The 53162-nt window shown below is 55.1% G+C and overlaps 2 protein-coding genes across 2 annotated transcripts; one reads left to right on the top strand and one right to left on the bottom strand.

The window, feature by feature from the left end:
• Nucleotides 1-7736: 7736 nt before the first annotated feature.
• Nucleotides 7737-32409, top strand: THRA (thyroid hormone receptor alpha). The gene is made up of 9 exons (XM_040245452.1): nt 7737-7876; nt 18755-19107; nt 21517-21584; nt 22120-22220; nt 24115-24262; nt 24885-25090; nt 26052-26198; nt 26781-27039; nt 27665-32409. Exons 2-9 carry the CDS (start codon nt 19055-19057, stop codon nt 27913-27915), a joined length of 1233 nt encoding a protein of 410 aa, XP_040101386.1. The 5' UTR covers nt 7737-7876; nt 18755-19054; the 3' UTR covers nt 27916-32409.
• Nucleotides 31305-39065, bottom strand: NR1D1 (nuclear receptor subfamily 1 group D member 1). The gene is made up of 8 exons (XM_040245451.1): nt 38444-39065; nt 35249-35596; nt 34880-34968; nt 34633-34777; nt 33640-34280; nt 33163-33348; nt 32458-32668; nt 31305-31798 (listed from the first exon to the last, which is right to left on the bottom strand). The coding sequence occupies exons 1-8, from the start codon at nt 38472-38474 to the stop codon at nt 31599-31601; spliced, it is 1851 nt and encodes a 616-aa protein (XP_040101385.1). The 5' UTR covers nt 38475-39065; the 3' UTR covers nt 31305-31598.
• Nucleotides 39066-53162: the final 14097 nt, after the last annotated feature.

Genomic DNA, 53162 nt, shown 5'->3' with positions numbered 1-53162 from the left:
CGCAATTTTCTTCCAGTGACATCATTGTCGACCGAGCATTTAAATCAAATTCTGACACCCTTTCATTGCCCGCTAGTTAGGCTCAACACGGGTGTGGCATACGTTCATCCATAGGTTTCTCTTTCCTGGCTTTTTTTTCCCTCCGAAACCCCCGGATTTCCCAGAGTTGTTCTCCTTTCCGCAACTATATTCCAAAGCAACACTGAGTCTCTATCAGTTGAACACACCTTACCCACCCCTTCACCCTAAAATCTGACAGTTCTCTCAGAATCTCTGGCCCAGCCAACTGCTTGACTAAGGGAGAAGTGAGGAGGAAACTGAGCTTTGGGAAATCGAAGATAAGAAAAGTCTAGGAACCTGTCACAATCAAGAGGGCCTAAGGAGACATGATGACTAAATGTAAATTGCTATCCTGAATGTGATCCTTAAACAGAAGAACCTTAGATGGAAGCTAAACAATCTGAATAAAGCACGGACTTCAGCTAATAATACAGTATCAATGTCAGTTAATAATAATGTATCAATGTCAGTCATTAATTGTAACACCTACCATACTAAGTAAGAGGTTAAAGGGGTAGGGATTGAAAGTGAGGTATATAGGAATCCTCTCTATCTTTAATTTTTTCCTATAAATCTAAAACTAAAATTCTTAAAAAAAAAAAATGTTTCTTAAAAGCAGTATGATTAGACTTCCCTGGTGGTCCAGTGGTTAAGAATCTGCCTGCCAATGCGGAGGACACGGTTTTAGCCCTGATCCGGGAAGATTCCACCTGCCGAGGAGCAACTAAGCCCATGGGTCACAAATGCTGAGCCCGGGCTCTAGAGACCAAGAGCCACAATCACTGAAGCCCGCAGGGCCTAGAGCCCACACTCTGCAACAAGAGAAGACACCGAAGTGAGAAGCCCACAGACCACAATTAGAGAGTAACCCCCCACTCACCTGAACTAGAGAACACCTATGCTCAGAAACCAAGATCCAGCACAGCCAAACATAAATTAATTACTTTAAAAACATGATGTCTTGCTCTAACCTATGGAACCACATTATAGATAATTAGGTCCAGTGTTTGCAGTATTAGCCTTTTTCCAACCCCCCTTCCCCAGTGAGAAGCCAAAAGTAAATGCTACCCACCTCTGACTCCAACAGCTGAGCCTCTCCACACACAGCCCTCATTCCTGTCCTGCCCTGTGGACAGATCGCCACTAACATTTACAACCAGAACTACATTTACAACCAGAACAAGGCAGTGTCCTGCCAGCCCTATTTTCAGCCCTCCATCCCATACCACAAGGAGCCTCAGATCCCCATCCATGAATCCAAGCTCCATCTATATTTCCTAATCCCCATTCTTTGGTCACCCTTTAAGTGTCAGACTCAGTTCTCAGAGGGATGAATCTGGAAGAGCAGTCCCCCTCAGACTCTGGAAGCAAACCTGCAGCTCTCCGGGCAAAGAATGACAGAATCCTGGGTGTCTGGAGCATAGTCTAAACAGGGAGACCAGAACTCCTGTTCTGAAGAGGAGAGTGCAGCTGGAGGAGACCCAGATCACATCCCTCTAAGGTCATGACTGCCTTCAGCTTCCTCCTTCCCCATAACCCACCCACAGCCCCCTCCATTCTGCTCCCTTTAGTGCCTGCCCAAGCGACACCACTGGGGAATAATGTTTATACAAAACAGCTGCCAAATATGTGTAGCCAAAGCTTCCAAAGCAGGAAGGAGGGAGAACCCAGACTTCTCACACTTGACCTCCAAACTCCCCTCAGCCACACACATTGAAGCCGGCTACAGACCCTGTTTCTCAGCAGTCTCTCATGTACCTGGCTCCCCTGCTTCTCCCAGGCCCCCAACTCTACCTTTGCCTGCCTCCCTCCTCTTATTCCTTTGCTGTCACTGCAGCTTAAGCCTTCCCACCCTGACACATCCATTTATCCTGCAGCTCCACTCCCATCCCACAGAACCCAGACTGTCCTCTTAGAAAAAAGCTGTCAACCTTGTGACTGCTCCTGACTTGGTCCACATGGGAGTGGAGAATGTTTGGGCCCTGAGGAGAGTGGCATTCTGAACTCAGACCATCCCCTTCTGGCAGGAAGCTAGCAGACCTCTGGGGAGGGGTGCCTTCTCCCCCACTTTACAGTGGCAGAGAGGCAGCTTTTGTCATGAGACCATCTGCCTTCCCTGTCCCCCACCTCTCACCAGCAGCTCTTTCTCTTGGTTTGGGAGGGTTTCCCCAAGGACTGGACTTCTAAGAGTTTAAAAGGACACCCTTATTTATTTATTTATTTTATTTTGGCTGTGCCATACAGCTGGCGAGATCTTAATTCCTTGACCAGGGATTGAACCTGGGCCCTCAGCAATGAAACCATGAAGTTCTAACCACTGGACTGCCAAAGAATTCACTAAAAGGATTCCCTTAGTTCTGGGTAAGGGCTATTTGCAGTTTTTCTACTTTGTCCTCTCTAGTGTGTCAGTTTCACAGACTGCCTTTCCATACCCCACCTCTTTCCTCCAAACCAGAAGAGCTTCTGGGGCCCTGCAGGCTCTCTGACTTGCCCTCCACAAGACCGGGATTCCATGATAATCCTCCAGTGGGTGAGAGAAGAGATGCCAACATCCTCTTTGGGAGTAGAAGGAAACCCTCCCCACACACAGTCCCTCTCAAATATCCCTCTTCCTTGTCTACTTTCCTGGGCTGTCTGTTTCTTCTCTCTCAGCACCGATAGAAGCTGAGCTCTCACTTCCACCCTCCTAGCCCCAAGGTCCAAGCTCTTCATTTTGCTGGCTGGGGAAGGGGACTGGCTGGAGAAGAGGGGCGGGTAAAAGCCAGCCAGCCAGGTAGAACTTCCCTGGTGGTCCAGTGGCTAAGACTCTGTGCTCCCAATGCAGGGAGCCTGGGTTTGACCCCTAATCAGGAAACTAGATCCCACATGCCACAACTAAGTATTTGCATGTCCCAGCTAAAGATCCCACACGCTGCAAGTAAAGATCCCATGTGCTGAAACTAAGACCCGGCGCCCTCAAATTAAAAATGAATAAAAACAAACAAACAAAAAAAGCCAGCCAGGCAGAGTGGCATGGCAACACTGAAGGAGTAGCTGAAAAGGAACTAGGTTGGAGAGGGGACTTGCGGTGGAGTAAAATGCTATGAGGAATCGGGGTTTGGGTACCCAAAGAGATGGGAACGCTCCTCATCTAGCCTATAAAGAAGTGTAGGGAAAAGTGGCAAGTCTAAACCAAGAAACTCTGAAATACTTGGTAAGCACTCAAGGCACAAAGGGTGTCATCATCCCTTCCCTCTATAGGGAAGAACATTTTCCTTTGGAAGCTTGCCTGGGTCCCCCCACTATGGGGAGTTAATTGGCAGCAGGTGGATGGGAAAGAAAGCAAGTCGTTCCCACACACTCCACACTCTGTACACAGCTGGCTCCAAACCAGTTCCCTCCCCTTACCCGTCCTCACATTAAACTCTCCACTCTCTGTCTATCTGGGGAAGGGGAGGATGGAGAAGACTGCAAGGTGGTCCCCCCTTAGGGACAGTTCCTGGATCCCCCCCCAGTTCTGCCTCTATCTTCCCACTGGCCCCAGGAGAGGTCCAGAAAGAGGCCAGCCAGGACAGTGAAAAGCAGAATCTGAACCTTTGAACCACTGAACCACTCTGAACCTCAGAATGGTTTCTTCTCAAGGATGCCTTCTCTCTCCATACCCTCCAGCAAGGAGGAGAAGAGAGTGCCGTGATCCTGAACCCTGGACAGGCCACTGCTCCTCCCTTCTGGCTCTGAGAGCCACTCTGTCCTCTTGACCTCCACAGCTGCCTGTGCCATCTCTCCTTTAACTGGAGGGGGAGGGCTGTGGTGTGGCAGGTAAAGGAGACTGCCCCCAACCTCTTCTCCTGGCAAAGCAGGATGAAGGGGTTCCAGGTGGGAACCTTCTGAGACCAGAAGCTGGAAACGTTTAGGAGATCTGATACTTGAGATGTATTAAAGGTTTGAACAAAAGTAGAATAAGCTCTGAAAGACAACCTGGAGAAGGTGTCAGCTTCTTTTTCTACTTTTACCCTCAGATACCAAAGCAAGGCTCAGCCAGGCCTGAGTCCCTTCCCTGGCTCTCTTTTTTGTGACCCATAAACAAGGCATCTGATGGGACAAAGGTGATTGATAGGGAGCAATAAGTGGTCACTTTACTCTTAGTTGGGCAACTGTTTGCTAATTTCTCAGTCTCTCATCTCTGCCAGCTGCTGATCCCCAAATCACATAAACTGACCTCCTTTTGTCTCCTCCTTTTCCACTATCTTTTCTTGATTAAAAAATCAGTAAGAGAGAGAAATACTTAGGTTTTATGTTCTCTTAGTTGGTGATACCTCAAAATCCCATGGGCGGAGGAGCCTGGTAGGCTGCAGTCCATGGGGTCGCTAAGAGTCAGACACACCTGAGTGACTTCACTTTCTCTTTTCACCTTCATGCATTGGAGAAGGAAATGGCAACCCACTCCAGTGTTCTTGCCTGGAGAACCCCAGGGACGGGGGAGCCTGGTGGGCTGCCATCTATGGAGTTACACAGAGTCGGACACGACTGAAGCGACTTAGCAGCAGCAGTTTCTGCTTCCCAGAACAGCCCATAAGTGGGGCTGTATCTGCGGAGTCAGGGGGTGTCTGTTGGACACCTCCTCGTCACTTGCTGACATCACCCAAGGCCCAGGAGGTCAAAGGGAGATAGGAAGGGGAGTTACTTAGGCCCAGGCCACTGAGGGGCCCGTTCATTCCAGGGCAGGCTGACGGAGGTCTTGTCCCCGTTCCCCCAAACTGTTTGTGGACTCTTGGTAGGAGTAGAGAATGCTGAGTGGGGTCTTGGCTTCCAGGATTTGAGAGAAGCTCTTTAGAAAGCTATCTGGATCCCCAGGTTTCTAGGGGTGAGACCCTTGATCAGTCCTGGGGTGCTTCCTTGCAACAGTCTGGGAGGGAGAGAAGGAATGGAAGAAAGAGAGGGAGAGGCCTCGGCATAGCTGTTCCGATGGGAGCCCAGAGAACATGCTGTTCTTGCTGCCTCCTTGGCAACCAAAGTCTAAGAGGGAGGGGGCCGTCAGACATATCCCTGCAGGGTCTCTATCTATCCATCCTCACTTGAGCCCCACCCTTCTGCTCTCCCCTTGGACTCAGCCCTGAAGAGGTGGCAGGGATGGGAGGAGCAGCCTGGATAAGGATTTCGTGACAAGGAGGGAACATGCTAGGGATGAAATGACTCTGAGATGAGCTAGAAGCTTTGAGAAATGGGGGTAGGCAGGGTGAGTGGGGTGGGAAGGGGAATGACGCAACCCAGGGCCAGGGTCTGTAAGCGCCTAGACTTGGGCTGGATCCTGGCATCTGGCAAGATACCTGCTTTGGAGGCAGCGTGCCCTTCACTTTGCCCTTGTCCGGGTCTGTTACCAGCCCATGTTGGGAGTAAAGGAAAGTGAGAGAGGTAAGGAGAAGGTAGGACGGGTGGACTTTCCTCTTTGAATTCAAAGTGCCTACTCAGGCCCTGGGGAAAAACAGATAGATCAGGAGGCACTTTATTATCTATGGCTCTGGGTCTGGGATTTCATAAAGTCTCCCTTGTCCAATAATTTTAGGGCCTTTCATTAGAGAGATGTGGTGGGGAAGCCAGAATGGAGGGAAGAGGAAAACCATAGTGCTTTCACCTTCCCGCTCTGGACTCCATCACCCTGCCTTAATCCTGACTGTCGTTAGACCTCTTCACCGCCTCTGGTTCTGGCTGATGGAGGCAGAAGATACAGTAGCTCATCTCATAAATATGTCTTATGCATTGAGATTATCTCCCAGCTCCCTGGGCAACCAAGTCCCAAAGGACTGTTTCCACACATGGCACAGCCTGCACCCTGGGCACTGCACAGCACAGCCCTGTCCCCTGCCCCAGGATATCAGCCAAATCCCATCACCGAGGAGGTGGCATCGATTGGCAGACAGCCACCCTCGGTGCTCCTCCCACTGCACGGTGCCTTGACCCTGCACGATCAGCTTCCTGCCCCACACTGCAGCTGTTGCATGTTCACCATGAGCCCAGGCAGAACCCACAGGTTCACTGACTGCATGCTGACTCTGCAGGCTCCAGCTCTAGCTCCCCGCTGCCATCTCCCTTCCCCTATCTGCAAACCCCTCCTCACCAGCACTCCACTCTGCATCCCAAGGGTTTCTCCCTAACTGCCCTTCTCATCCCTGTGATTCCAGGGAGGTCCCAAGAGAATTATCCTCCTCTCATCCATGCATTGCAAATGCCAGGCCAGGACCCCCTGTAAAAGAAGTGCCTGCAACAGAGCCAGGATTCAGGTGGCTGAGACTAAGAAAAGCGAGCGCAGCCCAACTCCCATAGGCTGTTGGTCAGAACCCCACATTTGGAAGTGATTCTGCCTAATACAAACTGGGCTATTGGTAGAATAGCTCTCCTTCACACACACACACACCAGCTGTACACACACACACACACACACACACACACACACCCACCCCCACACACCCCCACACACCCTTTCCAAGAGCAGACGGTGGAGACAGGGCTCCGCCCTGGGAGCCGTGGGAAGGCTAGGGCCCCCGCTGGTAAAACTGGGCTAATGACAGCGGGGGAACCGGCGGGCCCAGAGGGGGTGCTGGGGTAATTAGAGTCCTGCCTGCCGCTGGGAGATCTCGAGATGAAAGGGGCTCTGGCGTCACCGAGTTGGTTTTATGTCCACGAATGCAGGTGTGTGTGTGTGCATGTGTGTGTGTGTGCGTGCGCGCGCATGAGAGGTGGGGCTGGCATGATGGAGACCTCTCCTTTGGGGAAGGGGATCTATTTTTTCGCAGCCCACCCTTCTCTCTGGACTGGCCTTGTACATTTGGATGGGGAGGGGCAAACGTGGAAGGAAAACCCACTGTCCTGAAGCTGATTGTTAAGGGGGTAGGGCAAGCCTCGCCCCCTCCCCAGCTCAGAAAGAGCACCAGATTGTCGAGGAAATGACTGGTGGCAGTGAATAGAAAAAGCCTACATTGGAGGAGGGTGACATTTGAAAGGGGAGGCAGTGGATCAGGCAGGTAATGATGTTAAAAATGAGCCTGCAAGGGAGGTTATGGGGAAGCATACCCCCAAAAGGATTAAAAACACAGGATGGTTTAATTTAAGAGGACCCCAGGGGTCACGTGCTCAATCCGCGAATTGTAAGGTTGAGGAAGCTTGTCACCTGGAGAGGTGGTGATTTGCTCAAGGTCATACAGGGAGTTACTGGCAGAAAAGGGACCCGAACTCAAAACAAACTCTAAACCGCCTGCGGTTTGGTGTTTAGACTTTCTCTAGGACTTCTAAAGTGCAGGCGGCTCGGCTCCCCGATGTGCCCCTCTCCATCTCCGTGGTGCCACCCTCCAATCCCCCAATTCTTGCAGCAAGCGAAGGCTATGTTTTAAATGACATCTCTTCCAAAATATGTCACCAAGCACCACTTCTGCCTGAGCCGCCTGGAGTGGGGAGGGCGAGTGCGGGTCGGGAGGGGGCAGAGGCGGCCGAGGGGCGGCCGGGGAGCTGGCCGGGGTCCCGGGGCGCGGCGGGGGGCGGGGGGCGGGGGCCGACGGCGGCGAGGCGGCCTGCAGGGAGCAGCCGCGAGCCGGCTGGGCGCGCCGAGCCCGAGCCCCTGCCAGAGCGGGGCGGGGGAGGGAGGAGCCAAGAGCGGCCGCCGCCTCTGCCGGAGGAGCCGCGGGGCCGCCACACTCGCCCCCCGCCCCCCCGCGCTCACTCGCACTCACACCCGGGCGCAGGAGGCGGGCGGCCCGGGCCCCACCGGCCCCCCATGGACGCCCCCGGCACGGGGCGCTGAGACCCCCGCGTCGCTGCCCAGCCCGGTCCAGCGCGCCACGCCGAGGTAAGGGGGAGGGAGCGAGGGGGCATTAATATGCAAATGCCTCGCGATTGATTATGCAAAGCCGCGGGGCTCTCTGGCCAGCTCCCAGGCGGGCTGGGGGCGTCCGGGGGGTACCCGCGGCCAGTCTCAGCCTTCCCGGGCGCCCCAGTGACCCTGTCACTGGCCGGGAGCTTGCAGCTTCAACGCCCTGGGGAAGGGAGGCGTTGCTGGGAGGTCGGTGGGCCCCGAGGTTCGCCGGCGGAGATGGCGTCCGGGCCTCCCCCTCGAGGGCCCGCCCGGCCTCTGTCCGGCCGGTCCGCTGCGCATTCCCGGGCCCGGCCCCGCTGCCGGCCGCCGGAGCTCCCCCGCCCGCCGCGCCGCGGTTTGTTTACGGTGCGCTGGAGGCCTGCCCCCCCTCCAGCTCCCACCCCCAGCCTCCCAGGCCGAGGCCGAGTGGCGTTTGCAAGGCTACCTCCAGCAGCGGAGGGCGGTAGGAGTGGGGTGGGAGGTGGGCTTCCCCGGGGCCCAGGAGGTCTCCCCCCCCCCCACTTCACTCGCCTCCCCAATTGAACATGGCTCTCTGGTTGCAACACAACTAATTGCAAAAACGCGGCTGGGTGTGTGTGTGTGTGTGTTGGGGGGTGTATCTGAGGGTCCCTGGATAATTAGGGGAGTTGCAAGCTAGGGTGGTTGGGGAAGAGAGGGAGGAATGGGCCCGTGTTGTGTGCCACCCGCTTCCCTCCCCTTGCAACGTGTCTCTGGTGCCCCTTCTCTGCCTGGGGCCCTCCCTTGTCCAGTGTGAAGGTAAAGCCTGCGGGGTGGGGGTTATCGGGGCAATGGAGAGAGCTTCCCGTTTTCCCGGCGAGGGGGGTTTTGGGGGGGGTGGAGGTCTGGAAGTCACAGAAGGAAAACCAGTGGGATGGGAACCCACCCCTCAATGCTGGCTCAGGCCCCAGGAAGGGGAGGGATATGGGGGGCTGTGGTCCAAGATGAGGGGGAAACAAATGTGCCATGCAGACACAGAGATATGCCCACACACACGGCCACATGCACACCCAGGGACACCCAGGCAGACTCAAGGACAGGAACTGCTGGACACACCCACATGGGGGCAAGGGAAGAGGCACGCTGCCACTGCCCAGGGGAGCTCAGAAGGGTGGGACACACCCACGGGAGACCAACCCATGCACATACCCAGGCATAGGGTCACGGGGAGATGCTCTCATACACAACAAGGAGGAGTCCTGTCACCCACACAGAAAAAGTCACTATCGCCTGCATGCATGAACGCAGAGCAATTGCACACAGCCACACATTACAAAAGACCCTGTCACTCACAGGCACACACGTGCTCGCATGAGCCCAGTCACACAGGCATCATCGCCTTGCCGTGACAGTCGCTGTCACTTGGTCAAACGCAAACGCAGTTGCACATCAACCCACATATACGCAACTCAGCAACAAGTATTTTCCTGGACTCTTCCTGTGGCTTTCTGAGGTGCTGTGTACCACACACAAAAAAACCCTGCTCCCATAATGGTGGAAGGCACGCAGTCACTATAGATGACATTCTCGGTCTCTTTCCCTTGTCATCCCACCCCCTAGATGGTGAGCTCCTTGAGACCCAGGAGAATCACTGGAATTGCTCTGGATCCCACCCAGAGCCGAGCATAGGAAGTGCTCCGTAATCCTTTTTAATTGATTGACTGTGGGAACTCTGGACACAGGTGCAGGCATCTGCACATAGTCCCAGGGGCTCAGGTGCAGGAGGTACTCAGAAGGTTCAGGACCACACAGTCACAGGTCTACAACCCCGGATGCACACACTGTAGCTGTGCGGTCAGGCACACCCCTAGATGCACACGCAGTCGTAGACTTTTCCCCTCAAGCTTCCTCCTGCCTTCTTTTTCCAGGCTCTTTTTTTTATTTTTTGAGGGACAGGAAAATCAGAGCAAAGAGTAAGGGGGAGGGGGTTCTCGAGGGCCGAGTTAGGCACGTGAAGCAGTGTTAGGTGACTTCAGGAGCTGGGATGACCCTGGCTGCCGGGGGCGTGGGGTGGGGGGTGGGGTGGGGTGGGAAGGGAGTCTTGGGGATACCTGCCTCCTAGGGAGCAGCCCCCATCCCCACCCTGAAAGCACAGTGCCCCTGCTGGGCTCGTTGGTCTGGGCCATTACTGGGGATGCTCACCGGCCTCCCCCCCAGCCCCCGCCGAGTTCCTGCCTCCCACCAGGAGTCTGGCCCCTTTTCTCAGCTCTGCCCTCCTGTCTAAACTTGGAAGCCTCCCTTAGGAGGCCGTGTGCTGGTGAGTGTCTGGGTGAGTCTGTGTATTTTTGACTTGGAATTTTGCTCCACCACGGTCTCCGGGGCTCTGTCTCTCTGTCTCTTCTCTCTCCCCTTGCTTCTCCACCAGTCTGTAACTCCCTCTCACCCCGTCCCTATCCACCCCCCTCGCTGACCCCTGTTCTGGTGTCCATTTCTGCCACAGCCTCCATGCTCGGAGCTGGGAACCGGCAGTGATGGTCTCCATTCTTCTCCAGTTGCTAGTACTCAGACCCCGCCCCTCGGCCTGCCTGCCCTGCCTCTGGGGTCAGCGAGAGGTTGGGGTGGGGGGCGGGGGGCTCAGCTGGCTGCTCAGGACATCCTGCACTTCCTCAGCCCTGCAGCTGCGGCCAGCAAGTTTGGGGGGCTGCGCATAGGGGAAGAAGAGAAGGGGTCAACCACTACCCACGCTGACTTCTCAGGCCGGTGGGCTCAGCCTGGGTGGAAGGTCTGGGTGGGCAAGCCACGGATGGTTAGCGGAAGCTCCTTGCACACTGACCCACTGGAAAATAATCGCCCCCCCCGCCCAGGGGCAGTGGCGGGAGTTGGCAGGACCCAGCTGAGCAGGACTCACAATGGCCTTTCTCCACATCCCTGGCAGCTGAGACCCACCTCAGAGATGCCCAACAGCTGTGTCCGCTTTGCCCAGCCTCTGAGCCTGGTTCTGAGGGTACAGCTGCCCAGACTTTGTGTGGAGCTGTGTGAGGCCCTCTCCCATGGGCTGGCCCTTCACTTTGGGCTGGCAGGGCAGGCATTTCTTCCAGAGAGGAAATCTGAGCAGGGGGCACTTACCATTTCTGGCCATGCTCCCCTCTAACTGTGGTCTGAACGATGGATGAGGAGGTACTGGCATGGATTCCACCCTAGAGAATCCATAGCTGCTACAAAAAAGGGAAACTGAGGCTGGGTCACAGGGAACACATAGCTGGATGAAAGAACAAGGTATTGTTCCTCTAGCAGGTGATATGCTGTAATGGTTAAAAACAGGGTATATATGTGTATATATATACACACACATGGAGCTAGAGTGCCTGGGTTTGAATCCCAGCTCTGCCACTGGCAGTTGTATAATCCTGGGCAAGCAATTTAACCTCTCCTTTGCCTTATCTGTAAATTGAGGATGGTACTACCGACCTCATTTGGTTTTCTGAGGATTACAGCAGTCGGAATATATAAAATGCTTTTAAAAAGTGCCTGGTGCACAAGCACTGTATGTGTTAGCTGTTACAGCAAGGAAATCTGTGGGTCTGGGGTCCCCTGAATTTCTTGGAGAAGCTTGGTGGAGAATTGGATCTCCTGGACATTACAGGCATGAGGTGGGGGAGGTAGAGATAGTGGGTCCCTAATCTCCAGCCTCCTTGTCACCTCTCCATGACACCTCTCTCTCTCCCGCCAGGAGTTTGGGCAGCCTGGAGCCCCTCTGCCACCACTGTGCTTTCCTCCGATCCTCACCTTATTTAGCTGCTTCTTAAAGGAGCCCTTGGTATCTCAGCCTGGGACACACCTCCCCAGTTAGGGACAAATGCACGAATGTTTGGGCATCACTGCATCTCTGTTGGGACAAGTCTGAGCACTGGGAGTGTGGGAGAGGAAAAACAAGGAAAGCAGGCTCCTCTCCACAACCCCTCTCACTTCTTATGTGTGGAGTAAGTCACCCTTCCTCTCTCCTGGGGACCCAAAATCTCAGCTACCTACCTTCGAACTATCATGCAGGACCCACCCTTGGCTGACAGATTCCCCGCCCCTGCACGGAAGGGACATTAGTGTGGAGGGTGGGGGCAGTGAATAAGGAGGGTGTTGGGAGCAGCACCTGGGGGTCCAGGGTCTATCCTGGATTGCCTCTTATCCTCTGTGAATCTGGTGATAAAACTCTTCTCTCCACCCTCCATCCCTTTTATGCAGCTCCCCCAGGACAATGGGAGGGATAGGCCCTGTGGTGGGCCACTGGGGAACCTCTGGAGTGGCGGCGCTAATATCAACCCTAGTTCTCATGACTGCAAAGGTGCTTGGGGGACTTTTTGCCTCGTGGGGAAGGGAGGCATGCATGACCGTGGTGGGAAGACCACTGCCTAGGTGTTGGAGGCTGGGTTTTCACCACTTGCCAGTTGCTGACTTTGGGTTTAGGTTTTCGTAATCTGGAGACAGGGATGCCCACCTCGTGCGGAGTGAAGGCAAATGACATAACGTGAGATGACACCTGTAGTCAGCCCCTGTTGCGAGCTGTCACGGCCAACAAGGCCTGTGGATTCCCTTCTCTTCCCAGGGTCTGGAACGCTGCAGGGTGGGTGGGGACACACAGGCCACTTGGAACCAGAGACCGTTCTCAGGCTCTCAGAGGCGGCTGGGGCTGGTGGAGAGAGGACCGTGTGGTTCTCAGGCATGTGGTGTTGCTTGCCCTCCTCCCTGGCAGGCCACGGCTGGGGCACCAAAGGGGGGCCACCCTGTGGCATGCGGGGCTGTGAGGTGGTCCAGAGGGAGGCGTCAGTTCTCTGGGCAGACAAGGGGAGCAAGATGGAACTCACCAGTGCCCAGAAAACGCTATCTTTGCTCCCCTGCTTTGGAGGCGGGCACCCAGTCTGGGCACGGGGACTGGGGTTAAAGGTTAGGGCCAAGAGCACGCCTCTGGCACTGGCACAGCAGCGGGACTGGACCCAGCCCCCACGCCTCTTCGTCCTCCTCGCTTCCTCTTGTAAGGAGGAGATGAGCTCTCGGCTCCCAGAGCCGCCTGTTTCATTTTCTCTTTTACCCAGGCGCATGGGGCATAGGCGAGGGAAGGGGAGTGCGCGGACCCCAGGCTTTGGTGGCTATCGGGCGTCTTGGTACACAGCAGTGAGTGGGTGTGTTGTGCGCGCATCCATGTGTGCGCATTTTGTGCATGTGTGGGCCGGGGAGGGCTCTGACTATCCGCTGGAATGGGGTACCGGAGCCCGCGGCTCTGCGCATGCGGGGTGAGTGTGTGTGTCTGCACGTGTCCGTGTGTGTGCGGGCAGACTCGGCGGCTTTTACTTGCTCGCTCCCGCCTGCTCTCTCTCCCTCCCTCCCCTCTCTCCCTCTCCACTTCTCTCTCTCTCTCTCACACACACACACACACAATTTTCAATCTCTCCTCCCTTTTCCTCATTCCCTCCCTCCGTCTCCCTGCTCCTCTCTCCCCGCTTCCCTCTCAGTCCCTCCCCCCACCACTCCAACCCTGCCTGTGCCTGTTCGGCTTGGCTGGGGGCTATCTCTGCCTCTCTGGGGGTGCCAGGGAGAACATCCCCGCTTTTCGTTTCCCCTCGACCATTCCCTTCCCTCCTGGGCGGAGCTCCCCAGGGCTTGCAGACTCCTTTGTACCACCTCCCTGGAAGAGGGGAGTGGGGAAAGGAGGACCCCAGCCCTGTGCCCATGATGCCATCTGCAGTGAGCGCCTTGGCCCCGTGACATTCATGCCTCCAGCCTTCAGCTGCCCCAGCTCCCAGCTCCGATTACCCACTGGCTGCTGGGGGGGTGGGGGCAGGGAGAGCGTGCTCAGCCTGGGGGTGCTCCTAACTCTGCCTTCTTGGCTATTTGGATCTCCCTCTCCATTCCTTTTGGGGAGTGGGGGGGGAGGTATGGAGATCTGTGGGTTGGCAGGGAAGGGGCTGAGCTCTTGAGCAGGAGCTGTGGGCACCACCATCGCCAGTAGGCGTGGCAGGGGGTGTGGAGGTGAGCTCCACACCTGGGTGCCCACCTTGCTGCCTGACGGGAGCTGGCCTGGGGTGGGAGGAGGGGCAGGAGAGCAGCAGGTGGGTGAGGTTATGGTGGGGGTGGGCGGAAGCCCGACAGTCTTTGATGTTCCTACTGGGCATCTGGCCCAAGTCAAGGCTACTGTTTATGTCTTTCTGTCTCTGACCTGCAGGGGGGAATTTCCTGTTATATTCTTTTGGGGGAGAGGATCCTTTTGTTTAAGTAACCAATCTCCCCCTTATATCCCCCACCCCCATCTCCCATTAGCCTCCAAGGCCCCAGAGTGGTTCAGGAGATCAGGCGTCGGGGGTCACGGCCCTTGAGCTCCAGAATCCCGTCTCATGGGGGCCCTGTGAAAGCCCACCGAAGGCTGCTGGCTTCCCCTGGCCCCTCCCGCTTGCCAAGCTGGTGCCTGCGTCTGTCTGTGTACTCCTCTGCCATCACACACCTGCCAAATAGCACCTCCCTTCCCGCCTTCACCCCTCCTCTCTCTCCCAGCACTGGGATAACAGGGAGTTGGGTGGGGCAGCCCCGCCTCCCCCCCCCCACCTTAGTCCATACCTGAGAGTGGGGGGGGGGGAATCTGGGAAAGGAGATAAAGGTCTCAGCCTTGAGAGGCACCCAGCCCTCAACCTGGGGGCCTGTGTTGCTGCTGCAGCCTCGCCCATCACCAGAACCCCCGGGGGCTGTTGGTGTCTGTGGCTGCCCATGGGAGCCCACGTTGGCACAGGCGGTCATGTCTGCACACAGATGCCTGTGTTTGCCTGTGCATGCCCGCGCGTGTGTCTGGTGTGTGTGTGTGTGTGTGGGCTGCAGTGGCCACCTGGGCCTCTTAGCATCACCCTTGTTGGCCCCCATGGTGTGCAGTCAGGGCATCAGCGCCAGATAATTGGGAGTGGGGGTGAAGTATCTCCCCCCACCCTAGCAGCAGGCAAAGGGGAAGGGGAGAGGGAGGTGCGAACCTCCCCACAGCACTATTAATAGCCCGCATGCCAGGCCACCAAGAACCAGCTGTCGCCGTGGAAACCATTTCTGCTCTGCCCTCCCCCCAGCCTCTGAGGTGGGACTTGGGCGGGGCCCCGAGCACCCCCTACCCATCTTCCTTTGTTACCTTTCTCTCTGTGTCTCCTCCCCTCCTCTGTCCTTCTGTCTCCCCCACCCTTCTCTCCCCACCCCCACCTCCCTGCCGCCTTTCTTCTTCTCCCATCTACTTCGTTGTCACCCCTGCCTCTACCCCAGTCCCGGCCCATCTCTTTGTTCTTGCCCCTCCTCATCTTTCCTCTCCTCTGCCCCTTCGTCCCTTTCACCCTTCTCCTCCTCCTCTTTCTCCCCTTTTCTCAGCCCCCTCTCTCTATGTGTGTCCTTCCCTCTGCTTGGCAAGGAGGAGGGCTGGGCTTCCCTTACGCATTGAGGACAAAGTTCAGGGGCCCTGACAGGTGGGGCCAAAGCCAAGAGTAGACACAGAGGAGTCTGGTGTGGAGACCTGGGGGCTCGATCCAGGGGCAGAGAGTGTTCCCCCTCTGGCAGCCCTGGGCATCCTTCCAGGGAGCCCCTTGGGTCCACAGGACTGCAGAGTGGGGCAGTCCCGGCAGCGGGCACCTGGCATGGTGCCTGTGGATGCTGCATTGGCCTCTTGTCTCTGTCCCCCCATCCCAGAAGCACTTAAGCTTAATGAAATGTTTCCCCCTCCACGGGCGCCTTGCCCACACTGCCACCAGGCAGCTCTTATCTGACAAAGAGGGAGTGGGTGGCCAGGCCTGCCGACAGGTGGGCCTTGCCTCCCGGCTGCCCAGCCTCCTCTGGAGCATGGCTCCAGCCCCTCTGCCTGCAGGGGCCTGAGCCTCTTCCTCTGCAGGTCTGTGCCTGGCAGGCACTTGGGGAACTGACAGGATTCCAGGAGGAGGGGCGAGAGGCTGCCCTTCAGGGTGGGTGTCCCCACCCCACTTCCCCGTGGACTTTCATCTGCCCACGGCCAACGCAGGCCTGGCCCACGTGCTGTGTGCCTCCCTGCATGCTGGGCTCTCTGCCCGCTCTGTCGCCTCAGAGGCCCAGGTATGTCCCCAGAGAGATGACAAGGAGCCCTCAGGGGTGCCAGCCTCTTGCTAAGTGCCAGGCGAGGGTGCCCTGAGCAGTGAGGGCAGGACCTTGCTCCGCTGCCCGCTGCCAGGGCCTCCGGGGATCCTAGGTGGTACCGACAGGCAGCAGGCACCGGTCTGCTCAACGCCCCTCCCAGCAGGCACGTGCAAGCCCTTGGCAGTGCCCAGACACATTTGAAGTTAAGACTGGGCCTCGGAGGGGGAAGGGAAGATAAACATGGTGGCTTAGGTTGGCCCTGCCCCAGGTGTGCCCTGTAGGGGCAGTGGCAGGAGTGAGCGGGGAGGGGGTTGCTCCAGCTCTATGGCCTGAGAGGGAGCTGCCCACGCCATGCGCTGCCCCCGGGATTCCCCGCCTTGCCCAGCCCACAGCTGTCGGTACCCATTCCTGCACACCCTGGCTGCCTTCACCTGCCCCCAGGGCCTGCTCCCCAGGGCTGCCCCTCTCTCCCTTTGCCCACTCCTGTGCCTGCCTCCTCCCCTCCCCGGGGGCGCCCAGGCCTCAGGCTGGCGAGTGGATTTTTCCAGCTTCTGTAAACAAGTGGTGGCAGCATGCCAGGTGGGCAGGAGACAGGCGGGGGCAGCACCGCAGCCAGGGTGTGCCAAGCACCGAGGCACAGTCTTGGGGGGTGGGGGAGACAGGGAGACACCCAGCCCTGGGAAGAGAGAGAGAGAGACATTCAGATGCAGACAGACAGACCAAAGGAAGCTTCACTGGGCACAGAGAGAGGTGGAAACAGAGGCGACAGAAGATAGCCCTCTCTTGTCAGCCGCCCCCCCACGGCTACCCTGGCCCCCTACCCCTCAGCTCGGGCTGGGAGCGGCAGGCCTCTGTGCCCAGGCTCTGGGCAACCCCACCTCCTTTTCTCCCCCACCTCCACCCCTTAGGGCTGGCTACGCCATTATAAATTTATAACAGGAATTTCTCCGCAAGCCAAGAAAAACTTGACCTACTTTCTTGACGGCTCCCTGGGCTAAGGCTCCCCGCTCACACCCGCGCCCCCCACCCCCCCACCAGTGTCTCCTGTCCAGCCCCCAGTGCCCAGTTCTGGTCTATGGGGGTATCAAAGGCAGAATGGGCCACCCTTCTGTCCTCCTGCCCTGCTCCCCAGGATGGGGAACTGACCCCAGTGCCCTGTCCCATGGCCTGGCCCTGCCCTGCCCAATGGCCTGACTTATCTCTCCCTTCCCCTCCCACCCAGACTCCTTATCAGTTCTTGGAGGTGGGGCCGAGGGGCAAAGCCTCTGGTGCAGCAGTTGCACGATGGAGGGATGAAGGGGTGTGTGCAGGAAGCTACACCTTTTGTCCCCTCTCATGTGCCCACACCTGCCTGTGTGGGCAGACACGGAGCCTCAGGTCTGCAGCCTGGAGTCAGCAGTGTGGCGTGGAGGGAATGGTTGGCCCAGGTTGGCACTGCCCTAGACCCCAGGTAGCAGAACAAGGCCAGCGTTGGAGGCAGGCTGCTGACTAACTGCGCCCACTTGAGTGAATGTTCAAGCTTTCTGAGGCTTCGTTTACTCACCTGCGAAGTTCTGATACCAGAGGGCACATGTTCTGTGTGCCATTAACAGGGGTTATTTTCCATTCCCTGTTCCCTTGCCTCCCTGGTGGGTGGCAGCTCAGCTAAACCAATGGGGAAGGGGAAGCCTGGTCCTCAGACTGGGAAGCGTGATGTGGGACCTTGTATGGGAATCTCCTTGTGGGGCCAGGGTTGGGGAGTCATAACTGGGCCAGCAGCTGGGGGAGGGGGCAGCTCCCTACTGTTTTCACCTTCCCTCTTCATTGAGGCACTCTGGTGGGTGTTCAGGATTCCTGCATGCCACCTCTACAAACCACGCTTCCTTCCCCAGTACACCCCCCTGCCCCCCTCCCCCCCTCCCCCGCCGCCCTGTGCCTGGGCTCAAAGCTGCCCATCTCTGGTGGCCTCTTGCCTTACAGTACTGATGAGTTTTAGGAAAACTTGGCGAGGGGGTTGGTAATAGCAGCTGATGTTTAATAGATGCATATTAAGGGCCAGGAACTTCCCAGGTGGCGCTAGTGGTAAAGAACTCGCTTGCCCATGCCGGAGACACAAGAGAGGCGGGTTCGATCTCTGGGTCAGGAAGATTCCCCTGGAGAGGGAAATAGCAACCCACTCCGGTATTCTTCCCTGGAGAATCCCATGGACAGAGGAGCCTGTCGGGCTACAGTCCATGGGGTCGCAAAGGGTCAGACACAACTGAAACGACTTAACACACACACAAGGGCCTCACTTGATTGTGAGGATTGAGACAACGTACATGGATGACCTCATTCTTTCCCACCATCCTTGTTCATGTCTGGAGATCAGGCTGTGGATCTCCAGTCTTGCCTGCTGTGTGGTAGTTATTTATTTTTTTGCCTGCTCTCTGTTGATTTGAATGGTTATCCTAGTCCTCTCCCTGTGCCTGCCCTCTGTGACTACCACTATCTCATTATTTTCTTTTTCAAAGTATTTATTTATTTATTTGGCGTGCTCCAGGTCTTAGTGGTGGCACACTGGATCTCAGATCTTCCTTGCGGTATGCAGGAACTTCAGTTGTGGTTTGCGAACTCTTAGTTGCAGCCTGTGGGGTCCAGCTCCCTGACCAGGTATTGAACCTGGGCCCCTTGAATTGGGGGCATGGAGTCTTAGCCACTGGAGCACCAGGGAAGTCCTCCATCATCTGATTATGAGCCCCAAAGTGTTGGTACCAAAGGAATCCTATTCGCCTAGCCCCACCATGGCGCCGCCTTATCCCTGCCTCTCTCCTCTCTCTGCAGGGACCTCTGGACAGGACAAGATTCAGAAGTTACTCTTCCCACCCAGGATCCCTTTACAGACCCGGCTTGCTCCCCGACCTAGCCCTACCACCTGCCATTCCCTGGCCCCTTTCACCGCCCGCCCCCCTTGGGGCTCAGGGCATGGTGTGAAAGGCCAAGTGCTGAGGCGGGCACCATGGGTGCTGTGCCCTAGGGCCTGGGTGGCAGGGGGTGGGTGGCCTGTGGGTGTGCCGGGGGGGCCAGTGTGCCCACCCCAGTCTCTCGGCGTGCTGGAGGGCATCCTGGATGGAATTGAAGTGAATGGAACAGAAGCCAAGCAAGGTGGAGTGTGGGTCAGACCCAGAGGAGAGCAGGTAATGCGTTCGGCAGCTACGTCATGCCAACTCCTAGGCAGCAAGCAGGATCACCTGGCTGGGCCCAAGAGAGCTGAGTTTGGGCCTTTTAAGTACCTCTGTGGTGGGGGCCAGGGCGGGGGCATGAGGCCAGCCAGCCTGCTGCCTACCTTTGCCCAGGAGATGAGGTCATGTTCCCATGTGGCAGGGAATTAGGTACCTGGATGGAGAGATGCCCATTCTAAAAGGGGGAGGTGATGTAGAGTAATTACAGGCAGCAGACACATGGCCCCTCCCTGGATGGTGCTGGGCATCTCAAATCCTGCCCCCTCCCTGGTCCCCTCGGCCACCCTCACCTGCATCTGTGGAATCCAAACAGCCTTGCCATTTGCCTCCTTTCCTCCTCTCCCTACCAGCTCGTTCCCTTCTGACTGCCACTGTGCAGTCCAGAAGCCACGGTGCCTGTTACATGACATTTCAGGGCACATGGTCCAGTAGCTGTTGGTCACAGCGCACGCTTATATTTGGAAGCTATTGGGAGCCTCACAAGCTCTTCCTTGTTCATGGGCAAGGGCGGGCACTACCATGGAGCTCCTCCCAGGAAGTGGAAGTGAATACCAGCTATGAAGATTTTGCTCCCACGTGGAGCAGACATCAGCCTTGCACACACAACTAGGGATGGCTTACCTACCATCTGCAGTGCCTTTCAGGAGCCCAGAGGGTCTCTGCCTCTCCCATCGGCTCCAAGCAGCACAGAGCTCGGTCTCTGTTGGCATGGTGCCCTGGGAGCTGGGTACAGCCTGTGCCTATGGCTGGGGAGAGGGTGGGGGATGGGTGCTCTGGGGAGCAGTGTGGCCGTTGCCTAGGAGACCAGATCCTGAGCCAGGAGGCTGGAGTCCTGGCCCAGCAAAGCCCTGGGGCCCAAGACTGGGTCCCTGGAAGGGTGGAGTAAGTAGATGGGGCTGGTGGTTAGGTAAGCGCAGTGGGGTATCCCCCTACCCAGTCCCTACCCCAGGGAACTCTGAAAAAGATGTAGCCTGTCATTGCATAGCTTTCACTTACAGCCTCTGTACCTCCATGCCCAGACTTCTGTGGGTCTGGGAGAGTCTGCTCCTAAGGCAGAGAAAGGCGGGAATGCCAGTTCCTGGTCCCCCCCAGGACTGCAGCCCCTCCCCTGACAGCCTCCCCTCCCCCATGTCCTTGCGCCACCTTGTGGCTAGCTCTGGTACTGCACCCAGAGGCTGTAAGTCTGATTAATTGCTGAAGACCGCCAGCTCAGCTGGGACCTCGATAGCTAGGCGTTCCCCCACACCCACCCCTCCAGAGACAGGAGGCAGATCTGACCCTCGAACCGTTCTAGAAATTAAACAGGGGCAATCCCCAGGGTGTGTGGGACACAGAGCTATCTGTGACTGTGACCCTGGCCAAGGTCACTGTGTCAGTGTGTTGGTAGTTCCATGGGACTCTGGAGGGAGGGCTCTGCAACATGCCACACACGGGGTGGGTGTGAGAGGTTATACAATCCGTGCATGCATGTAGAAGGCTTATGTAATCTGTGTGTGCCGAGGTTATGTAACACGTATGTGGAGAGGCTGGCTACATGTGTGTGCAGTGGCTGAGGGCTGCTATAATACCTTACATGAAGGGGCCCTGGGTCTTTGTTCTGGCTCTGACCCCTGCCCACTGTGTCAGCTGAAACAGGTGGGGCCTCAGTTTGCTGTTCTGTTAAATGGGGGCCATGGACAGGGTGACTTTGGGAGTCCCATCCTTTTCTCATGTTCTTGAGTCTAGGTTCTGGTGGTCCACTGTGGTTACCTAACGTGTGTGCATGAGCTGAAAATCAAGTGACATGCTCGCTGCGGGGAGGGCCATGGTATTATTAGGTGCCTGTCTAGAGGGTTGTGAAACACGTGGGCATATCCTTGAGGTCGTATAACATTTGAGAAAGCCCTGAAAGTCACATCCACATAGATAATAGAGACTACTGCTTACGTACCATGCTTGGGTTTATACTGAAGGCAGCATAGTTTTCATATGTTCATATGTGCTGGTTTTATGCTGCATATATTTGCGTGTATTCTAAGCTTATATAGTTTTAAGCATGTCCTAAAGATTCATGTCCTGAGATTCTTTCTGCATATGTGTCAAGTACTGAAGACTTAAATATGTGGATGTTTTATAGATGATGGATGTTTAAGGTTCTCTAATGTGTGTGTGAGTGTGTGTTGGGACCCTTGAACATACTTGTGCTCTAGCCAAGCCCCTTATCTCTTGCTCAGATAGCTGGACTCTTCTCAGTTTTGTCAGCTGACCTGAAGGTGGGAGGTAGATGGAGGGAGTCAGGCCTGAGGCATGACCTCAGCCTCTTGGATGCAGAGGGGGGCTGCCCAAGGTCTGCTGTCTGATTCTACCCACTTTGCCCCTGTCCAGTACCAGGTCACCAGATGGAAAGCGAAAAAGAAAGAACGGCCAATGTTCCCTGAAAACCAGCATGTCAGGTGAGCCTGGCTGTGTGTGCCCTTCCTCCCCACCCTCAACCCCACCGAACCAGCAAAGGGATCTTCCGGGGCCTGGGCTTGTACCAGCAGATCCTGTGTCCTGTGGGAAGAGCCTCCTGGAGAGCTTGGGATGGACTTGTCTGGGTGAGATGTGTGACGTGGAGCATGCCCCAGCCACTGAGGATGGAGTAGGTCAGAAAGGGCCTCTTCCCTTCTCCCATCACGCCCTTGCCTGAGGTCCCCGAGATGAGCTGCTGCCGAGATTTGCTTTTCCTTCTCCTGTGTCCCCTGGCCCTGGGATGCAGCAAGAGAGAAAAGCCCTGAAGGGGCAATCAGAACTGGATTCTCCATATTCTTAGGGAAAGGGATGAGCAAGATGACCTCTGTTATGTCTCCAGGACTCTGCCTGGAGACAGAGAACCCTTCAGGGAGGCTGGGCAAGGAAGGAAAAGTGGGGGGATGGAGAGAGTATCAAAGCCTCTCTGCTGGGGCCCCAAGCCATGCCTGCCTGCCTGCCTCCCTTCCTCCCTCCCAGGGTATATCCCTAGTTACCTGGACAAAGACGAGCAGTGTGTCGTATGTGGGGACAAGGCAACCGGTTATCACTATCGCTGCATCACTTGCGAGGGCTGCAAGGTATGGACCAGCCAGCTCCTGCCCCTCCCCCACCACCTGAGCCCCCGACTCGCTCCCTTAAGTCCCTCAGCACCTGGCCCCGACAGACAGCTCTATAAACATGTAACCTAAAGCCCACCTATTTCATCGTCATTTCCCCTATTCATTCATTTGTTCATTCATAATCACTGCTCTGCCACTACTAGGCAAGAGGCTTCATCTCTCTGAGCCTCAGTTTCTTCATCTATAAAATGGGTTAGGATAATGATAATACCTACCATATAGCATTGTTGGGGGAATTAAATGAGATAATGCACATCGAGTATTTAACACAGTGCCAAACAGAAAAGAAGCACTCAACAAATGTCTGCTTCCATCCGTCCACTCAGTGTGTTAAGTGTCAGATGTACCTGCCTTGACCTCAAGCTGCTCACAGCCTACCAGAGAAAGACTGACGTCGGCCGAAACCAATACCAGTGCTTTTTAAATGTAGTTCCTGGACCGCCTGTAGTACTTGTTAAGTGCAGGTCCCCAGGCCTCTTCCCAGCCCTACTCAATCAGAACATTTTGTGGTGGCTGCCAGGCATCTGCCTTGGAACAGGCTCCCCAGTTGCTTCCACTGCCCCTGAAAGGTTGAGAACCATTGCTCGGGAAGGGCATGGTGGAGCCCAGAGGAGAGGATGGCAGAGTCTCCCTGGGCAGAGGGGACAAGGTCGTAGACTTGGGGAGACTTAATTAGATCTCACTTTGGGCATTTCAACCTACATGGTTTGTCTAGAGTCATCACTTCCTGAAAATATAAGACCTTTCAAGAAACAGAAAGATTAAGAATACATCAAGGCTTCAAGATCCTCTTTTCTTGGTGTCAGTCAAGACCACCAGGAATGGAGAGTCCCCTAGCAGCATTCGTGGAAGCATCACCAGCAGTGTAGCACAGAACAGGGAGTCTCACCCTTAAGGCCCTCTGAGTCCCAGTGGGTCATCCCAAAAGGACAGAGATGTCTTCCCACTCCTAGAGAGTCTGATGGTATAGGTTTAGAGTGAGGCCCAGGAATCCGTATTTTTGATCGGTGGATTTTAATTGCACCCCAGAATCTGAGAGCTCAGACCTTGCGTCTCATACCTCAGGTCCAGTTCTGACCGTTTAGCCATATAACTTTGGGCAAGGGGCTCAGTCTCTCCAAGCTTCAGTTTCTTAGTCGGCAACATGGAGATAATAACAGTTCCTACCTCATGGGGTTGACACCAGTATTAAAGGTGATGATACATGAAAGAAAAGGTTTAGAAGCTCCTGGCTCATTGTAAGTATGCAGCAGACATTAGCCCTTCATATTATTACTGCCATCTTGAGTCTTGAGGTTTTTTTCCTTTAAAGCAAAGATTAAACCCCGTATATAAAATTGAAAATTTTCTTTTCAAGCTAATACTAGTCCGTACCCAATGCCTTTTCTTGATTTTTTTTACATTCTCCCTGCCCCCCCACCATTTCATGAATTCCACCTGCATAGGCAACAGGCAGTGTGTATGAGAATGGTTTGGGGCCAGTGTTGTTTCTAGAGTCGTTTAGCAAGATGGAAAATCAGGTATTAATTGGATGTCCACAGTGGCTGTTCCTTCAGGCCTCCTCATATTTCACACCCTCCCAGGCTCAAAGCTCCTCTCCCTGGTCACCATGCTTACCTCTGCCACTACCACTCCCCAGGTACCCCATAGGCAGTTGGGGGCTGAAGACGTGTGTTTCTAAGTCCTGGCAGAGCCCAGGTGATGCTGGGGTTGCTCTGTCCAGAGGATGCCAGGTCCCCTCACTAATTCCCCTAGCCCCCCACCCCCTGCCAGAGAGCTGCATGGTTGGTTCAGGAAGAGAAGATCGTGATCACACCATGCTCTGTCTCTCCCCCCCACGCCCCCACTCCAGGGCTTCTTTCGCCGCACAATCCAGAAGAACCTCCATCCCACCTACTCGTGCAAATATGACAGCTGCTGTGTCATTGATAAGATCACCCGCAATCAATGCCAGCTGTGCCGTTTCAAGAAGTGCATCGCTGTGGGCATGGCCATGGACTGTAAGGGGATGGGTGGGGGAACCGGGCCAGGCAGCTGTGGGGGGTGTGTGTTCAGATGTGGCAGCTCCCTTCCAGGGTACCCACAGGGCAGAGTGACCATCTGGGTCAGGCTGGTGATGGAATGAGTATTCAGAATCTTCAGGGAATTCAGCAGTCCCTGCTGCCCTCATCTCAGAAGAAAAGGGAACAGAGGATTCCTCTATGGGCCCTGAGCACGGGCCCTGGTGCCTACCTGCCTTTCACCAGTCAAGGGTCTTCAGAGAGTTGTTGGGTAGAAATAAGTCTTGAGTACCGCACCATAACACAGTATCTCTGACTGCCAGGGAAGGCACTCCAGTTCTCTGTGGGGTGAGAGAGGGCCTCTTGTTAGCTAGGGACTGGATGGCTCAGCTTCCCAGTAACCATTGTCACCTTTAGACCAGAACATGGTATCCTCTGGGTCGGAGTTGATGTGGTCCCAGTGATGATCCTGATCCAGGTTGTGCCACCCGACCACTAGGGAAGTCATTTAGCCTCTCTTGGCCCTTCCCCTCAGTTTCTCCAACCTGAACACTGGGAAGAGTAGTTTCTGAGCAGGTGACAGAGTGTGCCATGCAAAGGGCATTGTGTCTGTTGTTGACAGTGGTTCTAGATGATTCGAAGCGGGTGGCCAAGCGCAAGCTGATTGAGCAGAACCGAGAGCGGCGACGGAAGGAGGAGATGATCCGATCACTGCAGCAGCGACCAGAGCCCACTCCTGAAGAGTGGGACCTGATCCATGTTGCCACGGAGGCCCATCGCAGCACGAATGCCCAGGGCAGCCATTGGAAGCAGAGGCGGAAATTCCTGGTAAGGAGAGAAGGGGCATGAGTGAGAGTGGCAGCCTGGTGGCTAGGAGAGGGGAGCGAATTCAGAGTCTCGCCTCCTCCAGGAAGCCTTCTTAGATTAGTCCACCCCAAAGCTGCTAGTCTGCACAGCTTGGCAGTTCCGATTTGTACACCTGTGTATGTGTTACTGCCTTTTCCATCTGATTTGATGAGGGCAGGGCCTTGCCTCATCAAATTTCCAGTGAAGTAGGGAGGATCTCTCCCCTTTTTCCACAGTGACTGGGAGGCAGGGGCAAGGACACAGTCATGGAACAGTATTTTGGGGAGCCTCCTGGGTGCCACATGTTGTTTTAGGCCTTGGCAAAGCTGAATGCCAAGGAAATGGTCAGCATGGGAGGAGATGGACAGTTGGTTGTGTATGGTGGGGGAAGGCAGAGAACTCCTGATGGCTGGAGTGTGTCAGCTGGTGAAACAGTACACTGGAAGGAGCACCAGCTCTGAACGCAAGCACGTGTGTGTGTATGTGTTTATGTGTAACAGGGTTCAGATCCTGTTTCCACCGCTTACTAGGCCCTCGACCTGGGCTTGTTACTTAGCTGCACTCTGTTTCCTCATCTGTGAAATGGTGATAAGTATAACATCAACTAGTGGTGATAAGTCATGGTGAGGATTAAATGAGATAATATGTGTAAAACACATGGCCTAATTCCTAGCTACGTATTAGTCAAATGTAGCTTCTGTTGTTATGGCATTACCGCTACTGGTCTTACGATCCTTGTTCTTCTTAGCCATCTTGGAGCTCTGGTGCTAGTCTGTTCTCTGCCGCGAGGTGGGAGAAGCCCTAGGCCTGGGACACAGAGTCCCTAGGTGCGGTGGCCCCCGCTTCCCCAAGCTGCCTTGGAGCTCCCCCTGGTGGGCAGGGAGCCTCAGTGAGTGGTTGAAAGGGGTCTGCAGCCCCAACTGACCCCCATCTCTCCCTCTAGCCGGACGACATCGGCCAGTCACCCATCGTCTCCATGCCAGACGGAGACAAGGTGGACCTTGAGGCCTTCAGCGAGTTTACCAAGATCATCACCCCGGCCATCACCCGCGTGGTGGACTTTGCCAAAAAACTGCCCATGTTCTCCGAGGTGAGTGATGGATGGGAGGAGAGACCTGGTGTCACACTGGAGGGAAGCCTTGGGCTGCTCCCCAGGTCACCCAGTCCCAGCTCATCCTTCTCTGAAGCTCTCTGGACAGGGAGCAATTCCTATAGGTCAACACACCCAACATTCACACATGCACGCACACACGCGTGCACAGGGTGAGCTGATTCCTAAGAACTAACAGGCTCCATGGGCCCAGCCCTGCACCCCCAGCCTCTCCCTGCCCATCTCCCTGCAAGTCTACGTGACCATCCTGACTCTGGAGATTCTTATTTTAAAGAGCACTAACTCTGTGGACAGGCTGCCCTACTGGCTTGAGAGCTTGGCTACATGGCCTAACTCCCTAAACCTCCCTTTGCTCATCTGCAGTGGGCATGGAGGTAATGACAGGACCTAACTCAGAGACCTTGTTGTGAGGCTTAGTGAAGCAAGGTACGTCTGCCACCCAGTGCAAGGGTAGCTGTCCAGAGCATGTGTTCCCGGTTGGTGGTGGCCTCGTAGTTCCCGGGGCACCTTCAGGGGACACTCATGGGGAGGGTCATGCTGAGTGTTCCTGTGGCTCTGCAGCTGCCTTGCGAAGACCAGATCATCCTCCTGAAGGGGTGCTGCATGGAGATCATGTCCCTGCGGGCGGCTGTCCGCTATGACCCCGAGAGCGACACCCTGACGCTGAGCGGGGAGATGGCCGTCAAGCGGGAGCAGCTCAAGAATGGCGGCCTGGGTGTCGTCTCTGACGCCATCTTTGAACTGGGCAAGTCACTCTCTGCCTTTAACCTGGATGACACGGAAGTGGCTCTGCTGCAGGCTGTGCTGCTAATGTCAACAGGTAGCTAGCCTGGCTGGGTGGGCTCCGGAGCCTCCAGGGACCGAGACCTTGGCTGGGCCCCAGGCTCGTCCTGCTTTAACCCCTCAGTCCCTCTGCTCCCCAAGCCCACCTCTCTGTCCCCCAAGCTTATCCCTGTCCCCAGGCCCATCCTCTGTCCACTGTCCCCTGCTCTGTCACCCATCCCCACTTTGTTCTCTCCAGGCCCATCTCTAGCTTCCCACGCCCTCTTCTCTCCTGGCTTCATTTTTCACCTCTGCCCCACATCTGCTCTCTGTCTCTCATAGTCCCCTTTGTTCCCCACCCCTGACTCTGTTCCCATCCACCTTCTCTTCCCCTCCCTCCTCTGTTCTCAGGACCCCCGTCCCTGCCCCCAACCTCCTTCTACTCCTCTGCCCACCCCACCTCTCCACCCCCTAGGCCTGCCTCATCTCCTAGTCTCCTCTCTTCCCAGGCCCACCTCTGACTCCTCTGTCTGCTTTACCAGCCCCTCCACTGGCTTTGCCCTGCGCTTGCCCCCGACTTGCCCCCTGCCCCCGCAGAACGCATGTTTTTCTCCATTCTCCCCCAGCCTCTCGGCCTCTGCCCCCCTCCACCCGCTCAGCCTCGTGCCCCTCCCTCCCTGCAGACCGCTCGGGCCTGCTGTGTGTGGACAAGATTGAGAAGAGTCAGGAGGCGTACCTGCTGGCGTTCGAGCACTACGTCAACCACCGCAAACACAACATTCCGCACTTCTGGCCCAAGCTGCTGATGAAGGTGACTGACCTCCGCATGATCGGGGCCTGCCACGCCAGCCGCTTCCTCCACATGAAAGTCGAGTGCCCCACCGAACTCTTCCCCCCACTCTTCCTCGAGGTCTTTGAGGATCAGGAAGTCTAAAGCCTCAGGAGGCCAGAGGGTGTGCGGAGCTGGTGGGGAGGAGCCTGGAGAGAAGGGGCAGAGCTGGGGGCTGAGGGAGACCCCCACACCTCTTCTCTCCTCCCTCTCATCCTTGGATAGATTCAGCTCCCCACACACACCCCCACACCGCCCTGTCCCTCCTCAGAACCTCCAGCCCTGGGACAGGGCAAACAAATGAACTTGCTATGAGAAGGACAGTGTGGGAGGCGGGCGGGGGGACCGTGTCCTGCAGTTCCCAGGACCCTGTCCTCTGAGAAGGTAGGAGAAGGGAGGGAGAACTAAGAGTGGACAAGCCATCTTGACCGTAGGGGATAGAGGAATGTGGGGTGGGGGCAAAGGCCCTCACTCACCCCCTACACACACACACACACACACACACACGAGAGAGCCCCCTCGCCCAGTCTCTTGGCCTAGGTCCCCCCTCCAGGCTGAGGGCCTCTCTGCTTCCCCAGATGCCTGGTGCAAAGAAAGGCTTGGCTTGGCTCCTCCCCTGGAGGTTAAAAATTACAGTCATTCTAACTGCACTTTGGAAACCAGGCAAGGGGAGAAGATAAATGAAGAAATACTAGACAGAGGAAAAAAGAGCGAGCGACTGATAGAGAGATGATATTAAGTTATTAACTGAGGCTGGCCAGAGGGGAGAACCCCCCCCTCCCACCCCCCAGCACTTTGAGAGCTGCCCCTCCTCCCCCCAAATCAGAGAGAACTGCCCCCCACCACGTCAGGTCCCCAAGGGTAGGGCTGCCATCAGAGCTGTGAGCTAATACAACAGGGTCCTGGCCACGCCCCCTTGCCTTGCCCCTCCCTCTGTGCCCTTTGGCACCCCCCGCCCCAGTACTCCCTCTGCTCTCTGCCACTCGTGCCCGCTGAGTTCCATCTACCTCTCACTCTGGATGCCAGCTGGCCCCTCACCAGCCTGCCCTGCTGCCCGCACAGCTCCCCTTTCAAGTGCCCAGCCCCGGGGGCCTCTCCCTGTCACCCCCCTTCCTCTTCTGCACCTTGGCACCCACACAGGAAAAACTGTGGCTCAAGCTCCCGCCCTCCTCACATCCTGCAGTATTAGCTACGATCCAGATGCTGCTGCCCCAGGGCGGGGGTTGGGGGGCGGCATGGGGGGAGGCGAAAGGGGTGTGTGTGAGCTTCTCCCAGAACCTGCACACCCGTGGGCCCCTGTTCCCATCCGTCTGCTGGGCTCTCTCTAACCCCTGCCTTCCTTCTTTCCCGCTCCCACTAGCACTACCCCAGACTCTGGGCGGGCGGGCCCCAGAATGGGGTGCTTAGATCAGTGGCACTTAGTCAAGGCCCTGGGGGAGAGGGCGGTTGGTGCTCCGCCTTTTTCCTTTGAAGCTCTTTAGGCCAGCTGCCCCTCTGCCCCTGGGACCCCTTCCCCCTCTTCTTTTCTCTAATTCAGGGACTTTGGCTTGAGCCACCTCCCACCCTCCTGGTGAGGAGTGCTCTGTTGGTCTGCACTTGGGTGAGCTGCCCTCCTCCTCCCTTCTTTGCCAGCGCCCACTCCGCAGGGAAGAGAGGGAGGGAGGAGGTAGCCCTCTGAGGGTGGGGGAGGGGAGGGCGGGGAGGGACAGAGCAGACCGGAGGGCCCTGGGCTCAGGGCTGCATGTCGGCAGGGATGGATGGGTGGACATAGATGCCCCCGGAAGCCATGGGGAATGGGGCAGGGGGCGGGGGGCGGGGTGCCAGGGCTTCCTGCGCTTTGCACTATTGGGGCAAAATGTCTTAAGCAGTGGGGAACCTGCCACCCCACCCTGACCCTCAGCCTGCCACAGCCCCCTATACACATGCACACACATGCGTGGAAACACACACACACACACACACATAGGGGCATGTCCTTTCCCCACTGTTCAGGTGTTCGGACGGGGATGGAGGGCCTGGAAGAGCAGGGCTGCCGCCTGTGTGTGTGCCTGCCCCGCCCCCTTGGGCTCTTGGGCTGCCCTTGCGGTCTTTGTCTGTCTCAGTCCCCATCTCTCTTCTGGGGTACTGATTCCTGTATTATTCCAGTCCCATGGATAAGCCCTCTCATACCCTCCTCCCACCCCTGGGGGCCCAGTGGAATTCCTGACCTGTCTGCTGTCTCCCCTCCCTCCATCCCCACCGCCACGTCTCCATTCCCATTCTCAGCCATGCACATGGTGGAGAAAAGGCCTCCAAGAGGCTTGGCCTCTTACAGGCACTTGGGAAACCCTCCCTCCTCACCCACCTCTGCCCAGTCATGTGAGCTGTGATCCCCCACTCCTCCCCGTAACCCCTGACCCCTCCCCCCACTCTCAGTGGGGTGGGGTGTGTGTGTGTGTGTGTGTGTGTGTGTTTCTCCATGTGAATGTGTGAGCAAGTACACGTGGTGGGGGAGGAGCTGGGGGACTCAGGAGTGCCACGCACCTGCTCTAGACGGGCAGCCAGCCGTCCCAGTCCCTGCTATAGAAGTAGGGGACAGGGCCCTCTTCTGGGGGCCATTGGTGCTAATGAGGGGGATGGCCTTGATGTGGGTGCTTAGCCTGCCTTCCCCAGTATTGGCCCGGGGCACTAGGGCAGGCAGAGTGGGGGCAGCAGGTGCAGTATTGGTGGGAGGAGGGGCTGCTGGGACGAGGAGGAGGGGGCCAGGCCAGGACAAGGGGGTGCCAGAGCCATGACCACTACCCTGCCCCCACCACCCGCCTCTCCATCTCAGTATTCCCCCTCCCATCACTCATAACACACATACCTCATCCAGCCTCCTCCCTGCTCAGACCTGGGGAGGGTGGGGGTGGAGGAGCCCCTACCCCTTCCCCTGGTGGCGGGTCTACAGGGCTGGGAGAGGGCGGGGCGTGTGACACAGACACCGTCCAGAAGGGGGACAGCAACTCCTGCCCTGGGAGCTCCTGGGTGGGAGGAGGGGGACACTTCCCTGCAGGCGCTACTGAATGTATGAGAAGCTGGTGCTGGGGGGGGGGGGAGGGGGGCTGTGGCCAGAAACAGGGAAGGCGGTAGGTCCCTTCCCCAGGGAGGGGTTGGGGCCAGTAGGGGTGACCTGGGGGCTCCTACTCCTGCCCCACGTTGACAATCAGTATGTCTGTTATGTGCGATTTTTCACCCCGTTGTGTTTTGGGTCAGGATTTTAAAGAAAGATATTTTTATGGTAATTGTTGCTCGTCTATTTTACTATATATTTATGTAATAAATATATGATGAAAATAACCCCCTTGGGCACCCCTCCCCCTTAGACTTGCGTGCTGTTTCCCTGTATCCTCCCATCTGCTGGCAGAGTACCCACCCCCAAACTGACCAGATGGAGAGGTGTGCCCCCAGCCTTGGCCATATTTCCACCACCCCCTCCCCCTCCCCCAGAACGAGCACACACCACAGAAGCCAGCTCAGCTGTGAACTATTGGATTTGAGACAGGAATAGAACAGATCGGGGGGCTAGAGAGAAAGAGCGGGGTGGGGGGAGAGTGGTTTAAATAGGGGAGGCTGGGGAGGTGCAGTGATGGGGGAGGGAGGCAGGTATTTACAAGAAGGCTCGGGGGGGCCAGAGGCTCATCTTGGAATATTTTATAACAATATAAATAAGATTCTGGTTTGCTTTTCCTTTTCGTCTCGTAAAGGAGAGAGAAGTGCAGAGTTCGATTCTGTACAAGGGGGCAGCGGCGGAAGGCCGGCCGGGCGGGTCACTGGGCGTCCACCCGGAAGGACAGCAGCTTCTCGGAGTGCATGTTGTTCAGGGTCCGCAGGTCCGGCAGCTTGAGCAGCAGCTTGGTGAAGCGGGAAGTCTCCGAGGGCCGGTTCTTCAGCACCAGAGCCCGAAGAGCCCGCAGCAGCGTCTCCTGGAGCTGCTCCACCGAAGCGGAATTCTCCATTCCCGAGCGGTCTGTGGGGAAGACGACAGCAGTGAGGCAGACTCCCTGAGCTCCTCCGACTCTGACGAGGAGGAGGAGGACGCGGAGGTCTGCGAGGATGCAGCGGTGGCCACGCAGCCTCTCCCTGAAGCCCCTCAGAGGGCCGATGGGGAAGGGGCGGGAGGGGGAACATAATGCCCTCTCCCAGGCCCTGACCCGAAAGCAGGAGATGCCTGCAAACCAGGAGCCCAGGCTCAGCAAGGCCAGCCCCGCTCCTGCCCCACCAGGCCACTCTCCTTCCCTGAACAGGCCCAGCAGGGCCCTAGCTCCCCCGCTGCTCTGTGGTTCCCTCTGCCTGGGACGCCCCTCCCCCCTCCTATGCCTGGCAGTATCTCTGCTTGTCCTTTGAGGCCCCACTCGAGTGTCACCTCCTTCCCCAGCTCCCCAGGCAGAAATAGTTGTGTGTGCTCCCAAAGCCCTTGGTTCATGCTTCTACTGTGACACTTATCTCACTGTTTTATAATTAGTTGGGCATGAGTCTGTCTCCTGAGCTAGACTGTGTCTGAATCATGTCTGTATCTCCAGTGCCCGGTGCAGGGCCTGGCCTAGAGTAGGTACTCCATAAAAGGTGTGTTGAATCGAACTGCGTCCGCCTCCTCCCCGGTCAGGCTCAGGCGAGAGCCTGACCTACCTGCAGAGACGAGCACCACCGCGGTGAAGAGGCCCAGCTCCTCCTCGGTAAGCGCCAGGGAGTTGAGCTTCTCGCTGAAGTCGAACATGGCATTGAGCAGGTCCCCCATTCCCATGGCGCCGAGCTCCTGCAGGCTGTAGGTGGTGCGGCTCAGGAACATCACCGTCTGGTCCTTCACGTTGAACAGCGACGCAAAGCGCACCATCAGCACCTGAAACAGAGACAGTCATCCTGGGTGGGGCGGAAGACTTGCCAAATCTCCCCTGCTTTTTTCCTGAAGGAGTTACAGGTGCTGCCTTGGATTTCTTAGTCAAGACCGGGGCTAGTTTCTGAGTGGTCAATGAGGCAGAGCGGGTGGAAGGATGGGGAACATCCCACTGGCTTTGGAATCCAATGGGCCTGAATCTGAGTCTCAGCCTTGTCACTCCCTGTGACCCTGGGCAAGGCCCTTCACCAAAGTGAATCTGCTCATGCCTAGAACGGAGGGGTGGGGGTAGCACTGTACTCTGAAGTGTTATGTTATGGTAGCAAGATGTAATTAGACCCCATTTGAGATGACAAGTTCTGGCCATCCACAGGCAGGACTGGGTGGGATTCTGCCCCTTCCTAATCACTCAAGAGTAAGGTGGCCCCTCCCCACCCCAGACCTCCATTCTGCTGGATCCTTCCCAAGGTTGAGAGCAGGGAGCCCAAACAGTCACTCACTTCAAAGGTGCCAGCCTTAAGCAGGGTGACCTGGTCGTGCTGAGAAAGATCACGGAAGCCAGGGATGTGCTTGGCAAACTCTACCACCTCCCGCACCGCAGGCGTGAAGCTCATGGAGAAGTCCTCCCAGATCTCCTGCACAGTTCGCCCACTGCGTCCATGCGGGTACATGTTCATGGGACATGCCTGGAAAAGGGAAGGATTTGGGGAGGGGAGTATGAGCCAGGAGAGCTCAGATGGACTTCCCTGGCAGGGCTGGGCCCCAGATTCTGCCTGGGTTAGCGTTGCGGCCTTGGAGGATGGGTCTTTCAGGTAAAGCAGCAATCAAGTGCCAGGTGGAGATCAGGGTTTCCCAGGCAGAGCCCCTCCTGCAGGACTGAACATCCTCTCTGCACTTAGCCTCCATACACACCCAGTGACCCTGTGCTCAATCCGTTCTCCCCAGCCCCCTGACCATGTCACCCCCAGTGCTCTCACCAGCAGAACGTTCTTGGAGTTGCCCTGCCGTGGACTGTTGACAGGGGCTTCGCCTTCGGCGGCTGGGTACACGTGGGTGGGGCACAGACGGTGCCCATTGGTGTTGGGCTGGTGGCAGCTGTGGTGGGCAGCGCCAGGAGGCCAGGGGGGAGGGTAGGAGGAGGAAGCCTGGCGTAAACTGTTCAGGGCCTCGTTGTGACGCTGGGCGGCCATGATGTTGTCATTAGGGGCAGGCGGGCAGCCCTGACTTTCCCAGCGATGTGGGGTGGTGGCCGGACGGTTGCCCGAGGCATGGTTGGCATTGAAGTTGCCAGGTGAGGTGCCCAGCTTGTCATGGGCGTAGGTGAAGATCTCGCGGTGGGCCCGGGCTACCTGGGATATTACATCCTCCACTGTGGGCTCAGGACTTGGGGATCGAGGAGGCGTCAGCTGCTGTGGGAACTGGGAGAAGCCCACCAGGGGTGAGGGGGCAGGGGCTGGGGGCGGTGAGGGGCCCATGGGGCCCGGGGTGGGGTGCTGGGTGGGTGGGGTCTCCAGCGGGCACTGGCTGCTCAGCTGGTTGTTGGCCAGGTTCATGGCACTCTGCATCTCGGCCAGCATCCGCTGCTTCTCCCGTTTGGGGATGCGCCCAAAACGCACAGCTGTGACAGGATGAGAGCAGTGTCAGGAAGTTCTCACGCACACTCACATGTTTCTCTTCCTTCCTCCTGAAAGGGCAAGCCCCCGAGGACTTGGGGTTCCATATCAAAACTAAAACCCAGAAGGCCACACCCATGGAGGGGGTTTTCCAAGTAGGGCTTGTGGTAGGAGGGGACCAGAGAGAAATGGGAAAGAAGTGTGTGTTTACCCAAGCCCTGATGAAATATGGCCACCCTCTCTGCAAACAAGACGCATAGTCTTGGGACTTTTTAAGGGAGGGACTAATTCAGAAACCTCGAGTGGAAGAAAGGGGGAGGGTGTGGGGAAGCTGGCGGGGCCATGGTGCTGCCTCACCGTCTCGAGACATGCCCACGGAGAGACACTTCTTGAAGCGGCATTGCTGGCAACGGTTACGATTGATGCGGACGATGGAGCAGTTCTCATTTTTCAGACACCTTTTGTACTGGATGTTCTGCTGGATGCTCCGACGGAAAAAGCCCTGTGGAGCAGGGCAGCGAGTGAGCATCTTGGTCCAGGCCGGGCCTACGTGTCCTGTGGGAGAGGGTCACCTGCCCCTGCCCTTCCCTCCTCCTTGCCTCACCTTGCAGCCCTCGCAGGCGTGCACGCCATAGTGGAAGCCCGAAGCCACGTCCCCACACACCTTACATAGCAACACCATGCCATTCAGCTCTGCAGGGAGAGAGGGGAGGCAGGTAAACGGGGGTTTCTGAATGGCCAGAGAACTGGAGGTTTTCTGGGTTGGAGACTGGGTGGGGGGAAGAGCTGAGGAGGAACTTCAGTATCTAGGGGGCACTTGGATGACCAGATAGGGCCAACAGCAGCTGGTGCAACTCGAGGAGAAACCCCTGAGGCCCTGAGTAGGCCCTGGAATAGCTGTCACATGAAGATCAACTCTCCGCCTAGACGTGGACAGCTTCCCTTCCCCCAAATGAGCTGGAAACTGACTCACTGGTGATGTTGCTGGTGCTCTTGCTGGGAGACACTCGGTTACTGTCTTCCAGGGCTACCTGTAGACCCCCTGGGGGGCTCCCATTATAGAAGGAAGAGGACGACGACGATGACGACGACGAAGATGAAGAAGAAGAGGGAGAACCATCATCACCCAAGCTGGGCGGAATGCTCCCAAAAGAGCGAGCTGGGTCCTGGGTGAGGGAGCCAGTGGGTGATGGTGGGAAGTAGGTGGGGCAACCTTGGGTCAGGGACTGGAAGCTGCCATTCGAGCTGTCACTGTACAGGGATTCAGGGCTGGTGCGGTTTGGGGAGGAGCCACTGGAGCCAATATAGGTGATGACGCCACCTGGCAGGAGAACACAAGGGAAAGGGGTGTCAACTGCGGGGCACTCAGAAGTTAACCATGTGGCACCCCTACTCTTGGAGTCCCCAGAAGAGCCACAGTAAGCAGTTCCCCAACATAAGCCAGACGTGGCCATCCAAGCCCTGCAACTCTCGGCAGGGACATTCTGCGTCTGCCTTGCGTGTGAGTTACCTCCCTAGAGGCATGACCTCTGTGATGCTCTGTGGCTATCTCACATATGTACTGCTCCCCCCACCTCCGCCCTGGATGCCTTCCTTTAGAGTATCAAACGCAGCTAATGACTTAATTGTCAGCAGCTGACCTGGGGATGGGAGAGCAGCTGAAAACCATTCATAATGCACAAGCTTCAAGAAAAACAGCCCAGCTGCCGATTTTAATACCAAGACCATTCCAGGGATGAGACCATGGAGGGGCAGCTAGCCAACAGTGAGGAGAACAGAGGTCTTACAAGAATAAAACAATTACGTTCTCTCAAAACTGAAAGACATCATCTCCAAAGGTGCTGTTCCCCTGGCCTCCAAAATCAAGAGTCAGAGTAGAGTCTGTCTCTGAATCCAGGAAGGGCTTAACAGTATGAGCTGCAGGAGGTGGAAGTGAAGAACAAACTGTCCAGCCTAAAGCTTTGGAATTCCCCCTTCTAGATCTCTCCGCCTGCTGACAATGACCTTGGCTCTCTAACCATTCAGGGACTTTGGCCCTCTAGTTATATTGCCAACCAGATGGCCGAGTTCCCATTGCATTAGCAGGATAAAAAAGCGACCTGTCTGCCACACCTTTGGCCAACTACCTCGCTTGGCTTGCCATCGGTGGGGTGGGAGAAGGGAGGATCCCAGGACACGTGTGAGCCGACACAGGCCATGCTACCGTGTCTACAGAGGCATGTCTTGCTCACCCACTGACACACACTAAGCTGGGCAGGGCCACCCTAAAATAGCTCAAGGTTGGTCAGGGTGAACCCAGTTCCCTGTAAAACAGTTGCACAACAGACCAGCTCCTACAGTTTCAGGGTTGAGGTGGGGGGATGGGATACTTGTTTGGTGGTAAATGAACCTGACCTAATTCAGCCATCCCCCAAAAGCAAGTTAAGATTTTCATCCAAAGAGACTTCCAACCTGGAAGTGAGGGGCACATTCAAAAGAGTCTGGTTTTAGCTCTAGATCTACCACCAACCAACAACTTGATTTGTGATCTAGAGGAAATCAAGTCCCTTCTCAGAGCCCCAGTTTTACTTTCAGTGGGGAAGAGAAAAGAAAGATGAAAAGAGACTTTATATCCTTTCAGCTATGTTTCTGAGATCTAGTTGTTTTGGTGGTGGTGGTTTATTCCCTAAGTCGTGTCCGACTCTTGTGATCCCATGGACTGAAGCCCGCCAGGCTCCTCTGTCCATGGGATTTCCCAGGCAAGAATACTGGAGTAGTTGCCATTTCCTTCTCCAGGGTATCTTCACCACCCAGGGATTGAACCCTGGTCTCCTGCATTGCAGGCAGATTTTTTTACCGACTGGGGAAGTCCTTAGGAGGCAAGCTGCTTCTTGTTTCGTGGGGGAATGGGCAAGAGTGTTGGCAGGACTAAGAAAAGAGATGCTGGGGAACAGAAGGAATTTGTATTGTGGAGAAGCTGACTCTAAAGGCGGTACGGTGAAGTAGGTGCAAAGACAATAAACTGAAAAGGAGTGAGGAGAAAGCTAGATGTGAGGTTTCTTTGAGGAGTGTAAACATGAGGCCACGAGAGGTCAGGGATGACTCCGTCTTACTCTGCATCGGTTATGGCGAAGGGGGGCCCCCCTCCGACAAGCGGACAGGAAAAGGAGGCAGGCGGGGGCGGTGAGTCAGCCCAGCTTCACCCAGATCTCAGCGGGGCGGGGCGGGAGCCAGGCCCTCAGCCGGCCTCACGTCCCAGCTCCACGTGTGACTCTTGCACGTGGCTCCCCAACGAGGAACCCCAGTACCCGAGGCTCCGCCCTCTCCACTTCCGTCAATCGGGAGCAGTAGCCCCGCCCCCGTTCCGCCCCTCCTCGGAGTCCCGGGTCGGGGTCTTGGGCTGAGCTTCTAACACCAGCTGGGTCGGGACTACAAGGGGAGGAGAAAAGGGGGATCACGCGTTGCCGGGGCAACCGGGGGGCGGAGCTCATTATGTAACGGGGCCGGAAGGCAACCACCAATGGGGTGGCGGCCACGGCTTCTGCTGAATGAAAACAAACGCAGCACGTGGGCCCGGCTCTGCAGCCATGTGAGCGCTCCGGGCTGCCTGGGCGCTCTGGGTGTCCTCCCTGGGGCAGAGCACCACTCTTGGGGCTTCTCAAGTGCCACTCCCTACTGTCACTGAGGGTTCCCCAGTGAGATCCGACCCATTTCCCCAGTCCCTCCTGCCTGGAACCCGGGTCGCCCCTCTGCTTCTCAAGTTCCTGCGGACTCTGAGGGAAGAGGAAGATTGTAAAGAGGGGGTCCTCCTTCCGAAAAGTCCAGGCATGCCACAGCTGCAGCGGGAGGATAGATGGGGGCGTTTCGGGGCAGTGCTCCAAAACTCCCAGTTACTCTAAACTGTTCGTCTCACCGACACGTACCCACTCTCTCCATTCCCTCCTTCCCCGCGATCTGAGTCCTTCTAGCTAAAGGGAGCTTTAGGAGTCTGAAGGGTGACGGTGGGGCGCCTCCGGGCGCATTCCCAGGCCGAACAACCCGCTGTGGAAATCCCAGCCCCATGTCCACCACTAGCAAATCCCCTGACCAAGCGAGTCCCCGGTCCCTTTCAAAGTTCCTCTTGTTCCAAGACGTAGAGGAGAGGAGACAGTGACAGAGAATGATGATGGTAGCAAAGGAATCTTAGTACCTGTGTTGTTGTTAGAGTCCAGGGTCGTCATGTCTTCACTGGCTGACAGCGGTCATTCAAACTGGACCTTGACACAACTGGAGGTTACAGTTGCAGCTGTCGCCCCCTGGGCACTGGCCGAGGGCGGGGAGTGGACCCCCGCGGCTCACGATCAGGATCTGAGGCACTCTGCAGCAAGGTCTTGGCGGGGCCGGACTGCAGCCCTGCAGAAGGGTAGGACGCTGAGGCACCGAGGTCTGTTTTGCATGGGAAGAGCAGAGAGAGTGTGGGGGAAGGGGGCGGAGGGAATCAGCTTGCAGTACTTCTGGCTAGAAGGTAGCAAGGAGGGTCGGGTCTCTGCAGTGCACGGGGTGCCACTGCCTGACGACTCCGCAGCGCTGCAGGGTATCGAATCTGGAGCTCCTTGTGCAAAAGTCCCACAGGGAGAGAGGCTGCAGTCAGGAAGTAAGTAGGTGATGGGGAGAAACAGGGCACCCAGGCGCAAAGAAGCGAGACGTGTGCCCTGCTACGTTCCCTCGGCAGCAATATTTCACTCTGCCAATCTCAGCCGCCTTTTGCCCCAGCCTTTTTCCCTGGGACAGAGGGCTCTGCGCAGGCGCCAGCAACCCAGGGTTCCCGGGCCGCACGCGGCACTGGAGCAGGTACCATGTGATCCCAGGGAGCGCCTCGTGCCCCAGTGACACACTTTTCCAGCAGCAGGCACGTTGAGCTCGGTGCGCCTGCGTAAAGCCGAGGCTCTCGGGATATGTAGTCCGTTGGCAAAGTGGGCGGATTGCGTTTATTTCCCCATTTCTGCCTTGCACAAGCTCTTGCTGGAACCGGGGAGGAGCTGCGAGCCTTGTGGGGTGGAGTGCGTTGAAGAGTCAGGGTGGCGTGTTTGGAAAGCTTGTATGGCAGAGGCATGTGAATTCCTGGGGAGGGACTGACAAGCTTGGCGGCTCCCTGGGAGATCAAAGCTAACAGCCCCTTTCTGCTAATCTTGCAAACGTGAGGGCTTCACGTGATTGTGGGACTGACCCTGTCTTGAGGTTAGTGGTGACACGAGAGAGAGATGATTGGAGAAGGAGATAGCCCCACCGTCAGGAGCTTAACCTCCTGCAGAGCCAAGTCCTGAGAGGGAAAGGAAATGTGACCCCTTTTGGGTTCTACTCCTCTTTGGGAATGGAGTTGCCATGGGGTTGAGGATGTCCCTGGGGACTCCCTGTTTGCTTATATGACACCACCCCACCCACTCAAGGTGACTTTGGAGTGAGTCATTTCCCTTTGTCTAGGAAATAAAAAGGACGAGGGAAGGAAACTGTGGTGAAAGTGTTTTGAGGTCCTAAAATAAAAGGACCAGAGGTAAGGCAGTGCTTGGGGGCAGAGTGACACCCCCTAGCTCCACCCCCAGTGCTTCAGGGTAGTGTGGGTTTCATATGGGAACACAGAGATCATCTTAACCCCTATCCTTTACTGAGGAGAATGAGGCTTAGAAGGAGTGACTGGCCCAAGGTCAGACATCCATTGCTAGTTTCATTTGCCTACCATCAGGCAGAGAGATGACATGAAAGTGAAACATTGAACAGGGGTTAAAAACAGCCAGCATCTCCCTTCAGAGGAGCAACTCTACCCCACTGGTGAAAGCAGGTCTCCAGTGGAGGTCTATCATGTTTTTTTTTTTTTGTTTTGGGGTTTTTTTTTGGCCTCACCATGCAGCTTGTGGGATCCCTGAACAAGGATTGAGCCCAGATCCCTGGCATAGAGCTGGGAGTCCTAACCACTGGACTGCCAGGGAATTCCCCAGGTCTATCCTGTTTGAGGACTTGGGTGTGGGGAGAGCTGAGAGCCTCTTCTAGATGCAGCCCAGTGAACCCGCGCCACCTGCTGCTTCCTGCTAATCCCTCCTCAGTCCCACTGCTCCTAGGGAGGGTTTTGTTTGTTTTTTGCACACAGGAAGCCCTTCCCCACTTGTTCACAGACCACTCCTGGGACAGCATTGATGGATGCCTGGACACAGCCATCAAAGAGGTAGAGAAAAGGAGGCGTGTGGACCCCAGGGAAGGAGTAAGCTGGGTGGTGAGGAAGTGAGTAAGCAGAGAGGACTGTGATGGTGACTGAAGGGGAGGCAGCTGGGCAGCTGGCCTGACCACTTGCTGACCCTCTGTCTCCCTGGGGAAGACAGATGGACTCCCTACAACGGCCTGGGATTTAGCTTTGTTCCCTTGCCCCCAAGAACAGTGGGAGAGAGAAGGCAGTGGGCTCTTCCCTAGGCTGCCTGAGCCCCTTGGCCCAGAGCTGGGAAGCTTCAGCAGAGCGTGGGAGGGCCTGGGAGGGGCTAGGACAAACAAGGAAAGAGGCTTTTCAGGAAAACTTGGTTCTGAACTTGGCCTCCACCCCCTCTCCGTCCTCCCTCAGGGCTCTGGAGGGAAAGCTGGGAGGTGAGAGCACTGCATGCTCTCTGTGCCCTTTCTGAGTTTCCATCCGAGCCAGGACCCGAGCCCAGGGACCTGCCACCACTGGATTCACAACCAGGGACCTTGGCGTGACCTCTAGCTCCCCACCAGCCTCAGCACTCCCTTTAGTTGCCCTGTTTAGCACCTACAGCTCTGTTTGCTGCTCTGGTGACCCTGCCCACCCCTTGTCCTGCTTGCTGGTGTTTATTCCCATGAGGGGAGGGCCAGGGGTCAAGACTCCCTCCCTGAGTTTACAGCCAGTGAGAGGGAGGAGGAGGCAGAGACAGCATGAGCTGAAATGCAGTCAGCCTAACTCTTGGCAAGAAGCTGGGTTGTTTTGCAGTCTGTGTGAGGTATGAAAGCGGAGGCTGGGAGGGAGGAGGCAAAGGAGGGGGGTTCCTTCTGGGTCCTCCTTCCTCTGAACTTCTTACAGGGCCCCTCCTTTTCTCCCTGACAAGTAACTTTGGGATCTTCCTTCTAAAACTGGAGAGAAGGATACAGAATAATGAAGAGGCAGGATTCTCCCTTTGTTCTAGAAGCTTCTATCTATTCACCCTGCTCCTCTCTGTCAACAGCTGCTGGGAAAAGGACAGAGACTATGGGACTCAGAGCCACCAAAGGGAGGGAGAAAAGGCTGGGTTGTCTGGCCTTTGGGGACCTGTAATAGAATCTAGCTTTGGCCTCTCTTTCACTTCAGCCTTGACCTAAGACAACAGGTGTATATCAACATGGCCTCCCACCCCCTCCTGCCAGCTGGACATTCCAGTTCTCTTTTACACGCACACAGATACACACACATACACATGTACTCATGTACCGTATCTCTCATAGCCAAATTCAGCCCAAGAATTTGGACCCTTAATAAATAGTGCTTAGATAGAACCCAAGACCTGGCACAGTAAAGCACATCTGGCTCCATATTGCCCACACTTCTGCACAGATTCTTCAGAGTCTGAGATTCCAGACTGACCTCACCATTTAGGGACAGGGTGGGATCCTCTATATGTGTGTGTTTCCAACTATGTCTTAAATTTTCTTGGATTTCTTTGATTTGGGGAAGACAGCAGAAATAGGGTAGAGGACAGGAAAAGAGTGAGAGCTCTAAGCTCTGGCCCGAGTGTGTGTGTATGCGATCGTAGAGACTGCATGTCCGAGTGTATAAGCGTGAATGGCAGGAGTGTGTATGGATGTGTGTGTTTGATCCAAGACCTTTTCTCCTCATCAGTAGGACTCTGTGGGTAACAGGACAACACCCTGTGCAAATCCTGGGTGGCCTAAATCTTGGGCCTGCTTCTTGACTGAATGATTGACTGACTGACTGAGGAGGGTGGGTCCTTGCTGGAAACCAGGTCAGGCTTCAGTAGGTGTCTTCCTCCCCCGCCCCTTTCTCACCCAGAGAACCACTGCCTCTGGGAAATAACCTACCTGCCCAGGCGATGCAAACCCCAAGACAGGAACCCTGGGAATGCCCCACACTCAGGCAGCAAGCCCTGTGCTGGGAGAGACTCATTCTCAGCCCTCCTAGATCTATTTTCCTGTTCTTTGAAAGGCCAGCCAGCTTTCCCTAACCCACCCAGAGCTTTGATGTCTTGGGAAGAATTTCAAGAGAATGAAGTAGGAGGGTTAAAGTCTGAGTTAATTTGTTCTTTGAGGGAGATGGAAAAAGGGAGGGTGAAGCATGATCCAGAGCTGGGTTCCATGGATGTGTTTTGCCTCAGATTCTATCTTTACCTCAGTACTCCTTTTTCCAAGGAAAGAGAATAATAAATATGTACTGAGTACCAACTGTAGGCTTCCCCAGTGGCGCTAGTAGTAAAAACCCATCTGCTAATGCAGAAAGCCTGGGAGACATGGGTTCGATCCCTAGGTTGGGAAGATCCCCTGAAGGAGGGCATGGCAACCCACTCCAGTATTCTTGCCTGGAGAATCCCATGGACAGAGGAGCCTGGTGGGCTACAGTTTATGGAGTCGCAAAGAGTCGGACACAACTGAAGCGACTTAGCACTCACACCAACTATATGCCAGGCACTGGACTAAGTGTATTACACACATTATTTCATCGAAGATCCATAACTACCCTATGCTGTAGGTCTCATTCTGAGTTTAGAGGTGGGGAGTCTGAGACCTAGAGACATTTATTCACTTGCCCAGGATGCTTCAGAGACTAGGCAATTTGCCTTGAAGCTGTATTTGAAGTGAAGTGCGTAAAACTGAGATGTCACATTAAATAATGGTGGGAAAAAAATAATAGTGGAGTTAATGGAGGTTTTGGAGGTGCTAAAACTCCCCCAGCTGTCTCTTGGAACTACCAAGAGACAGCAGTGAAAATGGGGATGTTGGAAATTCAACCCCAAGCCTGTGGATCAAACTCTTTCCACTAGCAAGACTGCCCTTCCTGGAGAGAAGGATTACATCGAGTGGAATGTCGGAGCTGCAAGCTCATCCTGGTGCTACAAGTGAGGTGCGTCACCACAAAGGGGAAGCCTGAAGCACCCCTGGCTCCTGACTCCACAAGTACCTTAGCCATCCAGAACCTCTAACTCACTCCAACCACTTTTCTTCTTCCCTTAAACTCCTCCCTTCCTCCCTCCTCCAGCCCCCTCTTCTGGTGAGGTAGAAGGGGGCCAGAATAAGCTGCAAACAAACAAACACACAATAAGATGAACCTCCTCCCACGTGCTACAACTAAAGATCAGCTAGTATGTGGTGCAGCCAAGTAAATAAAAGACGGAGTTCCATGTTATCTGCTACAGAGATGATAACTGAAGCAGGCATTGAGCTTTTTTAGCTGGTGATGAGGGGAGAGGGACACTGACATGTAGGTCTGGGCCCCTTAAAGGGCCATGGCACTTCCTTCCAAACTGTTACTCAGTCGTGTCCGACTCTTTGGGACCCCACGGACTGTAGCCTGCCAGCCTCGTCTGTCCATGGGATTCTCCAGGCAAGAATACTGGAGTGGGTTGCCATGCCCTTCTCCAGGGGATCTTTCTGACTCAGGGATCGAACGGGGTCTCTTGCATTGCAGGCAGATTCTTTTACCATCTGAGCCACCAAGGAAACCCGCTTCCTTCTAAGGGGTATATCAAGAATGGATTGGTTAGGGGGGAAATGGGAATCCCCTGGCGGTCCAGTGGTTACGACTAGGCACTTTCACTGCCAGGTCCCTGGTCAAGGAATTAAGATCCCGCCAGCCACGTGTGGGATGCCACCCACTCCCCCAAAAAAGGGTTTTTTTGGGTTGCATGACCTCCATCTTGCTGGAAGGCACCCTCGGCAGGGGCTCCATGAATGAAGATGGCATGGATGCCCCCCTTCCTTAAGAGTCTTGTGCGTGCAGACCCTTTGGTGGTAACCATATCTACATGGATCTCTTGGTAGAAAGCAATAGATATGGATCTATTGCTAGAAATGACTTGTTACATATTTGATTACCTTTATAGTTCACTGAGTTGATTGACTTTTCCAGTGAAACAAAGTTCTCTTTCCTTGCTAACACTTCAAATATAAGCTTCAGTTAAAAAAAAAAAAAAAGAAAGAATGGATTGGTTAAAGGAGTATGGAAGGCCACCAAGGCCAGACAGAAGTTGTATAAAATGCCGTAAGGAAACAACATCTTGCTTCCCCATTTACGTGCTTGAGAGACGAGTACTTCTAAAAACAGTGCTTTGAGAGCCACTCACCATCCTGGGTCAATGCTTCTTCAGCAGATGATTTGGGGAACTCAAAGGAGGATTCCCCTCTCTGAACCCAGGATCCTACCAAAACCACAGGATCAGGGAGGTGACATGGACCACCTTTGGCAGTAGAAAACTAAGCCCCTGAATGCCCTCCTTCTGGCATGGAGTTCCCCCTGCCAGGTTGAAGGGCAGTGGCATCCAGCACAGGCTATGCCAAGGCCATCCTGTCCGACCTTTGTTTGCTCCGCTGGAGCCCAGGGCTGGTGTCATCTTCCAGGCTACTGCACCTGCCCACTGGCTGTCCTTGAGCCTCTGTAGGACGCGCACACACACGGAAATGTGCAGGGGAAGTGGTGGGGGTGGGGATGCCCGTGTGCCTGCCCCCATTTCCATAGTTTACCCTGAGCTCTGTCTCAAACCTCCATGTCCAGCATCTCTCCTCATTCTTTGGGTCTCTGCAGATCTCCTTGGAGCTGCCTGGGGGAGGCCAGAGGCTCATGACAGTCCTCGTGAGCAGGATGGACCTTGGAGGAGCTGCAGCCTAGGCAGGCATTAGGGGCCGTGTGTAGCTTCTGGGAGGCTTACATAAACACTGGCTGAGATGAGGAGGGAAAGAGGGATGCAATGGGCAGCCCAGGGAAGAAAAGCAACCCCGGACAGCCAGCTCAATCTGAGTGGAAAGAAGGAACAAGGCTGGTTTTCCCTCCTCCCATCTCTCTCCCCTGGTTTGCAGCTGTTAGTTGGTCTGGAAAGACTGCAGTATCTTGGGGGAGGGGGCAGGCGAAGGAAAGGGGGAGGATGCGACTTCACAAATTTGGGATCCCTCCCCTTTTTCTAAATTGGGGGTGGGGGTGGGAAGAAGCAATTTGCCAAAGAGATTTTTCAATGCCACAGGAAGGAGCTTTGGCTCATTAGAATGCGCAGTTTGCACCCTGAAAAAAAAATCTGTGCTGGTTGCAAAAATGCAGACGTGTGTAGGGGCCCAGCAGAGAATTAAAAAAAAAAAAAAAAGCGCTAGCTCTGCAATGCAGGATCTGCGAAGTTTTGATGCGGTGAGGAAATGTGGGTCGTGCTCAGTTCGTTTGCTTGTTCCTGCTAACCTACTGTCCGCCTGACTCCAGCGTCGTCTCACATCCCAGCGAGAGGCACTGCAGTTCAGAAACAGGGTCACGGGCGGGGGCCAGAGCCCAGGGCTGGGAGCAGGGGTCTGGGGTTAGAGTGCTGAGACAGGACGCTATGGGGCTGGGAGGACTGGGCAGAAGGGAGGCTGGAGGGATGGAGGCTGAACTTGTCTCTCGCATGGCAAGGAAGAGTTTGTTCTCCAGCTGGACAGGGTTACTGTTCTTCCAGATCTCACCCCCACCCCCATCCCATCCCTCAGCTCCTCCGGATCCCCAGTTGGCAGAGGGATTTTCCCTTTCCTGTCTGCTCACCCTGCAGATCACTGCTGCAGAAAGAATCCTTGCTTCCAGTCCCCAGCCCCACAAATTCCTGAGCACTCCAGGTTCTAATCCTGGACCGGGCACTCACCTTATCTCTGGGTGGCATCCTCCTTCCTAGAAACAGGGGACCCTGCAGCCTGACTGGGGGAGCCCAGACTGCAGGGAAACCAACTCTTGGCTCTGGGCTGCTATTAGCACATCAGTTGGAGGGCTGAGGCTGGCATTCTGTGCTCTTGGCTTGGGGAGGCTTTTTGTTCGTTTGGGGCCTAGGGCTCTAGGTTGTGTAAATGCCAAGGGGCTGCCTTGGAGGAGAACCTGCCCCAGGGGAAACCATGTTGCTTTCCTGGGTGTTTTCTCCCCTGGTGGCTAGGCAGAAAGAGACGCAAGCAGGGTAAAGAGCCAGGAGACGGGGGAAGGGAGCCCAGTGCCCTTTCATTTCTTCTCCATCTTTCCTCCTGCTTCTCCGGTCGGTGGAGGACCGGGCCGAGTGTGTCTGTGCCGGCCCGATGCTCACGCGGGCTGCCGGGGTCACATGGGCCGAGCATGTGCAGCCTGCTCCATTTCTACCACAACAACTCGCTCATAAACAGCCCGGCTGCCGCGGCGGTGGCGGCGCAGACATGTGCGAGCGAGGGGGTGGGGCACGTGGCCCTGCCCGAGCCAAGGGAAGGCGCTCGCTCAGCACGGCCTCTCCCCTCCCCGCGCTGGCGCTGCCTCGCCACAGGAAATTCCTAGTGCTCCGCTGCTGCTGCAAAACATGTTTTTGGGAAGTCACTTTCAATGAGGATGGAGTCGATGGACTATTTAAATAGAGACAGAATGGATAATCAGTCGGAGACCCGCTTCTGCCCTTCTTTGCCCTCTCTGGGATCACTGGAGGGCTGAGCAGGAGTCACGTGTTCCTAATTCTCACCTGTTCCTTCCTACTAAACTGTATGAAATTAGAACCAACCAGGTCCCTGTGGTGAGTGAGCACCTGGATGAGGGGCTGTGGCTGCCTAAGCCAGGGGTGCTCAGGATCCACTGGTGGTCCCAGGATTAGTGGTGGGGTCAGCATCACCTGGGCACCTGTTAGAAGAAATGCAGGTTCTCATGTCCCATCCCAGGCCCACTGAATCAGAAACTCTGGTGGTGGAGCCCAGCAGTCTGAGTTCCACCCAGTCCTACAGGCGAGTCTGATGCTGGAGAACCACGGCTCTGGGTCTCTGTTCTCTAGCAAACAGTCCTGTAGGAGATTCTATCCCAGGATCTGGGAAGGCCTTCCTTCTCCCTTTGTGCTTCTTCATCTTAAAGTTTAGCCAGGGAGCGTAACTTGATTCAGTTTGACTCAGTGTGAAAAGCATTTATTGAGTGCCTACTGTGTGCAAGGATTCTGGAAACGAGAGCAAATGAGTAGTGAGAGGATAAGTAGCCGAGACAGGATAGGGGAAGGCTTAGGGGGAAGAATGAGGGAAAGAGAAGGCCAAGACTGTGACTATTTATCCTTTCTCCATCTTCCCTACATTTCTTCCGGAGGCTCCTACAGAACAATCGATTGTGGTTTAAACGGTTTTGAGTCTAGAGGTAGAAACTGGTCCCTTGTCTATTTTTGCTGGCCTTGGGGACCCCAAACTTGTTACAGCCATAGGTCCTTTGACTCCCCATGCAAAACCAAGAGTATGAGCACCGTCATACTCTTCAGTTCAGTTGCTCAGTCGTGTCTGACTCTTTGGGACCCCATGGACTGCACCACAGAGGCACACAAAGACACACATTCCTTGGGGCGGGGTGGGGGTGGGATGGCAGGGGTAGGGAGAGTCAAGAAATGGAAGGAGGTTCCAGAGGGCTGGAAGTACCCTCAGGCAAAATGAGTTTAACCGATAAAAAGCAGGAAGAGTCTTTCAATGGGGGAGGGTGGGGACAACCATGGCCTACTCTAGCTTCCTAAGACCCAAAAACTAACCAGAGGAAGCAGGTCTCTGAGGCAAGTCACAAAGGCTTCTGAGAATGAAACCTGAGCCTTGAAAGCAAGGTGACTGGAGAATGGGGGATGCACACAAGAAGGCAAGCAGAGAAAGAATGGAGCATGGGCGGGAAAGCCAGGGATGGGGCCTTGCATAGCCTTGCCTCTCTCCACTTCCCTCCTCCCCACATGCAGCCTCTCAGGAGCAGAGCTCCCATCACTTGTCTCAGATGTGACCAGTTGACTTATGGCCTCTCCATGCTTCATTTTTTGAGGAAGATGCTTTCCTCTGATTCTCACAGAGCCCTTTCTGTCACTTCTCTGCAAGGTTTCCTCTCTGTGTCTGAAAGGCACTGGGCTCAAGGAGCAGACAGCCCTGCAGGCTCAGCTGCAATGACCTACATCAGCTCTCCCCTAGGCCCTGGATGTGGGGGGTGCTGAGGTTTCAAGACAGGAACTTGGGAATCTAGCACAGATCTGCAGATGATGACTTCAGGGAGACAGGCTGCAAAATCTGCACTGGTGGACTGTGAGGCACGGTTGAGTTCTCATTTTGTCATTTGTGGACAATATCAGAAGACTCTCCTACCCCTCCAAAGCAAAAACATTTCTGAGCAGTGACCCATTGGATAGGAGCCAGAGGTCTCTGACAGGCCTGGTCTCTATATTCATTAGATTTGGGAGTAGTTTTTGCCCATTACCCATTCTCACTGAGCCCATTCCAGTCGGCTGGAAAGATCTCCTTGACCCTGAGGTAGACCAACAAGTTTAGATTTCAACTGATTTATTTCAGGAACATGGAGGCTTGGTAGAAGTAGTCAGATATGCAGAAATCCACTCCCAAGCTTTACTATTAAGAGACATACTTCCTTAGACCCAATGGCTCTGAGAAGGATCCACAAGGAGCCTGGCAGGGCTCCTTGCAGCTGAACCTCTGCTTCCAGCTATAGGCCTTCTGGAACAGGCAAGACAGGTTCTAAAATAGTTTTTCCCCACCCCCACCTCTCACTATGAACCAGTGTTTAGGATGCCCACCACCTCCAGATTGTGGATGTTCTGCTCTGGCAAGGAAATCCTATTATGGGGATAGGAAATTAAGTGATGGTGACAGAGAATGATAGATGAGCCTTTTGCTTAGCAGAGAGAGCGCGAGCGCGAGCAGGCTATACAGGATTGGGTGGCTCTCCGGTCCAAAGGGCTTCCCCTTGGCCAAGCCCCACCCCAAAGCCCAGGAAGTCCAAAGCTTGGCACCCAGCCAGGGTGAGAGCATTCCTCAGGACTCTGACAGGCCGTGGGGGATGGTGGTACTGCTCCTACCGGGAGGATGGGGGAGGGGAAGGAAACGCGCAGGGGAGGAAATGACTTCGGAGGCTAAGAGGTGGGGAACTATTATAGTTCTTGGTCCCACGAGTCCCTTTTAGAAAGAAAGGCTGAGGCTGAATGTCTTCCCAACGGCCATGCGAAGGGTCTGCAGCTTCAGAGCAAATGACCCTTAAGTCACCTCTCTGCTCAGGGTCACCAATGACGTCCCAAACAGTCCTCTGGAGGCTCTCTGTCTCTGCGTCCCTAACTCTGGGGCTGTGGTTGAGCTCGGGAGACCCCGAGTGGCGAAAATCTGGAACTGCAGCTGGGCTGGGGGAGGAGTGACATCGGGTCTCCCTCAGCCTCTCTACCAGGGCCCCTCCCTTTTCCTGCACTAGGCCCAGAACTCTGGAAATAGCACCTGGTAACGGGAGCGCTGACAGATGCTGAGTTATAGGAGAGCAAATGTCCTTTACGTTCTAGCTCCATTACCTTGGAGCTGTTCCGCTTGAAAATAAGTGCCTTAGGACTCCTCCCATTCCCATCCACACATCTCTCTTTAGTATGCCCCTGGGTCGTGTACCTCTTGGCTACAATGGAAGTCCCCCTGTTTGTGTTCCAAGAGCCTTTTAGCCTTTGGGTTATCTACTATGCATGACCTCTATGACTCTGGAGGGACAAATGGCACCTGACTATTCTGATTTTAAATTTACCCTTCCTTTTCTGAGCACTGTTTAATGTACAACCCTTTCTCCTAGTCAGTCTTCAGTCGCATACCTTCCATCACCCCAATTCCTACCCAAACCCTGTTTCACATCTCACCTGGGGAAAAGGAGGGGAGACAAAAATGGACAAAGTCTTTGTGAGAATTTTTCCCAAGGAAAACAGTTCCCTCTGTTTAGCTTCACTTGAAGAATTGATGCTTTTGAACTGTGGTGCTGGAGAAGACTCTTGAGTCCCTTGGACTGCAAGGAAATCAAACCAGTCAATCCTAAAGGAAATCAGTCTTGAATATTCAGGGACTGATGCTGAAGCTGAAGCTCCAATACTTTGGCCACCTGATGTGAAGAACTGACTCACTGGAAAAGACCCTGATGCTGGGAAAGACTGAAAGCAGGAGGAGAAGGGGACGACAGAGGATGAGGTGGTGGATGGCATCACCGACTTGATGGACATGAGCAAGCTCCGGGAGTTGGTGGTGGACAGGGAAGCCTGGCGTGCTGTAGTCCAAGGAGTTGCAAAGAGTCGGACACGCCTGAGCGACTGAACTGGCTAGCTTTTCCTGTTAGTCCCCTTGCTCTGCATCAAACCTTCCCACTGGACCGATTTTTGCTGTCCTGCCCTCCTCTTTCCTCCAACAAGATCTTCCAGGGCTCTACCCATCCTGGGCAAATGTTCTCAACGCTGGGAGAGGATTCTCCATTCTGGAAATAATTTGCAGCTTGAGGAAACAGCCCATAGAGGAAGAACTGTTTCCAGTGTTGTTGGGGAAAGGGAGATGATGGGGGAGGTAACAAACAGAACGCTCACTCCAGGAGAGGTCACGTTCCCGTTATCCGGAACATAATTAAAGAACTCAGCTGGTATTCGGGGATCTCCGAGAGCTCTGCCAACATCGTGAAGAACTCTAGGGGAAATCAAGTACAGGTAGTCAAGTTTGCAGCTAGGGATTAAAACTCTACCCAACTCCTCCTCCAAAACCATCTCCTTTCATGATATCTCTCCTCTTGAATTTGCCTCATCTTTTAGTTGTATGATCCTTAAAGCTATCAGCCAGGGAGTTACGTGGGTTTGAAATAATCTTAAGTAGAGGCAGCAACGGCCCCCTCTTGCACTCCAGCCCTCAATCAGCTTTCCTCTCCTCCCCATGCTGCTGCTCCACATTCACCCTGAAGGGGGCACTTTTGTTTCAGTCGTTAAAAGTCTTTTTGCCAGCGAAAAAGGAGCCGAAGAAGGAAATATAACAATTGGTCACGTGTTGGGGGTGGGGCCCTCGCAGAGGTTTCTGGGAAGGGAAGGGAGGTCCACGTGGAGTGGGCGGGACTCGCTGAAAGTTTTGGCGGGGCTGGCAGAGGGAGAAAAATACCCGAATTTGAGTTGTGATTTTATTTGAAAAAAAAAAGGCAGCAGAGAGGGTGGAGGGTGTGTCCTACGGAGAGGCCCCCGCGGAGGGGAGAAGGGGAGCGGCAAACAAGCATCCTGCTCGCGGAAGCCTGGAGCGCAGGGCAGGGTCTTTGCCAGAAAGAGCTCTGGGCCGGTGCCGAGCTTCAGAGCCGGAAACTTATGTGGCTCCATGCTGGTTCCCCATCCCCCAATCTTCCAGAAGGGAAAGGTAGCCTCTCCACCCGTGGTCTCATTTCGGTGCCCTATGGAGCTGGGCTACTGCCAGCTACGCAGCCCCAGTCTTTATTTACCTTTCCGAGAGCCTCAGGAAGCTGCAAAGATGAATCCTCTCTTTCTGGGAAGAAGCCAAAGCAAGTCTCTTTACTACTTAGTTCTACCCTACTATTAGTAGGGAAAGGCAACTTCATGCAGTCTTAAGGTGATCTATTTCTGTTTTCTTTTTGGTCTGGGGAAACCAGGACCCAGACTGGTAAAAGGGCTTGCTACATGCTCTTTCCACACTATAGGCTTTCCATTCAAAGAATGTAGGTCGTGGAAATGGGATTCTGTCATTCCAAAAATCTTAAGAAGAATGGTTGAAGTGTTGGCTTTATCTCCATCCATACACTTAGCCAGAGGGCAAATGGAAATGGTCACTATCCCATTAGGGATGAAATAGGCAGAAAACTCTTTAGGGACTTGATTTACGGGTCCTGTGGTTTTACTCAGGCTCCTTCTCAAGCCAGCAGGTCTTTTTTCTCCCTGTTGGTCTTTACTTTTTGCTATCTTATGTCCTTATGTGTCCTAGTTTAGGGATTATCACAGTTTAAAACCTAATGATAGGGCTTCCCTGGTGGTTCAGTGATCAAGAATCCGCATGCCGATGCAGAAGACACAGCACCCATCCCTGATCTAGGAAGATCCCATGTGCCTCGGAACAACTAAGCTGATGGGCCACATCTGCTGAGCCTTGCTACCGTCGGAGAGCCACAGCTGCCGAAGCCCAGGAGCCCTAGAGCCTGTGCGCAGTAACAAGAGAAGCTTTCATGACGAGAACCCGTGCACTGCGACGAGCGTAGCCCCCACTCTCTCCAACTAAAGACCCAGTACAACCGAAAGAAATACATAAGTTTAAAAAAAAAAAAAAAAAAAAAAACATGGTTTCGAAGCAAAAATTCTCTTCCTTTTAAGAGAGCTTTTCTTCCCAAGTTTCAGTTTTCTGGTAGTTTATTCACCCCATCCTATGAATTGAGATCAAGATCAGACATCAAATTCAAAATTCCAGGCTTTGGGGGGAGAAAAGCATGTTTACTTAGTCTGAAGCAGTGAAATCCTAGATTTTGGATTTCAGTGCTGTAAAGTTTTCAGGAAAAAAAAAATGTAGGGAACTGATGTAGGATTGCCAGCTTTTTATTTTGCCAAGTAAGGACATTAAAAAACTACCACTACCAATTGCTGTTTACTATCATCATTTTAGAAAGGTACATCTCAACATCTGCAAAATAGGAAGTATGTGATTTCTGAGTAAGTGACAGTATTAAGCCACCCTGCCTTAAATTTTGGTTTCGCGGGTGGCTCAGACAGTAAAGAATCAGCCTGCAATGTGGGAGACCTGGGTTTGATCCCTGGGTTGGGAAGATCCCCGGAGGAGGGCATGGCAACCCACTTGAGTATTCTTTCCTGGAAAATCCTCATGGAGAGAGGAGCCTGGCATTACATTTACATGGGTGCATTTGTTTTTTGTAGATGTATTTATCTTTGTTTGCACTGGGTCTTCATTGCTGTGTACAGGCTTTCTCTAGTTGTGACAAGTAGGGGCTA

This window comes from Oryx dammah, unplaced genomic scaffold (genome assembly GCF_014754425.2).
Source record: "Oryx dammah isolate SB20612 unplaced genomic scaffold, SCBI_Odam_1.1 HiC_scaffold_8, whole genome shotgun sequence".
Classification (NCBI taxonomy): domain Eukaryota; kingdom Metazoa; phylum Chordata; class Mammalia; order Artiodactyla; family Bovidae; genus Oryx; species Oryx dammah.
This window is presented reverse-complemented; position numbering and strand designations above follow the sequence as displayed.

Excerpts from the sequence above, each read along its gene's own strand:
- THRA (XM_040245452.1), top strand. The coding sequence starts at position 19,055 with ATGGAACAGAAGCCAAGCAAGGTGGAGTGTGGGTCAGACCCAGAGGAG. Across the intron at positions 19,108-21,516 it reads TCAGACCCAGAGGAGAGCAG|TACCAGGTCACCAGATGGAA; the intron begins GTAATGCGTTCG and ends GCCCCTGTCCAG. Across the intron at positions 21,585-22,119 it reads CCTGAAAACCAGCATGTCAG|GGTATATCCCTAGTTACCTG; the intron begins GTGAGCCTGGCT and ends CCTCCCTCCCAG.
- NR1D1 (XM_040245451.1), bottom strand. The coding sequence starts at position 38,474 with ATGACGACCCTGGACTCTAACAACAACACAG. Across the intron at positions 34,969-35,248 it reads GAGCACCAGCAACATCACCA|AGCTGAATGGCATGGTGTTG; the intron begins GTGAGTCAGTTT and ends CTCTCCCTGCAG. Across the intron at positions 34,778-34,879 it reads ACGCCTGCGAGGGCTGCAAG|GGCTTTTTCCGTCGGAGCAT; the intron begins GTGAGGCAAGGA and ends CCTGCTCCACAG.